The sequence below is a fragment of the Lampris incognitus genome, chromosome 1, assembly GCF_029633865.1.
Source record: "Lampris incognitus isolate fLamInc1 chromosome 1, fLamInc1.hap2, whole genome shotgun sequence".
Classification (NCBI taxonomy): Eukaryota; Metazoa; Chordata; class Actinopteri; order Lampriformes; family Lampridae; genus Lampris; species Lampris incognitus.
Window position 1 is genome coordinate 120,409,369 of NC_079211.1, and position 71,448 is coordinate 120,480,816.

Consider the following 71,448-nt stretch of genomic DNA (forward strand, 5'->3'; position numbering starts at 1 on the left):
TGTACGGTGCTCAATCGAAATGAAATGTGTAGCTACAGTAAAATGACAGTCACTTTGGCAGAATCTGTAGCTCTAGAACGTGAGACCATACAACAGGACACAAGTAACATTTGGCATTTTGAAAGGTCTCCCCGACTCACATCAAGCTCCTTTCATAGAATATGCATAAGGAGAGCCAACCATGATATCCTTGCCGGTAGTATCAAAACCAAGGCCCCAAGACAGACCAAGGCAATGAAAAGAGGGGTAGATCTAGAACCTATAGCTGCAATGCAGTACTCTGAGGTCACAGGCAATCTAGTGTTCCCATGTGGCTTTGTGGTTAATCCTCATGCTCTACACCTTGGCACTTCACCAGACAGGAAGGTGATAGAGAGGGGGGATAGTACAAGCTATGGACGTTTGGAGATCAAGTGCCCATCAAAAGACAGTTTCAAAGACTGTACCTATCTCGTGAGGCAGGCAGATGGTAGCTACAAGCTAAAGGAGAGCCACTCCTATCACTACCAAATAACGGGGCAGCTGGGACTTACGGGCATGCCATGGTGGGACTTCTTTGTAATGTGCACTGAAGATTATCACCTACAGCATATATATTTTGATGCAGTAAAGTGGGGTAACATGAAAAAAAATTAGATTTGTTTTTCTTGGACTACTTTCTCAGCAGATTCCATCAGTAGAACAGAAATAAATAAACACATAACTACATAGATGCCCTTGAACACTTACCTGTATCACTGTCACAGGCTTGAGAAGCAGTGTCTTCGGCAGGGTTTGGAGAAGCAGTGTCCTCAGTAGGGTTTGAGCTGCAGGCTTGTGGAGCATCCTGTTCCTCACTTCTGGTTCTGTAAAAAAGTTCAGTTTGACAATCATTTAGTTAGAAACAAAAACACAAATTAATTAATAAATGCTGTATTTATCATTTTAAACAGACAGAAAGCGGGAATCCTGGGGTGGGTTTTGATACAAAATTAAATGCAGTTATTCAGTGTAGCCTAGCAATCCAAACGCATTCGTGTACATATTCCTTGATCGATCAATGAAATTAAAAGTTGTGTGTAAACTGCGTGGTAGAAAGAAATGTCATGTCCTTTCAAACTCAATAAAATTGTTAATGTTACTTTGATTGCTCGTCACCTTTTTGTTGGAGGCTTTCGGCAACCTCTATAATGTTCCTTCCTTTGGACAGTTGCAGGGATAGCAGCTATGGGATTCAGATATTCAGGTGTAGGCTGTCCATTCACAAAATGCTAAAAGATAACAGTTGATAGTTAAGAGCATGCATACCTTCGCAACCAACGTTACCAGCTAGTTTCTTTTATGAGCTAAATTTGCTATTGTAGAGCCGAAGTAACGGAGAAGACCGTAGGTTCACACTTTAGCCGTGTAGGCAACTTTCTTTAATCCACGGTAAATCAGCGAGACAAACAAAACCCACAGCTCGACTGAGCGGAGGTGGCAAGAATAACCAGAAAACTGGCTGGACAACCATAACTTAACCCTGCGTTAACCTGCCAGGGCAACCATGACTTAACCCTTAGTTCCTGGGTTGAATTCTGTCCCCAATACGTGTCCACCACATGAGCCCCCCCAGAATTCGCCCTAGTTATCGAAGTCAGGCAGGCGCGGGTGGACGACAGGCCCTCCGCGGCGGCTCCGGATAACAGGGGCCGGAGTGTCTGTGGGAGGCATTGACGCGGGCCTGTGGAGGTCGGCCTGAGGAGCAGAAGAGGCAGCTCGGGCCTCCACGGGGGGAGGAGGCGGAGCCGGGGGACGACCGCGACGAGGAGGTTGGGCTAACTCCAACGGCTGCGTCAAGTCCAGGTGTGCGGGTTTAACTCGGTCCACTGAAACATGCTCGGCCGTGCCCCCAAAATCCACCACCAGGTGCTTAGTTCCCCGTTCCAGGACGCGGAAGGGGCCGTCATAAGGGGGTTGCAGAGGGGGGCGGTGTGCGTCGTGACGGATGAACACGTAGTCCGCTGACTGCAGACCTGGGGGCACCTGGGACACCGGAGCGCCGTGTTGGGCGGTAGGGACGGGTGTGAAAGCTCTTACCCCGTCCAGCAAGGAGGCTCGTTGGTCCACAGCTGACCAGGGACGCGTTGCATTGGGCATGAAATCGCCTGGGACTCGCAGCGGCGTGCCGTACACCAGCTCCGCAGAGGAGGCTTGTAGGTCTTCCTTCGGGGCGGTCCGCAGGCCCAGCATGACCCATGGGAGCTTGTCAACCCAGTTGCAGTCCTTGAGAGTAGCCCGAAGCGCAGCCTTCATGGACCGGTGGAAGCGCTCACATAGGCCGTTCGCCTGAGGGTGGTAGGCGGTAGTGCGATGAAGCTTGACGCCCAGAGCCTCACCCACAGCATTCCATAGCTCTGAGGTAAACTGTGGCCCACGGTCAGATGAAAGGTCGGAAGGCGTACCGAAACGTGAGACCCACGACCCAATAAAAGCCCGGGCCACATCAGCAGACGTCGTGGATGCCAGGGGAACAGCTTCAGGCCAGCGCGTAGTCCTGTCCACCACAGTGAAGAGGTAGGTGAACCCATGGGAGGGGGGTAGGGGACCAACCAGGTCGACGTGGACATGGTCAAATCGTCTCTCCGGCACTGCGAAGCGTTCCAGGGGCGCCTTAATGTGGCAGTGTATCTTAGCCCGCTGACAGGCAACACACGAGTCGGCCCACGCTTTCACGTCTCTCTTAAGTCCCTCCCACACAAACTTAGCAGAGGTCAGGCGCACGGATGGCTTACCGCCTGGATGAGAGAGGCCGTGTACAGCTTCAAATACGGGGCGTCTCCAGCTGTGCGGGACGATGGGCCTGGGCTGTCCTGTGGAGACGTCACACAGGAGGGTGACACCTGTGTCGCTGAAAGGAACGTCCTGCAGGCGGAGCCCCGTGTCGGAGGCCCGGAGACGGAGGATGCTCGGGTCCGTGGCCTGGTCAGCAGCCATCTGTGCATAGTCAAGGCCTAGGTGGACCGCTCCAATCACTGCCCTAGACAGGCAGTCAGCTACCTGGTTAGACTTACCAGCGACGTGCTGGATGTCGGTAGTGAATTCCGAAATGTAGGAGAGTTGTCGCTGCTGGCGAGCGGACCATGGCTCGGCCGTCTTGGACATGGCAAACGTGAGGGGCTTGTGGTCCACGTACGCAGTAAACTCGCGGCCCTCTAGCAGGAAACGGAAATGCCGGACGGCGAGCCAGAGACCGAGGAGTTCCCTGTCAAAAGTACTATACTTGCGCTCTCGGGGTGTAAGCTGGCGACTGAAAAAGGCCAAAGGCTGCCAAGCCCCCCCCCACCCACTGTTCGTGAACCGCACCAACAGCATAGTCCGATGCATCCGTGGTTATGGAAATAGGCGCTGTAGGTGAAGGATGCGCTAGCAGGGTAGCCTGGGAGAGCGCAGCTTTAGTCTCGGTGAACGCACGGTCCCGCTCTGCTGTCCAGTCGACCGCCTGGTTGGGGGACATGCCTTTCAGCGCCTCGTACAGTGGCCGGATGATAAAGGCGGCTCGAGGAATGAAGCGGTGGTAGAATGTCACCATCCCGATGAACTCCCTGAGCGCACGAGCTGTTTGGGGGCGCGGAAAGGCCGCCACCGCTTCCACCTTTGAGGGCAGGGGGACTGCCCCGTCCCCAGTGATGCGGTGCCCGAGGAAATCAATGGCTGTCAGCCCGAACCGGCACTTCGCCGGGTTGACGATCAGCCCATGCTGGCTGAGGCGTGTGAAGAGGGCATGAAGATGGGACAGGTGTTCTTCCTCGGAGGCGCTGGCAATGAGTATGTCGTCCAAATAGACGAAGATGAAAGGAAGGCCACGGAGCACTGAATCCATCAGCCGCTGAAAGGACTGGGCCGCGTTTTTGAGTCCAAATGGCATTCGTAGGAATTCAAATAGGCCGAATGGGGTTGTCACCGCTGTCTTGGGGATGTCTGAGGGGTGCACGGGAACTTGATGATAACCACAGACCAGGTCGACTTTTGAGAAGACGCATTTGCCAGACAGGTTTGCAGAAAAGTCCTGGATATGCGGGACAGGATAGCGGTCAGGCGTGGTGGCGTCATTTAGTCGGCGGTAGTCCCCGCATGGGCGCCAACCTCCATCAGGCTTAGCGACGATGTGGAGTGGGGACGCCCACGGGCTGTCAGAGCGGCGGATGATCCCCATGCGTTCCAGGTGCTCGAACTCAGACTTGGCAATGGCGAGTTTGGCGGGGTCGAGACGCCTGGCTCTGGCGTAGACCGGGGGCCCCTTCGTAGCAATGTGATGCTCCACCCCATGCTTAGCGGTGGGTGCAGAGAAGGTAGGCTGGGTGAGGTCAGGGAACTCAGCGAGGAGGCGGGTGAACTTGTCTGCCTCTGAGAGAGAGTTGGCTAGACCTGCATAGGCCGCTTCCCTCCGCGTACATGCGAAGGAGGAGAAGGTTAAGGCATCGACCAGACGGCTGTTCTGAATGTCCACTAGCAAACCGTAAGCGCACAAAAAATCAGCTCCGAGGAGGGGAAGCGTTACATTGGCCATGACGAACTCCCACGTGAAACGTTGTCCACCAAAACACTGTTCTACAGACCGCACGCCGTAGGTGTGGATAGGGCTGCCGTCAGCCGTCGCCAACTGGGGGCCCCGCTCCCCGCCCATGATGTCGACGTCAGTAGCAGGGAGCACGCTTCTCTGTGCGCCCGTGTCACAAAGAAATCGCCGACCGGAGATGGTGTCGAGGATGAAGAGTAGCCTGCTCGTATCGCCAACACTCATGGCCACTACTGAGTGTTGGCCCTCTAGTTTCCCGTCGGCCTGTAGTTGCAGGGGGAACGGCACCGTTTAGCTTTCGCACCAAATCGAGCGTGGTACATACAGAGTCCAGAGGGCTTGTAGCGGTCTGATGCTGTGGCGCCACCGTCGGGCCACGCCCGCGATGTCGGCGGGGGGCCAGTGAAGGTAGGAGCCAGCATCCCGGCATGGGAGGACCGTTGTGTAGCGACGAAGAATCGGTCAGCCTCCTTTGCCAGCTCACGGGGATCAGTGATGGTGGAGTTAGCGAGCGCAGTCTGGACGTGGGGCGGCATGTTGCGCAGAAACAGCTCCATAAACAGGAAACATGGCTTTTCTTGACCCAGTAGGTTTAACATCCTGCTCATTAGCTCCGATGGTTTGCCATCTCCCAAGCCCTGAATTGCGAAGAGGCGACGTGCTCTCTCCGTTGCTGACAGTTCAAAAGTTTCAAGGAGGAGATGTTTAAGTGCGGCGTATTTACCATCGGCCGGTGGGTTGGTTATGAAACCGCTTATCCTGGAAGCCGTAGCGCACCCCAGCGCTGCCACTACGTAGTAGTACCTGGTCTCGTCTGCTGTTATGTCTCTGAGCGCGAACTGTGCCTCAGCCTGCGCGAACCATGTAGCCGCGGAAGACTCCCAAAACTCCGGCAGTTTAATTGCAACGGCGTTCGTAGCCATAATGTGTGTGGTTTCAGAAAACTTATCCGAAAACCGACGTCGGGGTCACCAGTGTAGAGCCGAAGTAACGGAGAAGACCGTAGGTTCACACTTTAGCCGTGTAGGCAACTTTCTTTAATCCACGGTAAATCAGCGAGACAAACAAAACCCACAGCTCGACTGAGCGGAGGTGGCAAGAATAACCAGAAAACTGGCTGGACAACCATAACTTAACCCTGCGTTAACCTGCCAGGGCAACCATGACTTAACCCTTAGTTCCTGGGTTGAATTCTGTCCCCAATACGTGTCCACCACACTATGATACTTCCCCTTTCTCTGAACTAGCTAGCTAGCAGCACTATCGGCGTCTGTATAAGAGACTAGGGTTGTCAGATGTAACGTTAGCTAGCAACTTCTCTACATTCGAAAATATCTTGCTGATTGAGATGATGGAAGAGTTTGGGGCACTGAGATGATAACATAACTCATAACATACAAAGTTAGGTATAAGGTTTGGTGGAACCGGACTAAAATGTAACGAGCATTGTTAGTGTAAACTACTAATAAGACACGTTAGTCCCTAGCTAACGGGTCTGACCCTTTAGCCGAGCGGTTAGTGATGTCGCCTTGTGGTGCAGTACACCCCGTATCGAATCCCGCACCGGGCAAGAAAATAACCGGTTACATTAGTACTAGATAGCTAACCTGGCCAGCTAGGCTAGCTAACGTTAGCAAGCTTACCTTGGAGCAAACAAATGTGTTCTTGTTTATCCTCGATGGATTCAGCTGTGAGTGAGGTCTTTCACACTGTTAGATCCACATTCGACATTTTTCCTCTTGTGTTTTAGGCTTAGGAAAAGCCCAAAATACGACCCCACCCTCCAAACTTTTAGGATATCTGCTGTCTGATTTGCAGGTACCGTAAGCGCACCGCTTCAGCATATCCTCGATAGCTTGCCAGGCCTCCCCTGCTTAGTAACGGTTACTAACGTAGGATTGGACAGTGGCTGTTCTAGGGCGGGGCTTAGCGAAGGGTCAATTGATTCAAGCTTGCACTGCTATGTATTAAAGTTTTTTTCCTTACAGCTATCTTTATATATAGATATTTCTCTTTTATTCCCACTGAAGGCTTTTACTCCCCCTGATCTTGGTAGTAGTTGAAGAGGAAGCCAAATAATCAAACGTATGCACAAGCAGACAGCATCTCATTACTATTTGAGGGAAAACCTGCATATAAGCCCAATTACATCTATATTACATAGGATAATGGGGTCACAAGACACTGCTACATCTACATCTCGCCATTCTCCCCTATGTTACCACTCCTCTCTTCCCCGCTCCTCCCCTTCACACCACTGTAGCCAACCTCATTAGCATATATAACGGGCTAACGACATGCATAGCAGGGTACTAATTTAGCTGTTCAACCTGATTAAGCTTTAATGAACTGAGACCCGCCAACTGAATGGATATGCACACTGGCATAGCAATGAGACACATGCATGTGCCATCCAGCTCATGCACTGAGATCGACAAGCATCCAAGCAAACATGAACACATATGTATATGTGTATGCATATACATGCATACATAAAAATATGCTCATTACAGTGCCTTTACTAGGGCATACACTGCTTATTATCACACAAAACAAGACTTCTTCCCAATACTAAGGTGCTACCAAACATTGATAGGTGTGTAACATACTCTTAAAAAGATGTCGCTTAATGTGATGGCAGATGATGGCAGAGAAAATTAATACGGCCCCATTTATCCAAATAACATATTTATTTTTGTCATGCATATCGGTCAAACATCCCAATCCCTAATTAGTTTGGAGAGTTTTTTCAAAAGCTTGATATACATGTTTCATGACTTGAACAAGTGGAAAGTGAACCCAATGAAGTGAAGTGGCCCAGGGATTGAGGACCCGTTTAAAGAAGTGAAACAGAAAAGTGAGACATTAGAAGCAAAGGCTTGAGTAGTAAAAGCTGCTAAAAGCAGTATTCAAGAACTTACAAAACATCCACAACAGCTTTATTTCAGCATATAAACAAGCACAGAATAAAATTGATGTTACTCTGTCTTTGCAGTTTCTTCAAAATAAACTCATCATGGATAAAACATGGACGAGCTCTGTAATGAATGGAAATAATCAAACCACATGGCCTCTCCTTTCTCTTCCTTTCCTCTCATTCTCTTCAGGGTGAGTTTAATAAAGGTTCACACTGCCCTTGGACATTCAATCATTTTTCAAATCAAAAGCAATGGATGCATTGAATGAATGCAAAGGCCAGCAATTCATTACAACAATCAGAAGTTGAATTCTTTTTCATTTTCCACCCTTTCTATTCACCCTCATCCTCACCCTTCTCTCATCTAAAACCCCTTGAACTTCTTCTTCTCTATAATCTTCTAAGTAAAGTTCAAAATTTTCTTTTTTTTTTTAATGAATAATGTCTTCTGGTACTAATCCAAAAAAAGTAAACAACAACACAAACAGTGATCCAAAACTGATTTCTATTGATATGGCATGCACTTTTTTAGTTTGTTTAATTAACATGAACAAGTTGTAGAGTGCAGTTCAAACAGAAAAATAAGTTTTGTGAAAAAAGGAATGACATCTTTTACTGAGCAATGGCACAATGTCACATTTTTCATGTGTAACAGATGGAATACAAGGCAAAACCCAGCTGATGATCACCAAGAATGCCACCCTTCTGTATCACATAATGAGCAGCAGAATAGGCTGATGACCGATAAACAGATCACCAATCTTATATTTACAGTCACTTTGTACTGATGGGGATCACTGGTCTATCAACAGGAACATCTAAGTGTTAAGTCTTTTTAAAGCACTGAAGGTAGGCAGTTTTAAGTTTGCCTCAAGTGTGCCCATTTGCCATTTTTTGACTCCCATCCCCCAAGCATCAAGAATTTCCCATGTATCATTGTGGCTACAATGACCCCTCTTCCCCTCCACCTTTCATACTCTCCTGTCTCTGATCCTCTGCTCTAGCGCATGGAAGTCATTCTCAGTGACTGGGTTTGCTCTGGTCACCACAGCTTTTCTACCCTCTGCTTCAACTGCGATGGTCATCACGCAGCACATGTCCACAAGCTCCTCTTGACACCTCTTCATTCCGGCATCTACCTCCCCTCTCCGAGTTGGGTCACGCTTTAGAGCCCCCTTTTCTACCACGGAGAAGCCTAACAGGCCCGTCAACATCTCATCTGACAGCTCTACCTCCAAGTATCCTGTGCCATCCGATATAGTGGCCCAAACACGCCAAACACCGCTGTTGCTGGTCAGTTTTCCTAAGAGAGTCACAATGAAGGCTTTGACACGGATCTCACTTCCATGAGGGTGCGGCTGGGAGGAGGTTAAGTTTTGTAGGAGGCACAGGTAGGTGAACGGCGGAGAGGTCAGGCTGGTTGTTAGAGAGGTTACATTACATCGTGGGTTTTTTTTATCAGGCATTCTACCAGATCCCACAACTCCCGAGGTGTTACTTGGCCCCTGAGGTGTGTTTTGTGGGCTCTCAAATGGAGCTTCTGTTTTAATGCAAAACTTATCTTCTACTCCGCTTGATGCCTGGCTGGTAAGACCATAACTGTAGTGTGATGGTTCTGTACTAGTAGCAGCTGTATTTGTCCAAACCCTTGTCTGAAGGGACCCTTCTGGTCTCTGATGCACATGTCCACCAAGGGATCCACTAACATGTCCACCAAGGGGTCCATCCCTTGAGGCTTCTTCTGTCTGCGCAGTTATACTGTGTGTGTGGTCAAACTTAGCTTGCAAACTGCAACTTTCTATTTTATCAGGAAAGCAGGAATCCATGTCTACATCTATTAAATCCCTGTCACGGTAAGCTAGAAAATTTTGACTGTCATGTGATCGAGGCTGAGGTGAGGAGAAGTAGGACTTGGAGGTCATTGTCTTCAGCTGCCCTGTGGCCTGCCTAGAGAGGCTTTGACTATTGTCTGGCCTGATAAATCTGGATTTGTCAGCGCTGATACATGATCGGGAACCTGTCAGAGTCTCCTGTTGTTGTAAACTGTCAAGCTGATCAGTCTGTGGTGTCACTGCTTCGTCAAAACTGTTGAGTTTTGCTGTGAGTCTGTTATGTTTGTTAGCATGTGGTGTACTTGTGTGAGTGCTGTCAGACTGTGGAGTGACAGTTGAACTTTCCTGAAAGATAACACTATCCAACTCATCCAGGGGCAGGTCATCAAAGTCATCAGGGAGATCTTCTTCTGCCACGTTATAATCGATGACCTCTTGGTTAGTCGAGTGGGTAGAGGAGAAGGGCGCAACAATGGCAGAATCCTGTAGCTCCTTCCTCCTGTGATGACCTTGGACTAAACCACTTCTGTTGTTTTGGTTTGCGCTACCACTGTAAGAGGGTGTGGAGACTCCAATTCTGAAAGACACAAATAATTAATGTTAGTTTGAATTAACATAGTTTTAAACCTGCTGATGTTCTATACACTATATAGCCCCTCTATCCTGGTAGATATACTAAACTAACTGGTTAGATCTTCAAGTTTTATTGATTGGAACTAACATTGATTTTAAGAATTCACAAGTGGTTTTTGTTAAACTGCTGAGGCAAGTATCTAGAACAAAACAAGAAACCAAGATTATACTCACAACATATTACTTATATACTGGTGCTATCATTTCACCAATAGAAGCCTAGAGCTGCTTAATTGATAGTCAATAAGGGACTGACTGTGTTTTGAGTTTAAACCCGTCGCTATCATTGTGTGTGATTCCATTGTGTTTTAAGAAAACCACCGCTGTGCTTGTACCTAAGAAAACACCTGTCTCTTGCCTTAACGATTACTGACCTGTTGCCTTGACCTCTGTTATTACAAAGTGCCTGGAAAGATTGGTTATATCATATATAAAATGTAACATTCTTGTTAACCTTGACCGATTACAGTTTGCCTACTGTTCCAAAAGATCTATAGATGACACTTTCTCACTTGCTCTGCATACTGCTTTAGTACACCTTGAAAAGAAAAATACCTATGTCAGAATGTTGTTTAATGATTACAGTTCTGCTTTTAATTAGGGCTCTCGATCGATTAAAAAAATTAAATAATCACACAACTTCCTGTGATTAATCATGATTAATCGCTTTTTTCTTCTTAAGACTTAAGCTTGTAATAACAGATATTTAAATGTAAAATTGTGGCACTAATGTAGAATCAACACAAAGGAAGTATATTTAAATTCAAATACTATTGTTTGAGAGCATTTTTTAAATTTTAAACACAAATTCTCTCCTGTGAACTACAGATTTCCAATAAAACCACCAAGGCCATCAAAACTGACTGTCAGCTTGAAAGGTATAACAAAACCCAGGCCTATTACGTTAAAGGGCCAGTTGCATTTCAAAACCATCAAGGCTATCAGCTTAAAAGGAAATAATTTCTTGTACGCACTAATATAAATGATAATTAACAAACAAAAAAATGTGTTCCATATTCAAGTGCCAGTTGAATTTAAAATGACGTGAATTCACGACGTTCATCACATCCATTGGCACACCACAAAACCCCGCATGCACCCGAATGGCGCACATCATATTAGAATATCTAATATTCTCCATCAGGGGATCAGGGCTGGGAACAAATAAAGCATACTGCTGTGAGAAAGCAGAGACGTAGGTTGCACACTGAAAAGATGTTTTAACTAAACGCAGAACAAAATTTACAAGCGGTGCAAATGCATTAAAAGTCAATGGTAGGAGGAGAATGAGGGGAGTTAACAGCGGCGAAACTGCAGGCGTTGCGAAAGTGGCGAAATAAGCGTTGGTGCAAATGCATGAAAAGTCAATGGTAGGAGGAGAATGAGGGGAGTTAACAGCAGTGAAACCGCAGGCGTTGCGAAAGTGGCGAAATAAACGTTCGCTTGAATTAAAAAAATGTTCAACTCAAGCGTCCTTGTGTGCACTTAGCATCCCTCACTGAAAGTAATATATGCCACTGGCTGCAAATGAATGTTTTTTTTAAACCCCCCCCCCCTTTCACCCCAATTGTATCCGGCCAATTACCCCACTCTTCTGAGTGGTCCCGGTCACTGCTCCACCCCCTCTGCCGAGCCGGGGAGGGCTGCAGACTACCACATGCCTCCTCCGATACATGTGGAGTCGCCAGCCATTTCTTTTCACCTGACAGTGAGGCGTTTCGCCAGGGGGACGTAGCGCCCCTTCCCCCCTGAACAGGTGCCCCGACTGACCAGAGGAGGCGCTAGTGCAGTGACCACGACACATACCCACATCTGGCTTCCCACCCGCAGACACGGCCAATTGTGTCTGTAGGGATGCCCGACCAAGCCGGAGGTAACACGGGGATTCGAACCAGCGATCCCCGTGTTGAAAGGCAATGGAATAGACTGCTACGCTACCCAGACGCCAGCTGCAAATGAATGCTGTGAGGCAAGGAACAACTGTTTGCTTGATTTCTAGAGGCAGCCCTTTAAATGTTTGTCAGGGGAGTTCAGGAATCAGAATGTCAAGGTAACATCAAATTTACAAACTACCCACCCAAATGAGGCAGTAGAGGAATTACTCCTGATTGAAGAGCTCTGATAAGATTGAGAGGGGACCACACTGAGTGTCCCATAACCGCTCTCCAAGCTAGACTCTTCCTGAGCCCTTTCCACCAGCTCCTGGGCCTCCAGACTGGCCAAAAGTTCTTGGTCATCTAACTCAAAGTCATCCATTTCCTGGTTTCCTGAGCAAAAAACAAAAAACAAACACAAATAGATTTAAGGATCAGTTATAGGAAAGGGTAGTTTCAGCCACACAATGTGATTAATAGGCATGATAATCAGAGTGTAAGAAGCAGTGAAAGAAAAAACTGCACCTAATAATAAAAAGTGGTAATCCAATAAAATGTGGTAATTCAGAATTTAAATGCCCAAGGAGTAAAACACCTTTCTTGCAATAAAAAAAAAATGTTTCACTAGTTTGACTTAAAATCCAATTGGTAATGCTTCAGACTGACGATGCTTGCTTTGGTAAAGCCTGCAATCCTTAGTTGGGGTACACATATCAGTCAACTTATCAATATTGGCCAATAATTGCTTACAAATGTTATTTGTGTCTGGACAGATGCCAAATTGATGCCCAATATGTTACATCTATGTGATGATGCATTAACTATGTGTCAACGGCAACAACTGGTGTTGATGCACAGAAAGTTCATACCATAGCCTACAAAGAAATGCAAGCCATTTTTGATATTTATAAAAAATTGTTATCACTTGAGGCAAAGTGTGATAGTCAGTATTTTATAGGGAAGCTTCCAAGGATCAACCTGTTGTTGAAAAAAATAAGAGAACAATGATGCTTGAAAATATTATCCATCCATCCATCCATCCATTATCCAAAGCACTTACCCTGCTCAGGGTCGCGGGGATGCTGGAGCCTATCCCAGCAGTCATTGGGCGCCACGGGGATGCCAAAATAAATGTTTCATGTTTTTTTTTTTCATTTAAATTTAAATAATTTGTGCTCTTCTCCATCAGTTAATGCAGACGCTTGAAAAAACTGTCAAAGGAAGTTGAATCAGTTCATCTGGATACAATGTTTATTGACAGATATTTCATCACTCATCTAAGTGACATCTTCAGTCTAAACTGACTGCAGGTATCCCCACCCCTTATCAACAATACAGTAGCATAACAACCGAAACCAGCAATCAGTTTCATATGCAAATAGGCATGACCATTAACTAGAGTTTCAATGGCCATGTGTACTATTTACAGAGGATTTGGGAATGTTTGCAGTCACAGCATTGTAAGATGGCAAAAGATGTACTCTTAGCCCCGCACCCGGTTCTGGGATGGTGATTTTCTCTTAACATAGATGGCCTCTGACTCCCCATTCGAACCAGTGTTCCTCCCTTTCAAGGATGTGCACATCCTCATCCTCATCCAGGCCAGTGGCCACTCTTTCAAGGATGTGCACATCCTCATCCTTGAAAGAGTGGCCACTGGCCTATAGATGGGTGTAGGCTGTGGATTCCTGGCCTGACATGTTAGCTCTCCTATGTTGTGCCATCCTCTTGGCCAGCGTTTATTTAGTTTCCCCAATGTATAAGTCATAGCAATCCTCCCGGCACTTAACAGCATACACTATATTGCTCTGTTTGTGCCAGGGGACAAGATTCTTGTGGTGGACCAACTTCTGGTGCAGCGTTTTTTGGGGTTTGAAAGCAAATGAGACGTGGTGTTTGGAAAAATACGCGTCTCAACTTTTCCGACACTCCCGCCACATACAGAATCCCCACTGGTTTACGCTTAAGCAGCTGTTGTCCTTCTCCTCTCTTAAATTGGCTGGTACACTGTTTGGGCATCTTTCTGGCTTCGACAAACTCCCAGTTAGGATAACAACACTTAACCAGGGCCTGTTTAATGTGGGATTTCTCCCCTTCCCCGGCCGATGTGTCGGTGGGGATGTTGTCAGCTCGGTGGTACAGCATCCTGATGACTCCTAGTTTGTGCTCCTGGGGATGATGAGAGTCAAACCTTGAGTACTGATCAGTATGTGTTGGTTTACAGTAAACATCAACAATCAAATTTCCCCAATCACCAATTGCAATTTCACAGTCTAAGAAGGCTAACCTGACTGGCATCACCCTTCGACTGTTAAGGTCTGCAGATGGAGCCCTGCTAGTTATTCCCAGGTCTAGGTTTGTTACAAAGGGTGACCTGGCTTTTGCTGTTAGAGCCCCCACACTATGGAACTCTCCTCCTGTTGAGCTAAGACAAAACAAGTCTCTAGCTTCTTTTAAATCTCGTTTTAAAACTATTCTTTTTATGAAATCTTTTACAAATGATTGATATTTGTTTTTATTTATACTGTTATTTTTACTCTTACTTGATCTTACTCTTATTTTTGCCTTGTCTGGTTTTATCTTTTTTTTGTGTGAAGCACTTTGTAACATTGTTTTAGAAAAGTGATATATAAATAAAATAAAATCTCATCTCATCTCATCTCATCATCAGCCGCTTCTCCGGGGTCGGGTCGCGGTGGCAGCAAGCTAAGTAGGGCACTCCAGACGTCCCTCTCCCCAGCAATGCCCTCCAGCTCTTCCTGGGGGATCCCAAGGTGTTCCCAGGCCAGATTGGACATGTAGTCCCTCCAGCGAATTCTGCGTCTACCCCGGGGTCTCCTCCAAGTTGGACGTGCCCGGAAAACCTCCAAAGGAAGGCGCCCAGGAGACATCTTAATCAGATGCCCAATTATTATTATTATTATTTTTCACATTCTCCCTGGTGAACTTGATGTGGTTGTCCACAGAGTTAATGTGGTCGGTGAAATGTGGTACGTCCTGAGATTTAATTTTAACCCAGGTGTCATCCACAGATCTGAACCAATGGCTAGGTGGTGTCCCTGGATAAGACCGGAGAGTCCTCTTTTCCACTTCCTCCATTTAAAAGTTGGCCACTAAAGGTGAGACTGGGGAACCCATAGCACACCCATGCTATACCATGCCATGCCTATAGTACTGCCCCCTGCATGTGAAGTACGTGGACTGAAGACACAGCTTCAGGAGCAGACACATCTGGTCAGTGTTAAGGGTAGTCCTATTGCTAAGGGTGGGGTCGTTTTGTAATTTCATAATTAATTTAATAATGCAATTTTCTCCACTGCTTCATCAACAAGAATGCATGTGAAGAGAAACTTAACATCATAAGAGACCATTGTTTATTCCTCCTCCATAATGATGCCACTCACCTTATCCACAAAATCCAGTGTTCCGAATGTGATGTTCATTTTACTGCCTACCAACGGGTTAAGACCAGATGCCAAAAACTTAGAGATGTTTTAGGTCACTGAGTTAATCGTACAAACAATAGGCCGTAATGCCACATCATCTGTCGCTATCGTATAATGCTGTGACTGTAAACATTCCCAAATCCTTTGTGAATAGTACACATGGCCATTGAAACTCTAGTTAATGGTCACGCCTATTTGCATAGGAAACCAATCGTTGGTTTCGGTTGTTATACAACTGTATTGTTTATAAGGGTGGGGATACAAGCAGTTCGTTTAGACTGAAGATGTCACTTTGAAGAGTGATGAAACTTTTCTGTCAATAAACGTTGTACCTAGATGAACTGATTCAACTTTATTTTATCTTACCTGGATTACTGAGCAAGCATAAAAACACTTGAAAACAGTGGTTTTTATTGAAAAATCCAAGCAGGTATTAATAAAGCAATGTTTTTTTAGATGCCTGCATTTGCACCAAAAATCACACAGTATGATAATATTTAAACTCCAATGGTGGAAACGAAGACACGTAGTGTCTTTATACATGCTCAATAATCCAGGTAAGGAAATCACAGAAAGTTGAATCAGTTCATCTGGACACAACATTTATTGACAGAAGCATTTCATCACTCATCTAAGTGGTCTCCTCAGTTTCAACTGACTGCAGGTATCCCCACCCTTATAAACCATACAGTGACATAACGACCGAAAGCAATGATCGGTTTCACATGCACTTTGCTATGACCATTAACTAGAGTTACAATGACCATGTGTACTATTCACAGAGGATTGGGGAATAGTTGCAATCACAGTATTGATGTACTCTTAGCCCTCCCCCTTGTTCAGGGATGGTCGTTGTTTTCAATCGTTATGCCACTGTATTGTTTATAAGGATGGAGATACCTACAGTCAGTTGAAACTGAAGAGGCCACTTAGATGAGTGATGAAACGCTTCTGTCAATAAATGTTGTGCCCAGATGAACGGATTCAACTTTCTTTGATTTCCTTACCTGGATTATTAAACATGCATAAAGACATGGGTAGAGCGTCCAGGTAGCATAACGGTCTATTCTGTTGCCTACCAACACGGGGATCATTGGTTCGTGTTACCTCCGGCTTGGTTGGGCGTCCCTGCAGACACAATTGGCCATGTCTGCGGGTGGGGAGCCAGATGTGGGTATGTGTCCTGGTCGCTGCACTAGCGCGTCCTCTGGTTGGCCGGAGGGAAGAGGAACTGGGGGGAATAGCATGATCCTCCCACACGCTACGTCCCCCTAGCAAAACTCCTCACTGTCAGGTGAAAAGAAACGGCTGGTGACTCCATATGTATCGAAGGAGGCATGTGGTAGTCTGCAGCCCTCTCCCGGATCAGCACAGTGGGTGGGGCAGCGACCGGGACTGCTTGGAAAATAGGGTAATTGGCCAAGTACAATTGGGGAGAAAAAAAAAGTGGGGGGGGATCCAAAAAAAAGGGGGGGTAGAGGTATAGTCTTAAATGCACTACTTTTCAGGACACGCATTTCATGTTTGAAGAAGGGGGTTGCAATGGTTTGCTTTAACTCCCTTTAAACTGCTCCCTTTGTGCAGTACATGTTTTATATCACCAATGATTATTAGAGCATGACATAGAAACAAAGCTACACAAGCCTACTCACGCTTACCCTGATTTGATGGTAGCACTTCCCCCATCTCCTGCTGTTCCTCTGCCTCGATCTGTTGCTCCTCTTCAGGAAGCCCAAGGGCCCTACATAGCACCCTGCCCTGGATATGATAGAACAGAAATCATACTTTTATATAACCTATTGTGTAATATAAACAAGTACATAAAAGGAATGGGAAGAATGGGAAAAGGTCTTTTTCCCATCTCAGGTTGGCTACAAACATGTAGTTTATATACAAATTAAAACAACATCTGATTTAAATGACTAATGTAATGAGATTCCTCCATGCACAGTTGTATTTACCAAAAGACTGGAATCATGAAGTAAATACATGTAGAAACACACTTATTGCATCATTTTCCTAGCTAGACCAGAATATACAGTTAATGCTTCTGCATCCCCAAATGAAATAACCTCTACTCCCCATGAGATGCAGAATGGTCACATAATGACTACAGAGGAGAACTTTAACGTTAAAGAAAACTTAATAACAGTTTACCTGGGAATTCCTATGCACCATGTCCTCAACCTCACCCCCCAAGACCGTGACGTTGGCTGGCCCCAGCAGTAGCACACCCAGTCTGCACACCATCGGCCCCTGCAACTTCAGTTTCACTCCCGGCCTGGGATTAGTTGGATATATATATATATATATATATATATATATATATATAGTATATATATATATAGTATATATATAACTATTTAGACTGTCCACTGAGATCTGTTTAAAAATTAATAGCAGTGAGCTTTTGGGGGTTTTTTTTACCCTGTGTTGACATGGATGTTTTTTTTTATTTCTTTTTTGACCCCCCCCCCCTTTTCTCCCCAATTGTACTTGGCCAATTACCCTATTTTCCGAGCCATCCTGGTCGCTGCTCCACCCCCTCTGCCGATCTGGGGAGGGCTGCAGGCTACCACATGCCTCCTCTGATACATGTGGAGTTGCCAGCCACTTCTTTTCACCTGACAGTGACGGGTTTCGCCAGGCGGACGTAGCACGTGGAAGGCTCACGCTATTCCCCCCAGTTCCCCCTCCCCCCCGGACAGGCGCCCCAACCGACCAGAGGAGGCGCTAGTGCAGCAACCAGGACACATACCCACATCCAGCTTTCCACCCGCAGACACGGCCAATTGTGTCTGTAGGGACGCCTGACCAAGTCGAAGGCAACACAGGGATTCAAAATGGGAGCCCTGTGTTGGTAGGCAACAGAATAGAACACCATGCTACCTGGACACCGCTACATCTGTGTTTTTTAACATTTATTTTATTTCAGTAGGGATGATTACTCTTACATGACCCCTTAGAATAAATGAAACAGAATATTTATGGAAGTAAAATAATTGAGAATCTGTGAAATTTAAAGACATGCTTTTACAGTCATTCGCCAGATATGCAAGTGGAGAAAAGTGTCTACCTTTGCCACTGTTTACCCAGAAAATAACTTGGCAGCAAAATCAACAAGATTCATAGCTAACTGCAAGCTAAATAAGTAACTGCAACATAAAAAGGTATCCCTTAAACTTTTGCATCTAGAAGATGTTACAAACCAATCCTTAACCTGAGAGAAGTGTTAAGTGCAGGAATGGGCTGGTACTCCATGGCCTCCAAGCTCTGAACGCCATCTGTCACCTACACAACACACAGACAGACTTTATTTGACCTGTGTAAATGCAACTGAACACATTTAAACTCTTGAATAGTAATGCATTTCCATATTTCCTGTCAGTGATTACAGAGTAAAATGTCAAAATATTTGAAAATGAATACTTCAGGAATACATAAAAACTGATAAAGTTTTATTATATTTGTTCTTGGTTCTATTAATGTTGATGCCGTTTTTGAAAACCATAACATTTCTTTGCTTTGAACTATGGACCCCATTGAAAGAGATTCAAACTTTTGACCCAAGAACCAAAAATTAAGGCAAAAAGAAATGGATCTTCAAGTTATTGAAGGGCTGTTCTTGTGTAAGCAAGTCGGGCAGTGAATAAGTGTATTACTTAAGTACAGAATTATAGTCTAGTCTGACTCTGTGCCTTGTAATCCTTCTAGTTGCTCTCACTTACATGCCCTAATTCTTTCCATTTGACAGCTCTAATTCAGTGAGACAGCGCTTCTTGTCATTTTTGCACACACACTCACACACACACACACACACACACATTACATACGACATATATATATATATATATATATATATATATATATATATATATATATATATATATATATATATATATATATATAAATTAAGCTTGGTCCTAGACTAGAATTGCACAATCTATTGTGATTTGCACAATTAATAATCATGGCATGTTTCAATTATAGCAATACAAAAACATTCAATTCAGAAAGTCTGGCGTCATGAAAATAGTCGAGATATTGACTGATAGACAGACTGCCGGAATACCATCAAGTGCAACATTCAACATTACTGTTTAAGACATAATGCTAATACTCAACCAGGAAAATGTTCCCAATGGATCTCTGTCAAATTGGTCTCCCCTAAAACAGTAAATTCAATAGTGTAAAATTAAAAAATGTTCTTGCTGTGTCATAACTGTTATGTGAGAATGAATGAGAAGGAACATCTCTTGGAAGCATTGTAAGGAGCATCACAGAAAACAGCAGGGACCACACGCTGTCCAGTTAGGGTCCTCATCTAGGGGTATGGAATAGGACATCTCTGAATAATTCCACTTGTCACCAGGGCAGACAATGATCATGGATTAATATTCATTTTGATTAGAACATGGTAATGAATCTTTACCCTTTCCTTTATGAGAACTCTTTAGGGTTGTTGCGTTTTGTCTTGGTGCTTTTCTCCCATAGTGTACCAATTGCAGGGGGGTTTGTTTTTACCCTTCCAGTAAGAAATAGTCACGATGACAGCATTACTGACAACATTCTTTTCATTACTCAATTTAGTGTTTCATGGGTATATTTAAGTCCCTTGAGTTTTTTTTGGAAACAACAAGAATATCAACAGGAATTTTACCACTCTGCTCTGCTTATTCTCTGACCTGCAGCAGTAGCATGCGTGTTGGCTTGGCCTCCCAGGGTTTCTGGGTGGTCTGTGTGATAGCAGACACCTCATCGTTGGTACAGTATGTGCTGTGGAATTTCTGCAACTGCCCATATGCTGGCTGGCTGATGTCCAGTAATGAATCAACCTATGATAGAGTAAGTAAAACCTTTGGTTAAACAGTGGGCCCTCTGGATATTATGTTCGTACATGACACCACATGCTAAGGCTACCTGATTATGGCCAAAATGATAATCCCTGTTACTTTGTTAAACACTGTGATCATGATTAAGAGACAAAATTACTTGCACATTTGCATCTTACACTATTGGGCCTATCCATTCTTTTCTTTTCTTTTTAACTTTAAATGTTATCACCTTTTTCCAAAAATGTGCTATACTGGGCTTCTCTCTTTCTTTCCCATTTGTTAGTGCCAGCCACTTATGTTCACATGCACACTCAAAGGTTGTGATTAGTTGGTTGATTTAACACAGTGGCTTTCAGATACATCAAAAATATAATTCAAATGCTGAATTGTAAAATAACTTATTGAGATAACATAAAATCTCAATATCTGATCATTTACAATTAATTGTGCAGCCCTACCATGCATATGTTCCTTTCTTAAGGCGGCTGCTACCTTACTTATTAAAGACTTATTACAGCATGATTACAGAGTAACATGGATTCCTACATACGGCCATTTATCACTATCAAAGTAGTTTGTTCTCAGTATTAGTTGGACTCATTATTAGCCATCACTATCTAAAGGGAAAATTCAACCCCAGCTTTGGCATGACTCATGACTGTATTCCAGCCATGACTTTTTCATGCATTTTATTTGGCGCAGTCATCAAAGGCATCAGGCCTGCACAAAACCCACCCCAATTGCCACTTTGCCACCTACACCTCTCCAAAGGCCAGAGAGAATCCTACTGGATCCTTAATTTTCTCTGTCCATTATCTTTTCATGTAGCTATATTTCAGAAATGGAATGGGATGCTCCATGCTGCATTATGGTTAGGGTTACAGAACAGACAGCCTTCCTATGTAGCTGTCATGTTCCTACCTTATTACAAACATAAATTATTACATATATGTAAAAAAAATAAGATTAACGTGCCATTAACTGAATTCTATGACATTCTAATACAAGTTTCAAGAGGGCTGTATGAACCAATGTCATTATGGTGGAATTCAATTCCAATTAAAATATTTATTATCAAAATACTAGTGCCTTCTCAAATGATGAAGATAGCTGAGTCTGAGGACATATAGACCTACACAGACAATCAATTATAGGTTGACAGAGAACATTTACTCTAAGAGAGAAGTCTATAAAAAATGCAGCACTTTTATTTTCACCTGAACACAGAAGGTACCACTAAGCTCAGTCTTCTGGGCCTGAGAGAGACCATCAGGGAGGACAGGGTGACCCAGGTCCCTCAGGTCTGCCAACAGCCACTGGTCCAACACCTAAGAGGACAAGAGGTTGGATTCAAATTTCTTAAATACAGGAAGTCAGGATAGCATTTTGAGCTGTACTGTACTTCTGAGTGAGGATTCACAGCTGAATGCTAAATTTCAGATCAGCGAGGATGAAACTCTAATAATGATCCCGAGACCATCCTGGTTGGTCTTGTGAAGTTACATGGCATGCTATATAAACTGGCTATTCAAACCATGATTGATTTCTTTTCATGCAACTGTGAAATAAAATGTTTTTTCATATTGCACAAACAAATTAAGGCTCACAAAATAGATTTTTAATGTTAAAAATGTTGCGGGAGAAAATGAAATTATGGTAAGTTGTTGCTTAGACAAATCAATTAAACCTGAGCTACAGTTATTAGCACTAAATGCCACTCAAAGTTAATTCTCCTTTCAAATTAAAACCAGGGATTGAAAAAAATACATGTGGGTGTCCACTGGGTAGCTAGCTTCACAAATTTGGTTGCGCAAGTGCATTTTGTGGTTGTCCTGGTTTTTTATTATGCTCTTACAATGGGGTTACCAGTATAAAGAAAATAAAACTCAGCCATTAAACAATTATTTGTAAAGAATGCATCTGTTTCTAAAAGGTTGTGTTTATCATAGTACTTAACAGAATTAAGGTGCTCAGTGTGTTTCACTGAATATTATCTACTGTTATGCAGCCATTACTTTTTAAATTCATAAGGCAGTAGTGTATTCATCTTGACCTGCCATCTTGAAAGAGTAACACCCCCCTGCCACAGTATTGGCTGTACTCTGCTTCTTTCCTATTTTTACAAAATGCTCAGATATAGGACACGGGGTGCCCTGTGCTACTACAAAAAATAACAAGGAAAGGAAAGGGTTGGTTGGGATTAGTCTGTCTCTCTAATCAGTGGGGACAGTAACATTCATTCTTTTTTTCATGTGTGACGTGCCTGTGGACAAAAGCGTTTGGACGCATAAGCACTTGGGATTCAGCCTATAGCTGAATTCAACTAGCAGGGGTGCCGAAAAATGTATTACAGGAAATACGACTATTACTGTACATTTGCAGAATCGCTGAAATTTCATCCAGGACTGATGTCATTCATTGAAATGAAGCCATGCTGTATATTTCAGTTTTTTTAATAATAATAATCATAATAAAAAAAGACTTAAAGCATGCAGTTACTATCATTGCATTTGGTGTTGCATGTGCCTAACTTCATTGACACTTAATTGCTCCCCTTTCACTTCAGTTTAAAATTCAGTTCTGGAATTTTTTTTGCACTCTGACACTACCACAGGAGGTTGAGCTAACCGAGAGAAAATTTGCTATTCAGAGAAAACTCTGGGTAGTGCATTTATTAACTACAAATGCCAATCCTTACACAGATATAATATTGTCCACTCATTTATTTTAACATGCAACAACAGCAATGAAATGTCTGTAATTTGAAAAAAAGGAGATTACAGTTGAGATCCTGGATTAGGTTTGTTCAGTCTTCAATTTCTTATCTTTATTCAAGTGTATTTGCATTTAATGCAATAATTGGTTTGCATCACACATTTGCCATCTTAACATGAGAGGGAACATGCCATATGTACCGTGTGTGTCAAATAGAAAGAAATGGAGATGAGTAAGGCCAAATAGCCCCCATCTAATGAAGGAAGAGCCAATTAAGAGCTAATTTACAATAAATGGTATATCAGTTAGTGATCATCATTCTTTTTCAACCAGCTGAGCACAATACTAGAAAAGAATCACAACAAAAAATTAGGTCTGGTTGCCCAAGGCTGAAAATTGATAATCTCAGATGCCAAAATTTAAGAAAATGCCAAAGTCCAACCATCCACATGAAACTGAAGAGATAAATAAAACCAGACTTCCCAACTTAATGATTTAGATGTGCTGCTGTATCTAGGAAGCTAATGAATTTAACAAGGGTTACGTGTTCAGCCTTTGAGTATTGATTGTTTGATTGATTGATTGTTTTTGGGTTTGCATGAAGTATGCACGAAGAGTGGAAAAAACAAGACTTTCTTATTACTTGTTGGTTGATGTGCTGCTGTGACAGACGGCCTTCTCTCCCTCCCTCTATCCGTAACCATTCCACACAAGCGTTCAGCCAGTCAAAGGGCACCTGGACATGCTGAGAAGACTGGAGCCAGGCCTGGATGGCACCCACCACTCCATTGGTCTCTAGAGCCATCCTCATCGACTGTCTGTACCCACTTCAGATAGTTTCTCCGATTTGTTTTCCTCCACTGCGATCTTCTTCTACTACAAGGCAAGGCAAGGCAAATTTATTTGTCTTTATGCATGCTCAATAATCCAGCTAAGAAAATCAAAGAAAGTTGAATCAGTTCATCTAGATACGTTTATTGACAGATATGTTTCATCCCTCATCTAAGGGACCTCTTCAGTCTAAACTGACTGCAGGTATCCCCACCCTAATAAACAATATAGTAGCATAACGACTGAAACCAACGATCAGTTTCATATGCAAATATGGGCGTGACCAGAGTTACAATGGTCATGTGTAATATTCACAGAGGATTTGAGAATGTTTGCAATCACTATCTTACAATGCTATGCTAAAACCAGCCACCGAGGGTGCACAAGCCAGTGCATTCTTAGTGCCATTCCCAAGCCTGGATAAATGGGGAGGGTTGCATCAGGAAGGACATCCGGCATAAAATCTTTGCCAAATCATATATGCAGATAATGAATTAGATTTCTATACCAGATTGGTTGAGGCCCGGGTTACCAACAACCGCTGCCGGTACTGTTGGCCAGCAGGGTACCAGTGGAAGCTATGCTACTGTTGGGCGAAGGAGAAGGAGAGGGGGAAGGCATGTGTAGAGGCAGTGGGAAAGGAGGAAGGGTAAGAGTGTGGAGATGAGAGTCAGAACTTGGAATGTTGGCACTATGACTGGTAAAGGGAGCGAGCTGGCTGAAATAATGGAGAGAAGGAAGGTAGGTACACTGTGTGCAAGAGACCAGGTGAAAGGGCCGTAAGGCCAGGAACATCGGAGGAGGGTTCAAACTCTTCTACCATGGTGTGAATGGGAGGAGAAATGGGATAGGGGTAATTCTGAAAGAAGAGTATGTCAAAAGTGTGCTAGAGGTGAAGAGAGTGTCAGACAGAGTGATGAGTATGAAGCTGGAAATCAAAAGTGTGTTGATGAACATTATCAGCACATATGTCCCCTAAGTTGGGTGTGAGAGGGAAGTGAAAGAAGAATTATTGAGTGAGTTGGATGAAGTGGTGGAGAGTGTCCCAAGGAAGAGAGAGTGGTGACTGGAGCGGACTTCAATGGGCATGTTGGTGAAGGAAACAGAGGTGATGGGTAGGTATGGTGTCAAGGATAGGAATGTGGGAGGACAGACGGTAGTGGATTTTGCAAAAAGGATGGAAATGGCTGTGGTGAATACACATTTCAAGAAGAGGGAGGTGCACAGGATGACATACAAGAGTGGAGGAAAGTACACACAAGTGGACTATATTGTATGTAGAAGGTGCAATCTGAAAGGGATTGGAGACTGCAAGGCGGTGACAGGGGAGAACGTAGCTAGGCAGCCATGGATGGTGGTCTGTAGGATGACTTTGGAGACCAAGAAGAGGAAGCGAGTGAAGGCAAACCCAAGGATCAAATGGTGGAAGTTGAAGAACGAAGACTTGTGTGGCGTTCAGGGAGGAGTTAAGAGAGCCACTGGGTGGTAGTGAAAAGTTGCCGGATGGCTGGGCAAGCACTGCAGAAATAGTGAGGGAGACAGCTAGGAATTTACTTGGTGTATCATCTGGACAGAGGAAGGAAGACAAGGAGACTTGGTGGTGGAATAAGGAAGTACAGCAAAGTATACAGAGGAAGAGGTTGGCAACGAAGAAGTGGGATAGTTAGAGAAATGAAGAAAGTAGACCGGAATACAAGGACATGCAACGTAAATCGAAGAGAGGTGGTAAAGGCAAAAGAAAAGGCGTATGGTGAGTTCTATGAGAGGTCAGACACTAAGGAAGGAGAAAAGGGCTTGTATTGATTGGCTAGAGAGAGGGACTGAGCTGGGAAGGACGTGCAGCAGGTTAGGGTGATCAAGGATAGCGATGGAAATGTGCTGACAAGTGAGGAGAGTGTGTTGAGAAGGTGGAAGGAGTACTTTGTGGGGCTAATGAATGAAGAAAATGAGAGAGAGACAAGGTTGGATGATGTGGGGATCGTGAATCAGGAAATAAGGGGGATTAGCAAGGAGGAAGTGAGGGCAGTGATGAAGAGGATGAAGAGTAGAAAGGTGGTTGGTCCAGATGATGTACATTTGGAGGCGTGGAGTTGTTTAGGAGAGATGGCAGTGGCGTTGTTAACTAGATTGTTTAACACAATCTTGGAAAGTGAGAGCATGCCTGAGGAGTGGAGAAGTGTAGTGGTACCGATTTTCAAGAATAAGGGTGATGTACTGAGCTGTAGCAACTACAGAGGTATAAAGTTGATCAGCCACAGCATGAAGATATGGGAAAGAGTAGTGGAAGCTAGGTTAACAGGACAGGTGACGATTAGCAAGCAGCAGTATGGTTTCATGCCATGAAAGAGCACTACAGATGTGATATTTGCTTTGAGAGTGTTGATGGAGAAGTATAGAGAAGGTCAGAAAGAGTTGCACTGCGTTTTTGTGGATTCAGAAAAAGCATATGACAGGGTGCCGAGAGAGGAGGTGTGGTATTGTATGAGGAAGTCAGGAGTGGCACAGAAGTATGTAGGAGTGGTGCAGAATATGTATGAGGGAAGCGAGGTGAGTGGTGAGGTGTGCAGTTGGAATGACAGATGGGTTCAAGGTGGAGGTGGGATTACATCAAGCATCAGCTCTGAGCCCTTTGTTATTTGCAATGGTGATGGACAGGTTGACGGACGAGATCAGCCAGGAGTTTCTGTGGGCTATGATGTTCATGGATGACATTGTGATCTGTAACAAGAGTAGGGTTAAGGCTGAGAAGAGCCTGGAAAAGTGGAGGTATGCACTGGAGAGAAGAGGAATTAAAGTCAGTAGGAGCAAGATGGAATACATATGCGTGAACAAGATGGAGGATAGTAAAATGGTGAGGATGCAAGTAGTAAAGTTTAAATCCTTCGGGCCTACTATTCAAAGTAATGGGAAGTGGGTAAGAGAGGTGAAGAAGAGAGTGTAGGCAGGGTGGAGTGGGCGGAGAAGAGTGTCAGGAGTGATCTGCGACAGAAGGGTACCAGCAAGAGTTAAAAGGAAGGTTTACAAGGTGGTAGTGAGACCAGCTATGTTACATGGTTTGGAGAAAATGGCACTGATGAAAAGACAGGAGGTGGAGCTGGAGGTGGCAGAGTTGAAGATGCTAAGATCTTCATTGGGAATGACAAAGAAGGACAGGATTAGGAACAAGTATATTAGAGGGACAGCTCAGGTTGGATGGTTTACAGACAAAGCAAGAGGCAAGATTGAGATGGTTTGGACATGTGCAGAGCAGAGATGCTGCGTATATTGGGAGAAGGATGCTGAATATGGAGCTGCCAAGGAGGAGGAAAGCCAAAGAGGAGGTTTATCGATGTAGTGAGAGAGGACATGCAGGTGGCTGGCGTGACAGAGGAAGATGCAGAGGAAAGGAAGAGATGGAAACGGATGATCCGCTTTGGCGACCCCTAACGGGAGCAGCCGGAAGTGCAATTACAATGCTACAATTTAATTTAGCAGACACTTTTATCCAAAGCGACGTACATCTCAGAGTTAATACAACACAACCAAGGACCTAGTTAGGAGACAACAATGCAAGTAAGTGAAAAAAAAACCCAAAACCTAGGTTCAAGTCGATAGGACATAGGTGTCAACAGGCAGAGCACAAAAGCAATGTATAGGGTGTATAGAAGCACACAATAAAGTAAAAGCTGATACCTGATGAAAAACCATTTGAGAATCTTATTTTCTAATGAAGCGTAATCTGTATTTTTCATTGCACCTCGTGATGGGAGACATCTAGACACAATGCCAATCAATATAAAAGAGTGAGCCAAGAATATCTGCATAGGCTCACTATGCAGTAGTGAGTAGTAGTAGTAGTAGTAGTAGTAGTAGTAGTTTAGATTGAAGAGGTCACTTAGATGAGTGATGAAACGTATCTGTTAATAAACGTTGCGTCCAGATGAACTGATTCAACTTTCTTTGACCAACTTAATATGGTTGAATCTCATGTAGCTGCTGCTCCCTAATGGTTACTCACTGGCGTTTATCAACGCCCATTAGTTTCTAACAGGTTGTCTTTATACATGCTCAGTAATCCAGTTAAGGAACTGATTGAACTTGCGGTGATCTCTTACGCAGTGGCAGTTTTAGTACCATTGCATAGATGAGTTATGAACACTTTCATTTATTTATAGAATAATCAATTTCCATTTAAAAGTGTGAAAAGTAAAGTTTTTTTCTCTTAAAAGAATTTTGAGAACTTTGAAAAGACAAGCAACTATCAAACTTTAAGCTCTTATAAAAAAAAACGTCTACGGACAAATCAACTTTATCTAATGACAGCATAACTTTTACGTGGTTAAATACTACGCTACTTTCAATTCGTGTCCTGGCACCCAGCATTTTGTGGGCTTGGACATGATCATACAAAGACCAGAGGAACAGTTAACCAATATGTCTGAGCAGCCGGTGACATCTAAGAACTTTACAGAGGAAAGAGAAGGCTAACGAGAGCTAGCGGCGCTGACAAGTCAAAGGCTTTACCTGGTCATATCTAGCTTTACAAATATGTTATTACAAAAATAGAGTTTCAATGAACTCATTCTCTCTGTCATATTGCATCCTCGGTGTAAGCTGTCTACAGTGGATGTATAAACAGTGCAAAGGGAACCAACCAGCGCGCCAAAGTCGAGGAGGTGCGATAACCCACTAATGCTAACTTAGTAGTGTTATTGTTCATTCAGAATTTGTCTCTGCAGATTATTTGACAACCTTATACAACACTTCATAAACATGCCATGTTCCTTTACAAGCTATCAAAGTGATACTGATAAATATTACCTTCGATGATTTTGACTGAAACTGCGTTCACCTACAGATAAAAAAGGAGGCTGGCCAGCACCATTGACACAGTTCAACCTAACTAGTAGAAGGCGGGATCTTGAACCGCCTTTTGCGATTGATTGATTTATATTCTACCCAATAGCCAGCTCGGTTGTTTGACAATTCTCTCTTCCACCAGTCAAAGCGCCCTTGTCTCGTGAACGTTTTCTGCTTTGGGCAGTGAAGGAAGCGGAGCAGGCGAAGCTTTGCGTGATCGCAGGTTTGGGCTTTTAACGTGATATTTGCTTCACCTATAAACGTACTTGCGTTGTTCAGTTGACTTTGCAAGGGTAATGAAAGTGCACACATTTGCCAAGACATTTTTCAGTTTCCGAAGGTTAACTTATTAGCTTACTTGATTATAGTAGCTCTATCGTTTCCTTGTCGTTGGGATTGCAATATGGCGAAATTAGCTAGCGTTAGCGCCTAAGTTAGCTTGAACGCTAAGGGCCCTGTCTTTGTGGTAAAAATTGGACGCTTATTCTATTTGGATATTGAGCTCAGCTTGATTGAAAATAACACCATTTAGCACTTGTGTCTTTGAAAAGTCCACGTGTGAGACCAACTGCTATAATCAAGCGGTAAACTATAAACTACTCGACGAACCTTACACACTGCCTCATCCTAGCTAACAAATTAGGGTGGTCAGGTTAGCGTTTCCAATCCGCTACCCAGGCTTTGTGGGGGTGTAGATAGCACTGTTAACGTTATATAAACGACTACAAAAATTGATCCACCTATCATGTCCTAGCCGAATGAACAGAAGTGATTTTAATCTCCCCGATCACGCATAAGCAAGTATCGGGTGAGACTTGGGCCTCTGCCAGTCTGTCTCGATGGGATAATGTCCCACTGTCTCTTGGAACCGCACGTTATGCGAGTGTGTCCTTTTACATTTTATTTCCCCACCCTCCTCTGTTGGTGAATTTTCTTTGTGTGTTAAAATACTCGGAGAAATTGTTAGAAATTCGAATGTCACGAGTTTCAGGTCAGACCCGAGAACCATTTCATTTTCCCTCTGATGCAAGTGGAGCCATGAGGGGAGGGAAAAAACGACCTTTGTCGTTTTCCCCGTCAATTTCCTAGTGTACACTAACATTACAACTGCTGTTCCCGCGACAGGTTGCAGCCTCTGTTTGGTCCTTGCGTTTTTAGTTCCGCCCATCATCACACCCTTGTGCTTACAATAAATATCGGTGAGTTTCAGCTCTCTCATCAGTCTAGTCTTCTCTCTCTGTCCTCTCCGCTGTTCACTTAATTCCATTCTCTTTGCTCTATACTCCTCCCCCCTCATGTTTTTGGCAATGCTGACCATCTACTACTGCTTATTGGACCCAGTTTCTTGCTCCACTCTCCCTGCTGCTGCTTGTTCCTTGGACCAAGGTGCCCGCCCTACCCTGCCCGCTGTCAGCCGACGATGGAGACAGAAATTGAACAACAAGAAGAGACCTCGTTCAGTAACACAGAGACAAACGGTATGCCATGAGTATATTTTATGATACCATTTAAAAGATTCCCAACCCTGTATGCTATCCTGTTTATTAAAATGCATTATCTAACGCAAATCAGAGAGCTAGTATGTTAGAAATTGATCAATCAATAAAAAATCTTTTGTGTTAACATCAATAAAAGGACAGCAGTAGCGGGTTTTTATTCACAGCCTCACTATTAAATTCACAGTTCTGCGTGAAGACCTTGGCACTTTGCATTCCTGTCAGGTGGAGATGTTGATACCACTGCAACAGTTACAGGCTGCTTGTTTGTGCTCAACGCTTGGAGTTGTGGCTGTATAATCCGCGTAAAATTGGTCCTCTCTATTAATTTACGCATGCCATGTAAAATTAACTAATTGAGTGATAGCAATATTTGAAAAATATTGCTTTTATAGCGAGTTATACTGTTAAAACGAACTTATTTTATCTTCAGCCATATTTCTTTAGTTCTAGCAGTTCATCTGTTTCTTTTTAAGGGTTTGTACAAATCTCTTGGAAGGGTGTGTTTTCGGAGGTTTTGTGTGTTAATTATGTGTATCTATTTATACCAGGTAAGCGCCCTGCTGAGGACACAGACGAGCAGAAATCATTCAAGCGCTCCAGGAACTCCGACGAGATGGTGGAGCTTCGAATTCTCTTGCAGAGCAAAGTAAATCAGGATTCCTTTCATCCAGTATATTTTTTTACTCCTGTCATTCATTCAAATTCAGGTGTCATTTTTATAAATCTATTTATATTCTGATTTCCCTTTTCTTGGCTCATTACATCCTCCTCCCAATGACACCTGCCAATTTAAAATCTTCAGTCGCCCCATACTGTTAGGCTATTTGTATCCTTTTATCCTGTGTTGTAGTTTTGTCAGATTTAATTATCTATTCAATCTTCAAAAAGCATTACTTGCATCTTGAAGTTGAATTAGTCATGCCTGCTTTATTTGTCTGATCTGTGATGTAAATTTTCATAGACTGTGTTCACTTCCTCTTCCCTTATTTGCCTTCAGAATGCGGGAGCTGTGATTGGGAAGGGTGGCAAAAACATCAAAGCCCTCCGAACAGATGTGAGTACATCTATTCTTTCCATTTGTTTTGTTGGTTTTTTTTTTGTTTGTTTTTTTTTCCACCTCCTCCATCCAGCTGGTGTTCAGCCAGCCATCATCTACCAGCAAATCCCATATGACCGTTATCTTGTGTAGTACATTGATACTGGCTAACTGTAAAATTAGTACATTTCTTGAGTCTCTTGAACTGTGTAAACAGAAGGTCTTTTGGCTTGCTGATAGTGTTGATATTAGTTTAGTGCTCATGAGAACGCCTGATGAACCATCTGGGCTTGTTCTTTCTTTTCCGTCTCACATGAACATCTGATTGTTTCAGGTAGACTGGCACTAGGCACAGATGTCCATTTCCCTTTGAGTAATGATAATTATTTCATATCACGATTTGGTTTATGCCATACTAATGCCCCTGTTAATTCAAGAATGGGCATGTTGCACTATAGATGAGGTCACTTTTTGGGCCAAATGCCATTTGTTGTTCTTTTAGAAATGTTTGAGCAACCTGGCCAATTCTCAAGTCACTCAATGTCATAACCTCTCTCTCTTTCTACCCCGCCGCACATTTTTTTCTCTTTTCCCTCTCTTACCTCAACTATCACACTTTCATTGTCCCTCTTTCCCTACCCCCAACATTTTTACATCTAAATCACAATTTGCCATCACCAATTTTTCTAATCTCACCCTCTACTCTTCTCTCTTTGACAAACCAACCTCTGAGAGAAAACACATGAAGTCACATTTGACCAGTGTAGAGCCTGTATATTAAAAATGTATTCCTCTTCCCCTCCCTCCCTCTTCCCTCTCCCTTGTTTATTATTTTACTGTTGACTTTTTTGCCCACTTCCTCCTCTGTTGCCCATGTTCTGGATGGCCCCTCCTGCGCCCGCCCACCTGACACCCCGGTTGGCCCCGCCCATAATCGTGCCCTGTCCCTAAACGGGCGCCTTACTTGATTGACATCTGTGTGCTCGAATGGCCCTGGCCCCTGCCCATGCCACGCCCAGTACAATGCCAGTGTGTCAGTCCCAGACAGCAGTGGGCCTGAGCGGTATGTCCCTAAGCTCCTCCCTCTCACTGCCTGACAACAGGACAAACAAGCAAAGATAAATAATAGTCATCCTGCCTCTGTCAAGTCACTGTATTTTAATCTACCTGTACTCAGTATTTTATTCTAAAGCAAAATGCCTTCTTCATTGTCCAAATCTGCCTCTTGATCCTGTAAAAGCCATGTCATCATCCTTTTAATGCCTCAATTTTTAAGTCACATCAGCATTGAGCCATATGCAAGTGTTGTTGGGGTTTCCTGAATATTTCAGTCTGTATAAATCTACTCAATAATCTGTTACTGTGCCAGCGTTTCAATGTCTGTTTTATCTTATTTTCAATGATTATCTGTTCTTCTGCGTCCCTCACCTCCCTCCCCCTCTTAGAATGGATATGCTGGTGTTTTTTTATTTTTGTTGTGGTTTGAATGACTTGTTTTGTCAGTCCCCTCATGTGCTTATTACCCCATTTCACTCTTTAACTTGTGATGCCATCATCATTTTGCCAGACAAAAACTACCCATATACTCTGGTTGCGAGAAAAAAAGCTAAGATTTAAGTGTGTGTGTGTGTGTGTGTGTTTGTGTTATTCCTCTCCTGTATTCTGCATCATCTGAGCTTGGTCATTGACTGTTGGAGCTATTTCAAGTATAAGATCTCTCTCACCACCTCATTGTCTTGTGTTGGTACCCTCTCGTTTTCCCTTGTAAACCATTGAGTTCAGTGGTGGAACACTTGGTTTTCCATGGCATACCCTGCTTTGTTAATCTCACTCAGCTGTCTACCATTCCTCTCCCATCTATAAACTGTTTTGTAGTTCTCTTAATTAGGGTGTTCATCAGGTTTATTTTTTTCTGATTCTCGGTTGTTACAATACCCATCTTCTTTGTTTTGCCCATTTGTTACTATGTACATTGAAGTGGATGCAAACAACAAGATTGAAAATATTAACTAGGCCATATTAAGTACCAGTAATGCTGTCCCAGTCAAATATTTAAGGGAATGGTGCTTTGAGAAGGCCTCTAGTGAAGAAACCAGATCTAAACCAGGAATTCATACCGTGGTCTTGAGTTGGGTAGCCTGGTTACAGTGAAATCTGGCCAAAATCATTGTAGTGTGCATCCACCCCTGTTTGACTATAGCGTTTTTAAAACTCTTTGGCCCCTGCCAGGGTATTCCCCAAATCTTTTTGAAAGTCCTCCCTTCTCCCTGCCTTGCCCTCCAATGGTCACCAAAAAAATCATTTTTCCTTTGGGTTCCCTTGATTCGTTTTTTTTTCTTTTGCCTTTCTCCTACAACTGACCTTTTTCTTTTTTTCTTTCCCCGTTTTATGAGTAGTCACCTGTAAGTGTAAGTGTGGGATTACCATTGCCCCCAAGACTTTCATGATAGGTTCATAAATTTGACTTCACTTGCTCATAGCCTGGTTAGTCTCAGCAGTGAATGGAGAAAAAGGGGTTCGGTTCCTCCTCTATTAATAACACTCTACTCTTTTGGGTAAGTGCTGAATTCCTTGATCTGAAATATTTTATCCTCCTCTCTTGGGATGGAACCACCTGATTGGTTTCCTTGCTGTTGCTCTGCTGGCTCCTTGTGGCTCTACTCTGCCTTGTGATTGGTGCCTGTGATGTGAAGCATCCTGAGCATTAGTGCCGACATCGAAACAGTCGGAGAGATCCTGCTGAAGATTATCCCAACCTTGGAGGAGGTGAGAATTTTAGCTCACTTTGTGCGCAATTTCTGAGCAATATGTTTCAGTCTAAAAACATTTTGTGATGGTCTTTGGACACATTTGTTCACAAGTCCTTTATACTGTGATAATAATACATTGACACTGCAGTACCAACAGTATAATGGGATGGACTTTGACTGTGAGCTGCGTCTACTGATACACCAAAGCCTGGCTGGCTCTATCATTGGGGTGAAGGGAGCAAAGATCAAGGAGCTTCGAGAGGTATGTTAAGATACCCTAGATGGGGTCAGGACACTTGCAAATTAAATCAGTTGTCAATGTCACCAACTATGACAAATTCATGCTAATTTAGATGATATTGCCTGTTATCTCTTGCTTCAGCCATCTTTTTTTTAATTATTATTCATTGCCTTCTTTATCTGTGCATTTTGACCTAATATAAAGCATGTTTCATTGCATTTTACAAAGAACAAAATATGCAATTTAATTTTAAAATAACAATATAATAAAAATGAAAGTTTGATTTCACACTGAATATTTTCAGTTGATAAATGTAGACTTGCTGGATTGAACCCACTGAGAGATTTTCCTCATCTTCCATTTCATATTTTTTTGTTTTATTTTATTTATTTATTTTGGTCATTGGTTTTGAAATTCCTTTTACTCAGATGTTTGTGTCTTGTAATTCTCTACACTAAAATGTGGAATGTCATTCCCATCAAATATCTCATTGTGTCAATGTAATGATCCCCTGCCTGTGTTCCTCTGTTTCCAGAATACTCAGACCAGCATCAAGCTGTTCCAGGAGTGCTGTCCTCAGTCAACAGACCGGGTGGTGCTTGTGGGGGGGAAATCTGAGAGGGTAGTTGAGTGCATCAAGACAATGCTAGAACTAATTTCTGAGGTAAATCATGTTTTCTGTCAGTTTTGACTTGGATGTTGATTGGGGGGTTAAAGGTTCTAATAATTCTTCATGAACCTGTAAAAGTATATGTAAGTATTATTGATGAATTTCATTTCAATGTCTAAACTATGAAATTGTTTTGAGTCTCAGTGTGTCACAATGTCCTCCATCAGGCACCCATTAAGGGCCGTGCCCAACCTTACGACCCTAACTTCTATGATGAAACCTATGACTACGGTGGTTTTACCATGATGTTCGAGGAGAGAGGGGGCAGCCGCAGGCCTATGGGAGGGTTCCCTATGCGTGGGGGTAGAGTTGGAGGGGACCGTGGTTTTGACCGCATGCCCTCTGGTAGGGGGGGACGGGGCCCCATGCCCCCCTCCCGTCGGGACTACGATGAGATGAGTCCCCGCAGGGGACCTCCTCCATCCCACCCTGGGAGGGGAGGCAGGGCTGGTGGCCGTGGACGCAACATGCCTCTGGGACCTCCACATAGAGGAGGGTAAGAGAGACATGCATACATGTAGTCTTCAATCTATTGTTGTCGCTCCCCCTTAGCTTTTCCTCTGAAAGTGTCGTCGATTCCACTCACTGTTGCTCATTTGCATAGAGCCCTCCCCCTAAGCATTATCATGTATTGATAATTAAGTATTCATTTGGTGTTAATAGTTATGGAAGATTTCATTTGGTTGCATAATTTTGTTTTGGTTTTGTTTTTTCTCCTATCTTTACTTTTTTCTTTTTTCTTTCTTTTTTTAATGACGAGTGTACAACCAGATAATGTTACTCCTAACTCATCTCTAATGAAATTAATAGAGTAAGCATCGTTTTGTTTATTTTGGCTGTTTTGGTCCCAAATATCTATACGATCCCACTTACTGTGTAATAACTTTTAATTTCTAAGCATTTGAGACAAAACCGATTTCTTTTTATGGGCTTTGTGTTTCTAATACAACCCATTCTTATAAACTGTTCCAATCATGTCCCAAATGTATAGCCCCTGTTCCATCTGCTTAAAAGCATTGTAAACATGTTTGGATCTTTTGTTTTCCTTTTATTTGTATGAAGAATGGTGCCAATACTTTGCATGTAGTCCAATGTCATACTATGCGTGCTTGTGGAAAAATCATATTGATATTCCATGTATGGAGGAGGTAGTCATTTGTGATTCCATTCCATCAAGTGTTTTGTGCTCAAATGTGTGTGTGTGTGTGTGTGTGTGTGTGTGTGTGTGTGTGTGTGTGTGTGTGTGTGTGTGTGTGTGTGTGTCCCCATCTCCACCTTGCCCACAGAGATGACCGTTACTATGACTCGTACCGCGGCTCAGATGACAGGTCAAAGTAAGTTTCTGCCCCCAGTTTCCCCTGTTCCTTTAGTTGGATTTGTAGCTTAATGTACTTTCTTTCCTGGGATACCTGACATTTCCAAATTGATTCTATGGTAATTCATAGCTTCCTTGCGCCCCATAAACCATCGTGGTGGGGGTTCTTAATAATACTTCATTGAAAAGCTGCTCATTAGCATTGTTAACATTCCTTATTGAAACCAAAGGGTTATGCTACATTCAGCCTGACTTGTTAGCTCTTGGTCTCAATGAGAAATTTTAATAAGGCATTCAAAAATGCTGAATTTTTTTCCTATGCCTTACCAAGACAAATGAGAGAAATCATAATGGTGAGGTATCCCTTCAATCCCCACATTTCCCACCCCCATTCTGTCAACGATGCTGGTATGTATGCCTGTTACCACCACCTCTCACAGTTCATGGAAAATTATTCTGTTCTTTTTGTAAACCTGTCTCCTCCAGTGTATCCTGCGATTTAATTTTAATGCCTGCATTGCAAGCCTCCATTGCTCTCCCACATAAGTCTCTTGCCTGAGTTGCAAAGTCCCTTAGCCTAACCCCAACCACCTTTTATTTATCTGCTGTCCTTTCAAGGGACCTTGAGAAGAACAGTACGGCCCGTAGACCTGTGTAATCTATCCATTTTGTCAGTAATTTCCCCAAACCCTATTCAGGGGCTAGATGATTTTTTTTAAACATTTAAGAGAAATAATGCTGCAATGGCCTTGACATCAATTGTCCACTTCCATGTAGTTCCTCCAACTAATTTTCATTGCTCTGGAGTCAACTTGTTTAGTTTTATTTTCATTCTCTGGTCACTGGTCTTGACTTTATCACTGATGTAATGTTGTTTAATAGGACTCACTTCAGTGTGTAAATGGATATATATTAAGAGGGTAGCCATGTTTTTTTTCTCTTTGGGGAGAATCTGTAGAACTTTTTTCAACTTTCCATATAGGTAACGTCTAAAAAGTCTCTAGATACTGTAAGATTGTGACTCAAATGATTTAATTTGACTTTGAATCGTCGCCTTTATGAACTGGTACACGTGCCAGCTTGCCAGTGTTGCAAGTTAAACTGTTTGTCAGAACTTTCTGCTGCCAGGTGGTAGACATTGCTGGGAGTCTGAGAGCCAATTCTTTAGTATAGGCTCGGTAATCTGACATTTTTTGTGGCGGCTTCCAGAGAATTCCACAGCTTTGAAAAATAAGTAATGTACTTTCCGATGAAGCTGTAATTGTTTGCCTTGAAACTTACCCTTGTAACTTGTTAACACCAGTGTTTGTTTTACCAACTAATCCTCCTCCAGCAAGAGTTGTGGTGGAAAGGTAATGAAAACTGTTGTATAGTGAGATAGTTCTGTCAGCAGAGTCTTGTTTAGTTGACCAAGATGTTTTAAGTTAGTTTCTCTTTTGGAGACTTTTTTGCAGCCCATTCGTTAAAAAATTTAGTATTTTTCTGAGATTACACCAGTTTATATAAATATGAAAAGGTCTATAACACTGGATCTGAAAGGGTCATTTAACATGTATTCATAAAAGTCTTGCTTTATAAAATGTAGAAACGACAGACATTTCTCAAATACTGTATGTCCTATCAGTCATACTCATTGTGATCGTCGAGACATTTAACGCTAACCTCTTCTGATACTGCACCCTGTTCAACATGTGTGGAAATGCCTCTAACTAGGTGACTCTCATCTCCCTCTTGTTTATCAAATTCATTTCATTTTGATCTTTTTTTTTTCTTTTAGCTTCGTTGTGTGATATGCCTAACGTAAAAACAAAAACGATCAAAAATGTTTGTGCCCTCTTAATTCCCTTATTTTTTTTAAACAAAATAATCCTTGTTTTGATGTTAATATTAACTTTTTCATATATGGTGATTGAAAAGATAACTTGAAAATAGGCATTCTAACACTTCGTTAATTTAGTGGCAGTCATTTAATAAATCCCTCTATCCGACTCAATTATTCCAGAGTTGGACACATTGTACTCATTATTTGCTTTCAGTTGTGTTATGTTGAAGTCTCAATTTAATAAAAGCCAGTCAAATGGGATGCAAAATGGCTGCCATGAGGGAAATATACCAGTCAAAAGTGGTGAGGGAAAATGTCAAATTGTGTAATGGCTACAGTCAAACAGAAGCTCTATTGGAATTGCAGGGTTATCAAATAAGTTCACATATATTTCTCCTGCTAACACCTTTCATATGAGTTCAGGTTTGGTGGAAAAGCAACAGCCCTAGGCTCTCATCGCCACCACCTGTCACTCTTCTCAACATAACACTGTCAGAGCTGTTACTGTGTGGGTGGAAGGCTGAAAGGAAGTGTTTATACTGTAATAATGCTCAGTGTGTATGCAGTTTGACCCAGACTAAAAATTCTCTTTGGAATACTGTCAGGCATCTTATTCTAAGCACAATGTTTGATCCTTCTCCCTCCATCCCCCTCGCTGTTGTTCCCCTTTCTCTTCTCCCTTCTCCATCAGCAGTGACAGAAGAGGCAGACCGGATCGCTATGGTGATAACATGGTTAGTGACCCTTGGCTAAACGCATGCAGCTCAGGCTGTGGTATCTCATTGGTTAGGGGCATCCTCAGACTAGCATGCTGATTGGTCTTACTGCTGAACATGGTTTGTCCATTGTGGTTGAATGATGGAGTAGGGCAATATCACTTAAGCCGTCCACTCATGTCTACACAAATGGGATGCATACACCCAGGCCCTGGCTCTGTGCACAAGCTCATTCTAGCACAGAAAACCATCCCATCAAATGACCATAATCACCGCAGCCGGAGACACCTCATAATAATTGGGCATAATTACCCTCTACCGTGTAGTTTCATGGCCAGCCTGTTTTTTCCTCGCTAGGAGAGGATGTCGGGTGGGGGGGACAGACGGTGGAGGGTGGCCATGCCTGGTTGCTAGGCAATGATAAGTCTTTGTTGACAGACTGGAAGGTCTCTCGCTCTCTCTCTTGCTCTGTGGCTCTTGCTCACTCTCAAGCTCTCAGAGCTGGCAGGATACTGCCTGCCGTTGCTCAGCAACAGCTTTTTGAATTGCCTGTTGCCCTGGTGACAGAGCAGCAACTGAATAGCAGGTGAAAATGGGGGCTGATGGAGACGCAAGTAAAGTCAGGAAAGGGGGATGGAGGTAGGAGGAGTCTGGCTCATGGATGAAAACTGGGTGGCTTTCAGTTGGATTTACTCCATGGAACGTGTGCTGCATCATCCATATATTTATTCCTCCAATCATATATACATTTTTGCACAATTTGAGGAAGGATGAAGCAAAATATGTGTGCTGAGTATAATTCCATCTTTTTCTTTTGCTGTAGGGTGGAAGTGGATACGGTAAGTAATATGCTTTATATCTTGACATTAAAATGGGTTAGGAAGGATTAAATGGATTTCTATTAATGTAGGTGTTAGTCTCTGCATGCACATGCATTCATGAGTGATGGGGGTTTTTTTCCTCAAACTCAGTCACTGCACTTTGGTGTCCAGTGGCTAAAGGTTAATTTCACAGTATTGACACCACAGTCACAAAATGACAACCACCAAGCAAGGATTTTTATGTATGAAAATCTGGGAATACGACCTTGTGTAAACTAAGAATGTACATGTAGATTAGCAAGTGAACTTGGAATATAAATTGCAGGAAGCAGAAGTTCTTATGGTGTCTTCAATAGCAGTAATTGCCAATACTGTGCTCAAAATGAATGTTGGCACATTGACTAGTAACATTTCAAATATATTTAACATTACAATAGTAACTGCAGATGGTGTGGAATGTTCATTACCATTCTACAGTTCACTTTCAAAGGCCTATTGAACACAAGTGTAATGAATCATTTATTTGCAAGCTCAGTATTCTGCAAAATAGTCTAGCGACTTGTTGCTTTCAGATCTGTCTGAAATATGTCTTGTCTAAATGAGTCACTGCGCTCTTGCCCTCTCACTGTCTTTTGCCTCCTTTCTTTGTCAGATAATAGTTCCTCCTGGGATAACTACCCATCTGGTGAGTCTCTAGTGTATCTGTAATCAATCAGTGTGGCCAGCAGAGTTTGCTGAGACATGCTTGTCCTTTTCCCTGTTCTTCACGGCACTTTCTGTGTTTTGACAACGCTGATGGATTTTTATATATATATGTTAAATTTTTTGGCTCACTTCTCCCCTCTACTGCTCCCTTTCTCTCCCCCCCCCTGTTTCCACCCTCCCTTTTGTCATCAGGTGGACGTGGCTCCTATAATGACATGGGTGGCCCAATCATCACCACACAAGTGACCATCCCTAAAGATGTGAGTAGACAAACACGCCAAGGGATGACCAATCTGCCTGACTCTGCCCATTTAGGCAGTTTTAGCGAAAGCGTCATACAACCATGTGTGCATTCGTGTCAATTGCACCTTGCCAGCTGTTAATCATGATAACATATAGTCACATTTTAAAATGTTATGTTGGAAGTCATTATTTTTACATGCAATAACCCATCATCTAGATGACTAAATGCTGCGCAGTGCGTTTATGATGTGATTAATAAGTCAGTGTCCCCTTCACTTGGGCATCATGTCAATTAAACAGAAAAAAAGGGGAAGTACTTGTGCTAACTCTGCAAGTACTATTTCCACCCAAGAAGCCAATTAATTTTCTGATTTATAGTCTAAAGTAGCTCAAATATTTGTAATTGGCTTCAAGTGAGTTTCTATGCATCCGACATACCCACCCTACACTACATGGTTTTGGGCATCTTTTTGCATCCTTGTTGTTCAATCTTTGTGAAGCCAAAGCTACAGCCTTGACTCAAGATCCAAATGTATGCGTTAAGTGTTTCTCTCTACCCCAATCCCTTCTTTCTTCTGCCTGATAACCTGCCTATAGCTGGCTGGCTCTATCATTGGTAAAGGAGGACAGCGGATCAAGCAGATCCGCCATGAGTCAGGAGCATCCATTAAGATTGACGAGCCTCTGGAGGGTTCTGAGGACCGCATCATAACCATCAGCGGCACCCAAGACCAGATCCAGAATGCCCAGTTCCTTTTGCAGAACAGGCAAGTACTATAACCACTCAAATGGAGTGATTTGCACCACCTCTGCCTGGGTCTTTATCAAACTGAGAAATTCTTTCAAGTACTTGATTTGGAATTTGGATTGAATGATCTACCTTGCTTTGTTGCAGGTGAATTGTTTGTAATCCTTCATACATTGATTTTAGTGAGTGAACAAGCTTACCTTGGCAGAGTGGAACCTTTTTTTAAATTCTCTGAAATCATGGCAGTTTACTCTTTCTGAGCTTACACATGATTTGTTGGGCAAGCTTAATACTACGTTAAGTTGGTACTTGGTGCAGTGCTTAAGTGTTTTTTTTTATTTGAAGCAATCTGAAAGAACCATGACAGGTGGTTGAAAGGATTTGACCCGTTAATAGAATGCTCATGTCTTTACCACTTTACCTCTCATGTGATTGCACTAGTTCTGCATTTATTTATTTTTTTCTAATACTGGAAATGAATCTGTGTGGATATAGATCTATATACATTTATCAATATATATTTTTCATGATGTTTCATCTTGTTCTGAGTTAACCCACTCCTTGTTGGGCCATGCATTTATGTTTCCTGTTGTCTTCTCTATTCACTAACTCTCTTCCTTTCCTCCCATGCAACCTGTAACTAGTTCAAACCTTCTTCTTACATGAAATGGCTGTGAATGAATTGACAAACAAAATGATTATACATGGCTTTACATTTCTGGATTGATTGAGATAAATATCTATAAAGGGGTCAGTACATTGAAATATGTTTCTTTAAACTGTCATAATTGTACAAATAGATGATTGGTAGAAGGAAACAACCAGAATGTCCAATTCTTTAGCCATCCAAGCCGTTTCACTGTGAAGCAGGGAGTGGATTGATTCTTCCCTGGCTGCTGCTGTATGGAAGACTAGTGATTTTGTTGTTTTTAGTTAGATCAACCGACAACAAATCACAGTCTGCCAAATGGCACAGGCTCCTCCTCTTCTGTCTCCCTTGGCAACCAATAGACACGGATATTATACAGTACTTCCTCGTTGATGCTATCTCACTGAGCCCAGATACTAATATAGCTGTAAAACTGACGCTGCTGTCTCTTAAGTCGTGTAGTGTTACCATGGTAACTAACCCTGCCTTCCTCTTCCTTCCTCTCCTCCCCCCAGTGTGCTGCACCTGCTCGGACATCAGGACTAATCACACCCCTTCTCTCCTCCTCCTTCTCCTGTCCATTATGATACTCTCCCCTCTCTATTTTGCTGTTTCTGTCAACTTCCTTTCCCGTTTACTTGACTGTCCAGTTTTTACCAAAATGCAACCCCTCCAACTGCTTCAATATACTGTTTGTGTATTTCATAACCACTGATTGAATTCTAGTTTTGCATCTCCGAATTTATTTTCTTTCTTTTTTCACTCTATATTTCAGCGTGAAGCAGTACTCTGGTCAGTTCCTCTAAACCCAGAAGACTCAGATTGAAGCAGACTCAGATTGCCACCCCCTACCCCTCTCTCCCTCTCCAACACAGACCCCTCAGATTATTATCCTGGATTGTGGGTTTCTTTTTGAATTTTATTTTTGTATTTTTTAAATGAAATGAGGTCCAACATTCCTGTACGTAAAATAAATTGTAGATGTTCTGCATTTTTTTAAGAGTGTAGTCCACTACTTATCTCACACACTCTGAAATTGTATTGTTTTTTTTTTTTTTTCAACACTCATATTTCTCAAAATATTCACCGGTGTGGATCCTGGCAGACAAAAATAAACATGACCTTTATTTTTGGATGAGTTTGTTTTTTATGAAGTGCAAGTGTATGTTTGTCTGGAGTATATCTGTGCTGTTTGTATGCATGTGTGTAGGTAGAGTGCTTTTTCTTGTTCTCTGAATTGATGCCACACACATAGCTGTGCCCCATTACAACTCAGTGCAACGTGCAGAATGTAAGCTACTTTCTTTTTCTTTGTATGGAATATTGGGATGCTTTGATTTTTTTTTCTTTTTTGTTTTTGTTTTTTTAATGATGTAGGATATTGTCCTCCTTTTCAAGTGTTTTTGGGGTGTTGTTCGGGGCTCTTAATTTTGGAGTGAATGTCCTGATCATCACATTACTCAGTGAAGCACCTGTAAGGTACATGTCATTCTTGACTATAGTTGATGAGAGTAATCGGGATTTTTTTTTTTCAGTAGCGTTCTGAAAGGGATAAACGTGCTGAGCAATTTGATATTGTATGGTAGAATGAATATGGAAATGGTCCGCTTTGTCCCAGAAGTCTTGTGTGTTCACCTGTTTGCTCTCCGTGCTGTAGACTTCACACTGACAAACTGTAAAACGAATAAAGATGATACCGCTTTTTACCATATGGATTCGCTTTGTTTTGATTAGCATGAGGATTGAAAGTCTTGCTGACAGAAATGGCAACTGTAACAGTTTAAATGTGTGATCAATTGATCAGATTTTGTTTTCGAACAGCAGATTTTGTTCTCCCAAGTTTTATTTACAAAATTGATGGTTTATACAGAAACGACAATACAAAATGGGGGCACTGCATAATACACTCGTACAATTATACAAATGATATTTACAAAAAAATATGTAAACAATTAAACCAGAAAAAAGGGAGGGGCGGGGGTCAGGGGTTAGTGATGAATAAGACTGTCAGTGTTTCAGAAACTTTTTGTTTTGCTTTTCACCGGTCAAAGATTTAATGAAATGATCAAAAATGTGGCTGCCAGGATGAAGTTCAAATCAAGCATCTTTCATGTGTAAAATAACATTTTTTTATTGTGAACATGTGGGTGTCTTGGAAAATAGGAACAGAAATAATCATAAAGGCCATTACAAATATATATATATATATATATATATATATATATATATATATATATATATATATATATATATATATATATATATGAGAGGTATACTTCATTTTCACAGAAACATTTGTCTTCAATCCAGAAATTCACAGTATATATTTTGTGTTGCATTTTAAAGTGTATATCTTTTGTTTTATTGGGAAAAACGTGTATGAATGAATGAATGATGATTTATTTCGAACATGTAAATAAGCAGGATATAACAGATAAGCCATTGCCAATCTGAAGTGATCAACAAATCCACACATCAAACTCAGCGAACGAATCTCCGTATGCATCAGATTAAGTAGAAAGGAGTAGGAGGAAGTAGCTGTAGTAGCAGTCCTGTATGGCAATAGCCTGTTTTTACGCTCTATTTGGAATTCAATTCCAAATGAATTTACTTCTGAGTGATATTTTGAGTGCAATACATTACCAGTAAGTTTGTTGCAAAATCGCCTGTCAAACAAGGAACATCCTTTTGGTACTTTTGGGTTGTACGCTATTATTTCCAAAACGGGGCATTTCATGAGTTGTATAATTCGTTCTTAATTGCGATGTCTGTTGTTCCAAAAGAGGCTTTTGTATGTGTGTGTGGGGGGGGGGGATGTAACGTAACCTCCATATAGAGAGAACCACCGACAGACGACTAGGGAGCGAAATGTTTTACGTAATGTGGTGCGTTACTTCCGGGTTTAATTCAAAGTATGAGACAATTGGTTTGTCTACATGTGACGTCATTAAAATGAAAGCTCTGGTTGGTCTTTACTAGACGGGGCGTTTTACGGAGCAGTCCGTTCACGTTCTTCATTGCTTTCGCTAAGAAATGTAAGTTGACGAAATAGCGATATAAATCTTAGATTTAAGACTAGGAAATTTGTATTTATCCAACAAGACGTGTTGAACTGTGCCGCTTTATACACGCACAGTTGTAGCCTTCTGTTATCGGACTAAATAAAGTAGTAAAAGGACAAGTGTCTGCCTTCCTTCTCAGCTCTGAACTGGTCGTTGAAAAAGCCTAAACGTCATTTTTTTATATTTGTAATGGAAAGTGAATGTGATTCACACCACTGAAAGCACTCACTGGTAATAGTGAACGTTATTTTAGCCCAACAGGCCATTATGTTTTGTCAGTGTTTCAGCCTTTAGGTTGGTTGACATCGTCATTGTCCTGCAAGGCCCTGTGATTAGTTTGTCTCCACAAAACTTTTACATAAATCCTAAACTGGTAAATAACTGTAATGTAATGTAATAAGGACCTACTGGTACAAGTGGCTTACAAAGCCACCAAGCAGCTTATATTTAAACAGAATTCGAAATAACTGATCTACGTTTTGTAGATACAATTTTTCCAGCAAAATGCACAAAAGGGAGAAGCAGTTAACAGTGGAAATCTAATTTTGACTTATTGGCCTTAATGCTGCTTCTCAGATTAAAAAAAGATTTACCTGCTGACCCTTGCATGTCAGACGGTCTTGTGTCACGTGATGCGAGATGTGTGCTAAAAAAACAGAAATTATTAAAATATGTGATTTCAAATGGGGTTTTATAGGCTCTTTTTGATTCACACCTTTAAACATGTAATTGACATGTTGGAGCTATACTCAACCTTCCTCCGGTGTTTTCATAATTTGTGCATTTGTGTCTCATTTTCCAGTGTTTTAAACAGTCTTCGTCATGGAGCTGCTTCTCTCTCCTCGTCAGTCTGGCCAGTTTGTAGCAGAGCAGAGCAAGGATGTGTTTGTGAAGATGGAAGGAGTGCAAAGGGTAGCAGAGAAGCTCTACACCCTCCGCCATAGCGAGGAACTAACTGCTAGTGGTTGGAAGAATGCCAATCCATTGGCACCAGCACCAACCACTGACCAGGGGAGTATCTCAACAAGCAGGGCTACCCAGAGAGCAAAATCCCTTTCATGGCACACGGTGTGCATGAATAGTAAACTGCACTGTACTCCCTGAAGATACTAATGCTTCCCTGAAGTGTTAGTTTCTTTAGATATTGTTCTCTTTCCAGCTGTCAGTGAAAGGGATGATATGGTAGACAAAGACCAAGCTCTGTGGAACAGTTTTGCAAAACAGTTTAACCTGGATGCCTCGTATGTGCTACAAAATTCAAGCACAATGGTACAATTGTGAGGTTATAATGGCCTTTCTTTCACTCGGTCTCAATTGTGTCATCCTTTCTGCACTGCAGGCCCTGAACTGGGTGTTTGCAGTGGATACCATGAACTTCTCGTTTTGGCCTGAGAAAGAAGACCAGCAGTGTGAGGTGACATACAAAGGGACCAGATACAGAGGTTACATGACCTTGTGTGCTGCTATCACCAGGGCCATAGAGGAAGGTGAGAGGACAAAAGGGAGTGAAGCCCAGCTGTGACTGAATGGAGAACACATAAAGCTCAACAGGAGTTAATGTGTGTGCCCATCAGTGTGTCCCCCACTGAATTTTCTTGGTGGGTCGGAAGGTAGCACTACACTGCACAGCATACATATAGCCTTGTATTATGCTGACACAATAGGTACCATTGAACAAGGTTATTAACTTGACTGATGTAGTTCAGGTTACCAAACTACCAACCTATGTGACTATTGAATGTAAAAGGTAGTTTATTGCCCTGTGGATGAAATATAATTTGAGTGTCACAGTTTTAGATTTATTTGACTTGTTTGTGAGTTAAATCTCTTCAACAATTGGCACCTATACATATCTTTCACTTGATGGTTGAGTTCTTGATAGTTTTTCCTTGATGGCTGAGTTCTTCTTACCCGGCGAGTCCTCTCTCACATGCTCCCATTGCTCATTACTGTATACCTGCCCTTCACTTATTCCGCTGTGAAATTTCGTTTTGCTCTGCATGTGTCACCGTAGCCTTTGTAATTAGCATGAATGACTCTGGAAATGAATCAGTTATGACTAATATAGAAGAAGGTTCTCTATGGGTGTCTGCTGTAGCTTTTCAATTACAAGTTATTCTCTCAGAAAAGCACAGGTAGCTTGCTCCTGAGTGTGAATCTCAGGGTTTGAGTGTAAAAGATTTGAAACCAATTATGCCTTTGGTACTTCCCTGAGAGATTGTCTACTGTGGAGTTCATTTCCTGTCATTATATCCTAAGTATAACTTTACTGTTATTAGCCTTGAGAACTCACTTTCTTTCTGTTTTCTTGCACTCTTTCTGTTCCCTTGTCTTTTAACAACAGCCAATACTAACTCTCCCTTTTTCTCATTTGCTCTGTTGCCTTCCTTTGTCTCAGGTGTACCTATCACTGATCCCAAATACTTTTCTAAGATGAGTATTGAGGAGCTGGGACATGTCCTGCGGTCAGACAATGCCACACCCATGCCCATGCTCCAGGAGCGCCACCAGGTAATGACTATTAATATATTTTTTCAACGGTATTTTAGTGACCAGTGCTTAATTTGAAATTAATTTGGCTGTAATGCCAACATAATATGTGGACTGCATAGAGTCTGTCTTGCATTCTCCTTAACAGTGCTGTGTATTCTGTTAAAAACAATGTTGAACCCCTGATCACTGTTAAGATTATGGGTGTTTTATATTATGACATACATTTTCTCTTATTGTAGGTTGAGAATATTCATTGCTTTACATCCTCATTGATAAATCTGAGTGCATTACCTGCTGGATATATTTGATAAGGTGTTGAATGAAGGTGGCTGCGTTCTACTGGAACATGGAGGAAGCTTCCGCAGCTTTATAAGTCAAGCTGGGAATGATGCCCAGAAGATGGTTGAGCTCATTGTGGAAAAGCTGCCCTCCTACAGAGATGAAACAACATATGAGGTTTGAGTGATAGTAAAGACAGAAATAGAGAATTACATGAACACATGTGCACATAAACATTCTTATATTATAGTTGACTTAAAGTCATACCTCCATAAACTAACCTTAACACATAATCAATATTAAACTTGACTCTAATTGTAATTCCACTCCCTACTCCTAGGCCTATACATTTTCCAATTGACGTCTAAGAAACAAGTGGCCACTTTTCTAAATTTTATGCTTGCAGTGATAGATTTAATTTGCAAGGTGGTTAAAACATAGAACACAAACACGTGCACAGTATAAGCAGTACTTAGTAAAGCATACGTATATAAGTATATAATTGACTTACTGGAGAGCTTAGATTAAAGTGGTTTCAGTGCCATCTTCTGGTCAAAGATAAAATAGGAGGTGGTCTAATGAACTATAATTGGATTAAAGCTGCTAGGAATTTTTCACTGATTATTTATCAGTCGCAGTTTCATTGCAGTCCATAGGGTTAGTGGCTGTGTCAGGGAGGGCATCCGATGTAAAATTTTGCCAAATCAGTATGCGGATTGACAAAACTATACCGGATCGGTCAAGGCCCACATTAACAATGGTCAGCATTTGTGCTGTGCCCTCACAGGGTCCTGATGGAAACTGTAAAATACGCTTTGGTGAACCCTGAAAAACAGGGGCAAAAAAGCTGAAAGAAAAATAATTTATCAGTTGCACTTTCATTTTGATGCTTCTGCATGACATAATCAAATGAGGCCCTCAGTGAGAAGTTTAGCCATTGCTCCATATTAATTCTAAATGCTTGTCTCTGGGTTGGATTCCTCACCAAATCTGACAAAATGATTTATGCCATTTAGATGAGATAAATAGCCACAATTGGAGATACATTACCCCATTGTTGTGTATTCTGCAAATATCTGCTTTTCCAGAACACCACTACATCTCTACTCTCTTCAAAACACATGCATGCGCTACCAGAGGGTGAATGTAGAATTTCGTGACAAGAGGCAATGTTGAAATGAAGTCATTTTTTTCCGTGAAACACTATCACTTTTGGTGCGCACAAAGTCGATAAATCCAAATTTCTCGTTACAGTTTTAAGTAAAGTAAAAATTGCTTGGGGTAAGTTAAATATCTATTTTCTCTGTGTTCGTCAGCACACAGTACTTTACTGCAAGTGATGAATGAAAAGATGAATTTAATAAATGAATGTATGAGCAATTTAGTATAGATTATTTATTCTGTCATCTGTCTACCTGTTGTCTAAGGGTAAGAGAATCTCATTCTACAAGCGGGCCCAGATCCTGGTGGCAGATTTCTGGGGCATCATGGAGGCCAGGGGGGAGGGAGAGATCCCTAACCTGGACTGTCTTACCATGTTTGCTGACTATAGAGTCCCACAGGCCCTTGTATACCTCGGGGTGCTACAGTACTCTGCTGCACTGATGCAGGCACTGGAGAATGGTGAGATTTTAATGTTTGTATATGTGTTTGTCTATCTTTGGGTTGTTAACAAAAAGGGAAGGATATAAACCTTTGCTCTATTTAATGTTTCTGTATGTGTGTTTGTGTGTTTACTGCTGTGATCAGCCTGTTTCTGATAACGATAAGGGTGAAGATTGTGTGTGTGCGCACGTGTGTGTGTGTGTGTGTGTGTGTGTGTGTGTGTGTGTGTGTGTGTGTGAGAGAGAGAGAGAGAGAGAGAGAGAGAGTGCGAGAGAGAGAGAGAGAGAGAGAGAGAGAGAGAAAACTATCCCATATGTGTGTATGTATGATATAAAGAGCATTCTCCTCTCACTCTGTCACTTCTTCTGTTCATCTATTTATCTGTTCCTTTGCTAATTCTTCCCTGAATATCTTCCTTGAATCAAACTTTTAACTAAGAAATTAGCTAACTTTTAACTAACCTTTAAAAAGAATTCTTGTATATACCTTTCTCACTCCCATCACTCGCTATTTCTCTCCTAGGTGAGCTTCTGGAATCAGGGGACAAGAGGGAGGTGGAGATCCGTGGTTGCTCTATTTGGTCAGTGGAGCTGATCAAAGCCCACCTCTGCAAGCTTGTGCAGGAGAGAGATGGACAGACCTGCAACATCAACTCTGCAATCATTGACTTCTACCTATGGCCTTATGCCAAGCAGCATCACAAAGAGATGGCCCATATCCCTATACATCACACACGCTGTATTTACTACTGACAGGCTGACTAGAAGCATTGTAAGCAGTACCATACCTCTGTGTTCATCAATCTCAGGGCTGGGTATCACTCATTCCCAGAAATCATGTCAAGTGGTCTCTTTGCAAGTTGGCCGATGAAATGGCTTTGTTTCTAATTGTAATGGAAATTGATGTTAATTTGAATGTCTTTGGTTATTGATTTTTTTTAAGTGGGCCCTTGAAAATTGAAGTCATAGCTAGTGTTGAAGTTGAAAGCTTTTTAAGCAATTAGTGAGCACTCTTATGTGATTTACAATCACTGTCGATTGGAATTTGGTGTTTAACTCAAATACGCTGACATGTGGCTATTGATGGTCATATTCACAGTTGCAGGAATTTTAACCCATTACCTTTGGCATGAATACTGGCGTGACGTTGTGGATGCATGCTCGCCTGCGGTCAAAGGATGATGATGATGACCTTTGGCATTCTCTTTAACTATTAGACTCCCTTGAAAAGACAGAAAAAAATCTGTAGTGCTACATGCTATCATTCCAAATATTAGTTATCAGATTAAAAAATACCGATAATAAAATGTAAATAAAATGTTATTTTTAACAAAAGTTTCCATGTTTCCTCATAGTTCACCTGTGAATACTTTTATATGGGTCATGAGTGCTAGGCCTGTGCATGGTTTGGGTTACACTGTTAAAGGTATTTTTTTAGGGAGTTGTTTCTTATCCAGTGCGAGGTCTAAGGACAGGATGTTGTGTTGCTGTAAAGCCCCCTGAGGCAAATTTGTGATATTGGGCTATACAAATAAAATTGACTTGACTTCAGTGTATTCACAGCGGCCCTATCCAATCATAAGCTGGAGCAGAGAGAGTAAGCTTAAACTGAAAAATGAATCCGGATAAAAGTATACTTTGAAGTACTCTTAAAGCAATTCGATGCAAGGTATGGATTTGACAGAGATGTGAAATTGAAATGTGATGAATGACCACGATAGACGGCTCAAATTTGCATCGTTTTAAATTTCGGGAGTGGCACTAGGTGGCGCTGTTACGTACACGCCACAGATTTTGTTCTTCCTTAGCGTCTCTAAAATCCCGTGATAGGAAGGGTTACCCGGGCAACCGCGGAGTGACAACAAACGAGAACGAAAGAGTTTCACAACAAGCTCGACAACTGACGACTATGTCCCTCAAGTCAAATGTTCTTCTGGATCTACGAAGCATTGTTAAACGTCTGTTCAACTTGTATTCAAGTTGATATCACGACTCGGAACAACATTTTGACCACAAATGAGAAGTGTCCACTCCAGCGAAGCGGGAGATGCTTCTGTCACATTTGACCGGCGGACGTGGTAAAAACTCCACATAAGCGTGCGTTATCTACTACTGTAGTTAAAGAAAACGCAACTTTCGTCAGACACCAGTGCCACCGCCGTGTTCGGTCGTCATGACCGAGGTGTGTGTCCGGGTAGTGGCCCGAATACGTCCTTTGCTTCCCAGGGAAGTGCTCCGCAATCACCAGGTGTGTGTGCGAGTGGTGCCGGAAACCAGCCAAGTGATTCTGGGTACAGACCGAACCTTCTCCTTTGACTATGCTTTCGGGCCGGCGGCCGGCCAGGACGAGCTGTACCAACTCTGTGTCAAATCCTTGGTGGAGTCTCTTGTCGAGGGTCACAACGCCACCGTCTTCGCCTATGGACAAACTGGCTCGGGGAAGACGTACACACTCGGAGGAGGGCACGTCAGTAAGTTGTACTCTCGCTGGGGCGCGGGGGGGGGGGGCACGTTAACAGGCAAGAGCTGACCTAATGCCACTGCAACAAATCTGTTGCTAACCATCCAACCATCCTTCCATGATCCATCCATTATTTATACCCACGTAATCAATCCACTTCAGGGTCGCGGAGGCTGGATCCTATCCCACAATGCATTGAGTAGAAGACAGGGAGACACCATGAATCGAAAACGGAACTGCTTTCTTAAGCAGGTATAAATTAAAGCTATATGATTTCAAATTCCCCTCACAAGACTATGTTGCGTAATTTCCATGGATGTATACCTGAAAGATGCCCAGGAGAAACACACGTTTTTACTGTTGATACTTAGCAGCAGTTTAGGTGCAATTCCATATTCATTGGTAATGAGTGGTTGTAGGGGTACAATAGTTTTTTTTTAGTAGGCTGATTTATTTTATTTTATTTTTATAATGGGAACATCAACTGTGAAAACCTCGTCAAAGCTTGATTCTCTACTTGCTTAAATATTGGCGTGTCATTGTTTTACTTGACAGCTAAAATGTGGACAGCATTTTAGCCTGTGTGAGTGACATTTTTGCTTGGCTGGTCATCTCATCATTGCCCTAGACAGCCCCCCCCAACATACTTGCATTCACCAACCGACCCTGCGCCAACATTTAATTTTTAATTTTCTGTTTATGGCACTAGTCTTAATAACCATAAGTCTATCCCCTCAGCACCTCTCCTGGAGGAGGAGGAGGAGGGAATAATCAGCCGTGTGGCCCAGGATTTGTTCTTAAAGCTGGGGGAAAAGAGGCAGATGACTGGTGATGTAGCAGACACAGTGCGTATCTCATATATTGAGTTGTACAAGGAGGAGCTGCGAGACCTGCTGGAGCTCCATACCAATCAGAGAGAGCTACATATTAGAGATGACGACAGGGGAAACACAGGTAATAAGACCAGGCAGTGTTTTGATAAATTGCAGTCAGTGTTTATGTGTATTTCATAGGGGTGGGACGATACTGGATCGAATTCCGAATCGTTCGATATGGTCTTCACGGTTCGAGACGCTCCCCATTTCGCGAGATCGTGTGTTAGAACGACCGGGATTTCACTCCTACTATACATAAAACGACAATGGGCGGTCAAAATGACCGCCGGTTTTTAAAGATTTATAGTAAAGCAATTGTGTTACACAACAAGAAAAGATGGCAAAACATTTTGTTAGAACTTTTGCACATGCATTACGTTTGAATACGTGCCTTGATAATGCCAAAATGTTGGGCCTAATTCTTAAAATAAATGAAAAATAGAGAATTGCAATTGTGTTTTGTTTCTTGCTTACCAATGCATCCACTGTATCGTATTGAATCGAAATCGTGAGCCCTGAATCGTGAGACTTATCAAACTGAGAGATTTGTGAATCGTCCCACCCCTAGTTCATGTCATGTCAATTCAATTTTATTTGTATAGCCCATTATCACAAATTACAAATTTGCTACAGTGGGCTTTATAGAAATACGACATCCTGTCCTTAGATTTTGCATCAGATACCGAACAACTCCCTAAAAACAACACTAAAGGAGAAAAAAATAGGAAGAAACCTCAGGGAGAGCAACAGAAGAGAGATCTCTCTCCCAAGACGGACAGACAATGCAATGGATGCTGTGTATACACAATTTACAGAACAAAACATTGAAAGAGGATAACAAAATTATAATGGAATTATAAAATATGAATAATATGATTATGAGGTTGTCAAGCAGTGTCCAGATGCCACCGGAACAGCCCAGAACCTGAGCCACACGACCACCATCACCATGTAGACCTGACAGGACAGACTACACATGCGCACAAGAGAGACTCATCGGAGTCACGTCACGCGGTTTGCGAGAATGGCTGTGTGAGGAAGAGGTGTGTCCCGCCCTGCAAATAATTAGCTTTGAAAACTGACAAAGAGCCAAATTTTTCTGACTTATTGGGCAGAAGGTTGGGAGTATAGTGCAACGATGCCAAACATTACGAGAAATTCCGCGAATCCCTCAAGAACTGACCCCGGCGGAGTGAAGGCTAACGAAGCGGCTAACGCTACCCAAGCTAACCAGAGGGAATCACTGTTACTGGTGGTATTATATCACCACCCAGTGGATGTTAGCTGTAGTCAATGTTACGTAAGGCACGCAGTCTCCTGCGTGCGTCAGTTCATCTCTGTATTGTTGATACTTACAGTTCGACACTAAAGCCCCTTAACTATTAGCTTGGAGTATGCCTCGTTTTTACACACCACTAGCTCAAACATGGTGTCAGAAGTGGACCTTTGATACGGCGATTTGGTGGCTGAAGGGATATTGAGCTGTCAAGCGAGTTTTGCAAGTTTTTTGTTTTGCTAATGCTAGCTAGCCGTACCACAGTAAAAACGGTGAATAGCCATGGCCGCGACCATACCCCCGCCAGCTCCGATGAAGCTCAGTGGCAACCTGAGTGCGAATTGGGAAATTTTCCGAGCAGAATATGAAGATTGTGCTTTAGCCACAAGGCCGGTGGACAAGGACAAGAAGGTCCAGGCGGCGACTCTTGAGGAGTGTCATGGGAGATGAATGTCGACATGTCTACAAACACAACTTAAATCTGACCGACGCACAGCAAGAAGACGCGACCGTCATACTGGACTCATTGGAAAGGTATTTCAAACCTGCTAAAAATGTGATTTATGAGCGCTACGTTTTTGGCTGTTGTAAACAAGAGGAAGGTGAAACAGTAGACTGTTTTGTGACACGGCTCAGGGAGAAAGCTTCCACATGCGAATATGGAGCCCTAAGAGATTACTTAATCAGGGACAGAATAGTCATCGACATTGCTAAAGAGGACACACACAGACGGTTGTTACGGGAAAAGGAGTTGACTCTAGTCAGTGCTATTGAAGCATGCAGAGCAGCAGAACTGAGTGATTTGCAGTTGAGATCCATGGAGCAGGAGAGATCACTTGTGGACAATGTCAATGTTGTAGGGAAATAAATATTCAAAAGATCAGCCAGTACTACAGAGAAAATGAGTGGGAAGGGAACCCCAGATCACAAGGTGGGGGCCTCTCCGCATGCAAATACTTTTGCACAGCACATGAGTGGGGAAGAGAACACTGCCCAGCGTATGGCAAGACCTGCCATGCTTGTGGCACAGCCAATCACTTTGCGAGAGTTTAAAATAAAAATAAGAAAAAGGATGGTAAACTACGCAGTTGAGGGATTGAACATGGATAAAGACAACACAGTCATGGACACAAATAATGTGTATGCAACAGAAAGCATTGGTGCAGTGGGAACAAAAGGCAAGAAATGGTTTGTCAATCTCCACCTGAATGGCAAACTACAGAGATGCCAGCTTGACTCAGGGGCTATGTGCAATGTCATGAGTCTCAGGGACAAGAAGAGGCTAGCTCCCAGAGAGAAACTAAAGCATAGTAGCACCACACTGAAAATGTACTCAGACCAAGGTCTGCCATCATTCGGGGTCCTTACCACTGAGTGTGTTGTACAGGGCATCAAATATAAGCTGGGTTTTGAGGTTATAAATACACAACAGTTACCACTGCTGTCAGGGTCCCGTCAGAGGAGATGGGGCTCATACACTTTACCATCCCAAAGGAGCTCAGAGTAGAAGGGCTCAACTAGTCCATGGGCCAGACGATATTTCGGTACACTCAAGGTGGCAAAACTTACTTATAATTTTTGAAAGGATCCATTTCTGTAGATTATATTTTGGTATGATAACCATTCCTGAGTGGCAGCTGTATCACAGTTATCAGCTCATGAAGTTAACCACCCGCTAAACTAAATTGCATTTTAGACGCTGGTGCATATCCTGGTTTAGCCTCATGGTCAGGACATTTTTCAGTGTTCTATAATATTGTCTTTGGTATCATTTTAAAGGGGACCTTTTTAGCTTTCATTGAAGCCCTGTTGTGGATATTTCTCACAAATATAGAGGTCACTTGAGCTCTTCAACCCGTCAATAACACACATCTTTCTGCAATTTTCGCCTAAACTATATACTTTCTTTTAGCCCTGTGGCATCTAGGAATATCAGGGACACAAAACACAAAAAATGGAATACTCACAGAACTGTAAAGATTCAGAAAATGTATAATATACCCATACTATTTCATTGTGTGAGGTGATTGTGAGCCTTAAATGAGAACTAGACCAAAGCCAGTTAGGTCACAAACTGGTCTCTATACATTTGTTTAAATACACAATCAAAATACATGATAAAAAGGAATACCATAGTGAGGTAATGAACTATTTTAATATTTTAAACAACATTGACATTTACATATACTTAGTCAATGATACATGTAATCCCATATCATTAGTGGGTATATGTAATGGTAATGGGTATATGTGAATATGGTTACATTATTGTTATCAAGCTCTGGGTAACCAAGTCCAGAATCAACATCCTGTGCATCAATAGACTACTACCACAGTAATACCATCAGAATCATCACACTGTCATTCATCAAACTGCTCGTTTCTCTCATCATCTGACTCCCCAAGTTCAAAGTCCAGTTCTGGACCATCCTGCTGTTTTTGGTTACTGCAGGTCTGTAACCTGCACATGTAAGTCCATTTGACAGGCACATGCAGCTTGGCATTTTGCATGAATGCACACACTTGCATGCTAGCATTTCCAAGACCACATCTGGTGCAGGTGGGGAGCGCATCCAGTAAATGGCCAGCTTGCCTTCATCGTCTGTCCATCCATACTCAGTAGGGCTTGGCACCACAGGGTTAGCCTGCAGACAGCACTTCCATATTGCTGCCTGATAGTTGGCTTGTTGAACATGCATAAAGAGACAGTCTCTACATGGTGGCAGCTGGCTGGACTCAACCTCTCCCCTTTTGGTGCAGAAGAGCTGGTAAGGCAGTTTGTTCACCTCAGCAGTGCTGCTATTAGCAACATACATCCGACAGGTGAACTGCTCAATTTTCTGGAACAGCTCATCACTCACATTCCATGTCTGTCCCAGTTGACTAAAAGTCTCTTGGCAGGAAGTGTGCTTTCTCACTATCTTCAGGGCATTCAGCTTCCCTCGACCAGCGAATGCACTGACAGTGTCGCAGCCTGTGAAGGCATGTAAGCCAATTAGGCTGTCACAGATGCTGTCTCCAAGTGAACTTGCCAGCTTGGTGATGTCGACAAACCGTGTGCGGTTCTGAGTCCCACACTTCTGGTAGATGGGACAGGTGATGTCCTTCTGGAAGCCAAGACAAAGCACCATGACATCAGTGTCCTCAGCTGTGATGATAACTGACTTTGAGCCCGCATTTGCTGCATGCAATGCATGCAGGAGCAGACGGGTGTCAGCTTCTTCATGTGTGGAGTGCAGTTCTGCTGCTTCCTCACACCCATCTTCTGTCAACTTGTAGCAGGTTTCCTCACAGGTCATGTACAACACCTTGCCATGCAGCATAGCTCTGTATCGTGGGAGTTTCCACTCTTCCACCAGAAACTTGATGAGACTGGTCTTGTTGGAGGAACTGCACAGAAATTTTCTCCACTGCTGGACGTGGTGTCCCCCTGCAAGATTCTTGTACTGGAGAGTGATGTCTCCACCCCGGTTCAGTCGTTCAGCATCTTTGATCGAAGTCTGGTGATAGACATCAAAAACAACATCAATCCTCCCACTCTGTGCTCCGTCATGGAGGACCTGGGTCAAGGCTGACTCTGCCACCTGTGCAAAGGTTTTGTTGTTGCCATTCATTTTTTGGACCAGGCTCATCCCATCAATGATGGAAGTAGATGGGATTGGGATGTCTTCTGCAGGAGATACATTCTTTTCAAGCTCTCTGGCAAGTGCAGCCTTGTTTGTTTTTCGTAAGGACCCATCAGCATTTGCCAGTGCCCATGGTAGTGGGCCCAATGGGTAGGCAAGGACATCCTTCAGATTCACCTTCCTGCTTTCAGCCACCAGGATCATGTGACTGAAAAGGTTTCTATCTGCCTTCAGAACCACATCCTGTGCTTTCTTTCCATGAGCTTGTTTTGTGCTGACATTGGAGAATGTTTTCAGACTTTGCTTGGTCATCTTGTCGTGGAATTTCACAGGTGGTGGGTCTGCATCTAACCTTGTTTGCTGGAATGCTTGGTAGGCCTCTTCTCCTTTCTCAAGAGCTCTCAAGAGATCTATGGTCACATCAGGTGGAGTCATGTTGCCAGTGGAGAGGCTAACCAAATCAATCTCATCAGGGGACATAGGATTGAGCCAGTTATTCTCCATAAGGTCCATGAGAGACTGGACATCTGCTTCATCTCTCTTGATCCTTGGACTCTGTAGATCTGGATGAGACCATTTGCACCTGCCTTGACCTGTCAGGTCTCTCAGCTGTCTGAGGTACATGCTTCTATACTCAGCTGTGAGATAATATTTGGTCACAGCTCCTGGCTTCAAGCTGAATCCCTTTGTCCCTCCAGCTGTTTGGGTGTCTTTGTTCACCGTTTCTTCTATAGCTTGGTCAACAGGGATTCGGCCAAAGGGATTGGTGGAGCCCAGTTGGACTGAGAAGCCTCCTTCCATGAATTCTGTGTACACATCTGGGTGTGTGATGGGCAGCTCAGACATCTGGGCGTAGTAGTAGGGGAGGTAGCGTGCATAATTCATCCTGTCATAAGCAAAGCACCATGGGATCATTGCTCGAATGCTAGCCAAGTGTAGCATCCAGTCTCCCTCTCTGGATGCTCGGATGAGCCCCAACAAGATTTCAACCATGTCCAAATAGGACATCCAGAAGTTCGAGAGGCTGCCGTTTCCACCTCTAAGGAACTCACGGTAGACTTCAAATAGATCCATGATGCGTGTACAAGAGCTGTTCTCGAGGACCTCCTTCAAAGCATGTTGTGAGACTTCTTTCCCAAGGCTGTCAATGATCTTCAGTGTCTCATTCAGGTGAACCATGTCATTCCTGTGAGTTTCTTCCAACCAGGACAGGAAACCATTCAAGGTCAGTCGCATGAGAGCCTCATACAGGAGCTTGTGTAGTCGCACTGCCCTGTTGTACTTGCGGCCATCCATAACACCAGCAATTGAGCCTTCTGCAATCATGCCAGACTCAATGCAGAGGTCTTTGAGTCCAGCATCTTGGAAACGCTTTCCTATTATTGCCAGCAGTGTGCAGATGGTGTGGAATACCCCAAGCCTAACGATGATATCATGGAACTTGTCATGGTGTTTCCATGTGATCTCGACAGCCTTCGCATACAGGGCTTGGTCAAAGACACAGACAATCTTCCTCAGGCCTAAGCACTGCATGATGCTCAGTGACTGGTTAAGCACCTCGTTGACAGTAGACATTTGTGTCGCTGGAGCATTGATGGTAGGCAGATAGCCTATATTGTCGGGGATGACCGTAATCTCTCCTCGAGTCAGGATGTTGAAGCCTGTCCAGCTGCTGACTGACTGTTCTTCTTGTTGTGACATGCGTGCTAGGACCCAAAGAAGGTTTTTCTCTCTGGCAAGCTTAGTATTGGCTGCAGTATCGGCATCTGACTTTTTGCTTTGTGGTGGCCCTACCCGTTGTCCAGCATTGTAAGTTGGTAACATTGGTGGGGGTCCATCAATGCTTCTCTTCTTTGTTTTGGGAACAGTGGGCATGGGTTGGACAGGAAGTGGGTTGACTGGCTTTGCTTGCACAGCAATCCCATTGACTCTGTGAGATGTTCCCTCACCACTGACAGTTTCTTCAAGACGGTCGATATTGTCCCAGGCTAAAGTTGTGAATATGCCAGGATGGATGTTAGCTGGAAGGGCAATGCCACTCCCTGATGATGAGAGTTTCTGGAGACACAGGGCAGTGTTGATCTCTTCCATCTGTGAATAGGACACACTGTGACCAAGTCGGTTGAGGATGTTTATCAACTCTACATTTCCTGTCAACGATTTGACACTGAATGGCAGAACAATGTGCTTGGAAGGCTTGGTATTTCCACATGTCACTGCATATACTATGTCATGGCCAAATGACTGCGGAAGGCACTGCACTCTCTGGGATGCATGATCAGGATCATTTGAGCCTGTGAGTAGAGAGTACAGGAAGATAATGAGCGACTCTGGAATGGTAGGACATTCTGCTTCTGGTTTGACTTCAGGCGGCCAGGTTTGAGGAACATCTTGACTTTTAATGTCTGCTCTCAATTTGATGGCTGCTTTGGCTATAACATCTTGTGCACTGACACTTTTCAGGGTCTGCAGCTCCCTTTTGAGAGACTGATTTTCTTTGGCAAGTTCCCTCATGGACAAGTTATCGGGATAGAGGAGGAATTTTCCTTTCTCATCAGGGAATATCTGCAAGGCTGCAGCAAACTCACTCTCCAGGTTTCGCCTTATGTGCTTCTTGGTTGATTCCTTGACTTGGGCAATGCCTTGGGAGTTCATTGAAGCTACCAGTCTAGAAGAGAGATCAGTCATTGTCATCACTTGAGGATTGCCAAAAAGCTCCATCCTGATGAAGAGGAACAGCTCATTGTATGCCTTATTCACAGCAGCTTCATACTGGGCTGCAGCATCATCATCTTCATTGCTGGCAACCTCTCCTTTGGAAACCTCTTCTTTGGTGTAAAGTCTATAGCATGACCTATGGTAGTGCCCTTCAGCTGCTACAAGGTCTCTACTCACAATGGCAAGGATTCTGCTGTCCCTTTTCTTTGTGGCTGCACTCCTGATCTTTGCATCAGCTCGCAGTTCTCGACACTGCACCAGTACTTCTCTCGTATTCTGTCTCTTGGAATATTTGCTATTTTTCTGACAAAATATGCACTCTGCATCATAAGTCCTAGATGTACTTGGAGCATGTCGAGCTACTCTCTTAGATTGATTCTCTTCAGCAGAGACACAACTTTTCTTTTCTTTTGCAAGGAGGCCATCAAGAATTTGCTTCATAGTGAAGATACTGCGACACTTTCTGTGGTAGTAGATTGCTGGAATCTGTCCCTCAGGAATGTCTTTTGCCAGTTTCAAAACTGGTGCATGATTTCGTATCTGAGCTGCCCTGAGCAGAGTTCTCCGTGAGTCGACACTTTGTAGTGAAACCAGCTTATCTGTATCATCAGAACAGTGGATAATACACTCCACCCGTGGGCGCTTTGGTATTGGGTAAAAACTTGCTTGTTCACCAGTGGCCATATTCAGTCAGTTTTCGCCTGCCACATACAAACAGATACATGTAACTTAGGTGTATGAACACTACTAAAACAAAGTTTACTTTGCTTCACCAGCGTCATATTACCATTATTTATCTTACATAGCCACAAATAGATACATTACCTAGTTGCTATGCAACAGCTGTATTTTGTCCACATGAGGCCGCTAAAATCAACACAAGATGAAAGTTCCTCGTAGCCACTTTAACTAATCATATTAACATATACATTAAAAGAACATGCTAACATTATGGGAAATTAGCTTACAATCTTCTCCAGAGTGAGACAAGAAGATAGATACCAGTTTCCTCTATATGTGTTTAGTAAAAAGCTATCTGGCTGCACGTTAGCCTAGCTTAGCACAATGAATGGAAGTACACAGTACTGGTTATCCTTGGTTGTTGGCCAACTAAGAACTGTCCCAGAGTTTAAGCTAGGCTAATCAGTACCAGGGGTGTTAAAATGCTATATTTGTAAAAATCTGGGCAAATACACAATCGTGAGAGGCACAGAAACAGGTTTCCTGAAAGAAAAATGAAATAGCTGCTCATTTGGAAAGGTTATCATGTATTATTTTACTTCTGTTAGTGTACCAAATAAAATGGCACCAGTGAAGTTGTGTCACCTTGGGTGATATCGATATCTGGTCTGACCCATGGACTAACTGGCTTTGGTCTAGTTAGTTTCTTAGTAATAATGCCCTTCTAATTTAAGGTTCACAATCACCTCACACAATGAAATAGTATGGGTATATTATACATTTCCTGAATCTTTACAGTCCTGTGAGTATTCCAGTTTTTGTGTTTTGTGTCCCTGATATTCCTAGATGCCACAGGGCTAAAAGAAAGTATATAGTTTAGGCGAAAATTGCAGAAAGATGTGTGTTATTGACGGGTTGAAGAGCTCAAGTGACCTCTATATTTGTGAGAAATATCCACAACAGGGCTTGAATGAAAGCTAAGAAGGTCCCCTTTAAAATGATACCAAAGACAATATTATAGAACATTGAAAAATGTCCTGACCATGAGGCTAAACCAGGATATGCACCAGCGTCTAAAATGCAATTTACTTTAGGGGGTGGTTAACTTCATGAGCTGATAACTGTGATACAGCTGCCACTCAGGAATGGTTATCATACCAAAATGTCATCTACAGACATGGATCCTTTCAAAAATTATAAGTAAGTTTTGCCACCTTGAGTGTACCGAAATAGGAAATTTTGGGCTCTGGCCCATGGACTAAACGCAGTGGACGACAGCCTCACCATGCCTCTCACCAGAAGTACAGTCATCAGAGCATATCAGGATATCTTCACTGGTCCTGTGGAGGCACTCCCCGGAGAGGTTCACTTTGACTTGGATCCAGCGGTTAAGCCGGTGCAGAGTGCACCATGCAATGTTCCGGTGGCTATGAAGGAAGCTGTGAAGGCTCAGCTCGACCGATATGAAAGAGAGGGTCATATCATATCAGTCAGTGAGCCCACGGATTGGATCAGCAATATGGTCATAGTCAAAAGACCAGAAAAGCTGCTTATATGTCTACAGCCGCACCATCTCAACCAGGCACTCAGACGCTCGCATTACCTCATGCCCACACTGGAGGATGTGCCTTATAAGCTGCCTAAAGCCAAGGTCCTCACACTGGTCGATGCAAGAGATGCTTTTCTTCAGTGTAAACTGGATGAGGCTAGCAGCCTCATGACCACCTTTTGGACCCCCTGGGGCTGGAAGAGATGGTTGAAACTTCCGTTTCGTGTGTCAGTAGCCCCAGAGGTCTACCAGAGGAAACAGCATGAGCTGTTGGAAGGGCTTGAGTGGAGCCTATAGCTGACGACATCCTCATCGTTGGTTGTAGTGACAGAGAGGAAGAGGCAAACAAGGACCATGATGACAAGCTGGTAGCCCTTCTTGACTGCTGTCGACAAGTGAAACTGTTGCTCAGTGTCAAGAAGCTTCAGTTTAGAGTGGCTGAGGTGTGGTTCCATGGCCACATCCTGTCGGCTGCAGGTCTAAAAGCTGACCCGGAGAAAGTCAGCGGTTTTGGACATGGCAGCCCCATCCGATGTCAAGAGGGTGCAGAGACTCATCGGATTCGTCACGTACTTGGCTAAGTTTCTCCCACAGCTGTCAGAAGTACGCGAGCCTTTGAGGAGACTCACAGACAAGGACATAGTCTGGCACTGGCTGCTGAAGCACGATGCAGCTCTCAGGGAGGTAGCTTGTGACACAGACGCCTGTGCTGCGATACTATGATGTGTCAAAACCCGTCACAGTACAGAGTGACTCCAGCCAGCATGCTTTCGCGTCAAGGGCACTCACGCCTACAGAGCAAAACTATGTGCAGATAGAGAAGGAATGCCTCAGCATAGTATTTGCCTGCCAGCGTTTCCATCATTATCTGTACGGTAGAGACAATATCACAGCAGAGACAGATCACAAGCCCCTCGTAGCAATCTTCAGCAAGCCTCTCCTCAATGCTCCCAAGAGCTTGCAGAGCATGCTACTGGCTCTTCAGAATTACAACCTGAGGGTGATCTACAAACCAGGACCGGACTTGCTTGTGGATGACACATTAAGCAGGGCTGTTACTTCCAAAACACACCCTGGCTCTATGCATGCAGGGCACACAGTCTGCAGTATGGTGGACGAGCAGCTGGCAATTGAGCACATAAATATGGCCGACTATCTGAATGTCACAGACAAAGGCTGCTACATATACAGCAACACACAGACAACGGCAGACAGCTGCAAGTTGTGAAGTCTACTATCCTGAAGGGCTGGCCCGCTGATAAGGATGAAATAGAGCAGGCAGTCAGAGAGTTCTGGCCTATCAAAGAGGAGCTAAGTGTCCAGAGCGGAGTCTTGTTTAGGGGGCAAAGAGTGGTGATCCCAAAATCATTGCGTCCTGAGATGCTTGCCAGAGTACATGGCAGTCACATCAGTGGTGAGGCCTGCTACAGACAAGCACGGGAGACCATATACTGGCCTGGAATGCAGAGCGAAATCAAGGATTATATCAATAAATGCTCTACATGCAATGAGTATGCGATTGAGCAGCAAAAGGAGACAATACTCAGCTATGAATTTCCCACACGCCCCTGGCAAATCATAAGTCTGGATCTTTTCCAACACAGTGGGAAAGACTTTCTGATGGTAGTTGATCACTACTCAGATTTCTGGGAGATTGATGTTCTGCCAGACCTTAGCGCGGAGACAACAATAAAACGATGCAAGGCTCAATTTTCTCATTATGGGCAACCTGACAGTGTAATTTCCGACAATGGGGCCCAGTTCACCTGTACTCAGTTCCGCCAATTCACTGTGGAGTGGGGGTTTGACCATATCACCTCCTCACCAAGGCATCCCAAGGCCAACGGGAAGGTGGAAGCAGCAGTTAAAATCGCAAAGAACCTTTGCAAGAAAGCACTACGGGATGGCGAGGATGCCTGGAAGGCAATCTTACAATGGAGAAACACCCCAACAAAGGGTATGGACAGCAGTCCTGCCCAACGACTGATGTCACGGCGTTTGAAGTCAGCTCTGTCAGTGGTTGATGCACTTCTTGAGCCACGCGTCGTTACGGATGTTGTAGATAAACTGCAGCACAGGAGACAAATCTCGAAACTCATCTACAACAGGACTGCTAAGGACTTACCTGAGCTCGCAGTGGGAGAAGCTGTTCGGATGAAGCCACTACCAGGGGACAGGACTGGCATCTGGCAATGGGGAGTGTGTCTGCAGAAAGTGGCCCCACGGTCATATCTGGTAGAGGTTGAGGGCTCCTTGTATCGTCACAATCGAGCCGAACTAAGTATGGCAGAGCCATGGCCATCACAAAACCCTAGGGCTGGTGCCGAGGGGCCTTCTTCTGAATGCAATGAGTCTCAGCCACAGAGTGAAATGATGGAGGGTGAGAGGGCATGCACGTTCTCTCCTCGACCCTCTCCCAGTAGGCTCTACAGCAGTCCATGGGCTCCAGGCCCACCGCAGACTTTGGACACCTCTGCTGTCCCATTGTCACCCCATTCCTCTGCTCTCTCTCGATATGGCCGTCAGATATGGCCTTCCAACAGACTGAACCTATAAGCTCATATGGACTGGTTCTAATGTTCAGTGTTTATACAGGCTGTTTAATTGTTTTTGAGATCTAGATATAACCATGTCTTGGGTGAAGTTCACAAGTTGGTATTTCAAGAAGTGTTTTGTTTACTTAAAGGAAAGGGAGATGTTACGGGTGGTATTATAGCACCACCAAGTGGATGTTAGCTGTAGTCAATGTTACGTAAGGCACGCAGTCTCCTGCGTGCGTCAGTTCATCTCTGTATTGTTGATACTTACAGTTCGACACTAAAGCCCCTTAACTGTTAACTTGGAGTATGCCTCGTTTTTACACACCACTAGCTCAAACAATCACTGCCTCACGACACACTGAACACCGATGCATCTGTTGCTAAACTCGCTGCATTAATCTGGGAAAAGTCTGAGGCCAATGACAAGAAGCTAGACGTTATATGGGTGACAAGTGCTACAGATAGCAAATTGGCTGAAATTACTAACCGCATTTCTCAAGTCGAGAGCCGACCATGCTTCCTGGAGGATACTAACGAAAGGCAACAGGCTAACCCCCTAACCACAGCCACAGAAGTGAAGGCCCTCCGACAAAAGCTGGACGACATTGAGAACCGGCAGGCAGGAGCGTTTCATCGGATTTCCAGATGGCAGTGAGGAAGGCGATGCCCAGTCATTCCTAGGCAAAATTTTGCCCTGAGATTTTGAGCATCGACTTCCCAAGGGGACTGAAAATTGACAGAGCACACAAGATTGGGGCATTATGCGAAAGCCCATTTCCTAATCAACCCTCGCCAGCGAGACCCATCATCGCCACGTTCCTGAGATTCCAGGGTCGGAACCGCATCGCAGAGGCTCCACGCAAGTTGGACAACGTTATCTGGAAGGAGTACCGCATCATGTTCTTCGCCGACTGAGTTGGTTAATGAGAAGCGCATAAAGTTCAACGAGTGCAAGAAGATGCTCCATGAAAAACACAAGAGATTTTCTCTTGACTATCCAGCAGTGCTTATCGTGAGATCAGCACAGGGTCCTCGCTGATTTGATGACCATAAAAAGGCCCTGGCCTACATTCGTTCCCTGGGATAACCTGGGGTTCCTTTGCTTTGGGTTAACGGCATTTTGCGCCTCACCGCTCCTGAATGATGAGGAGTTAACCCCCTTCTTCGAAATGATACTGTTGATTTACCACTCACCCCTGAATCCGCACACGTGTGGAGGTGCGCGCACACACACACACACACACACACACACACACACACACACACACACACACATGCACACACATGCACACACACATACACACACACACACACATGTCTGTGAATGTTCTCATTCATCCAGGTCATGGTTATCCAAAGGAGTTGAATCAAGTGCAACTGGACTTGGTATATACACACACACACACACACACTTTCCCTGTTTACGTGTGATGATTTTGCAGAGCCCTCATGTGGGCGTTTGAGAATAGCAAAGCTGGACGTGTATATATACGAGGGTTGGGTTGTCAGATTATTTGGCGGGGGACTTGGCTTATTTCTTATTTGACACTTTTTGTGAACACTTTAAATTACCTGGTTTTCATGGACGTTGATTTTGTTTTTTAGGACAGAGAAATCACGATGAGGTCAGTAATATCTTTATTGAGCGACGTAATAACACTACGGATTCCCATTATCTAATGTTAGATTTTGGAGGTGGAGCAGTAAGTTTTATCTAGCAAAGTCTGCCCATTATTTTGGTTCCTACTTTGGGCGTCTTGGGTTAACAGTTTATTTTATTTATTTATTATTTTTTTCATATAGACTACTAGTTCGGTCTAATGTGTAAATAATTGCCAAAGTCCAAAATGTCACGCTCTTTGTTACTAATGGTATGGTCACACTTGTGTCAGACAGAGAGGTGGATGTATTATCCGCGCTCCCAGATGTCGGACACGAGCGGGGTGGCTGGGTGGGCAGGGCACTGTTTATTGCGGCTTCAAGTTAGAGTCACGGACCAAATTGACTGTAGTTCAGGCGTCTGGCTTTGCAGATGCATTTTCATAGCTTTTATTATATATATGTTTAGGGTTTCTTGGTTATTTTTGGTGATGTCATGCATCAATAGGTCATTATGGAAGTTACAGCAAAACTTGTATAACACTCACTTTACATTATCTCACTCAGTAGGAAAAACGGTTTGAAGTTTATGAGCTGGAACGTCAGAGGCTTCCGTAACAGAATTAAGAAGAAAGTATTAACTTTCATTACATCCAAGAAATGTGACATAGTGTTTATGCAGGAGACCCATTTACTAGCACAAGAATCCCAGAAACTTTGTACTGACTGGGTGGGCTTTGTGGGGAGTGCTTGTGGCAGTAGCAAGAGCAGAGGAGTAGCAACATTAATTAATAAGCAAGTACAATTCAAATGCATAAGAAAGAGTGCAGATGAGATGCGGAGCATTCCGTTGATGCTTTGTGAGATCCAGGGTAATAGTATCATACTATCAAATGTGTACACTCCAAATATAGACGATCCTGTATTTTCTTTTGACTACTTGAGAAAAAAACTAAACGATATGGGAGACTATCCAATTATCATGGGTGGGGATTTTAATGATGTAATGGACCCAGTATTAGATCGTAGCTCTCCATCAGCCCGCACCTTCAGAGCGCATGCGGTGCTCAAAGATATGTCCAAGGCATCTGGTTTGATAGATATTTGGTGGCTACAAAACCCATCATCAAGGGATTATACATTCTTCTCTCCACCCCATAGCTCATTCACTAGGATAGATTTCTTTTTGGTATCTCAGTCGCTAATACCCATTATAGTATCAAGAGACATTGGTTATATAATTCTGTCAGACCATAGTCCATGTTCATGTACTGCCCTTTAATAGGCCAGTTAAATCAACTAGATGGAGATAAAACTCCAGCCTCTTATTAGGTGAGACCTTTAAGGAATCACTTAGATCACAAGTTAATCTTTACATAGAAACCAAGTTACCAACAGCTCCATCAGCAGGGGTAGCCTGGGAGGCTCTGAAAGCCTTTTTGAGAGGTCACATAATTCAACACTCTTCGTATAAGAAGAAGCAAAATTATGCAAAACTCCAGGAGCTTGGAAAATAGATCAGAATTGCAGAGTCAAACTTAAAAAAAAATGTCCCCTGAAAATCTTACCAGATTGACTAGACTGAAGTATGAGTTTAATTCAATTATGACTCAGAGGACAGAATTCTCTCTCTTTCGGGCCAGGCAGAAATATTTTGAGGAGAGTGATAAGGCTGGTAGACTACTCGCCAGATACATTAAACAAAAAGAAGCAATGAGCACTATTCCAACCATTAGGAGGCAAGATGGGCATCTTCTGTCTGATCCCAAGGAGATAAATGTGGCTTTTAGAGTGATTTATGTAAAACTTTACACCCCTGAGTCAAAGGTGGACAAAAATGACATTACTTCATTTCTGTCAACCCTCAGTCTTCCATTGTTGTCAGAGGATCAGCTTGAACATCTTGATTCAGCCATTACTACTGAGGAGATAACCGACATTATCAAGCACCTACCCTCAAGTAAAGTGCCAGATTTAGATGGCTACACGGCTGAGTTCTTCAAGGCTTACGCTGAGGAAGTAGCACCATTACTCCTAGATACCTATAATGAAGCTATAGAGAAGGGAAAACTTCCTCCCTCTCTATCAGAGGCCATTATTATCCTTATTCCGAAAGGAGGGAAGGACCCTTTAGATCATAAAAATTTCAGACCCATTAGTTTGACCTCCTGTGACAGTAAGCTATTATCTAAAAGTTTAGCTAATTGGCTGGACAGGGTTATAACCTATTTGATCCATCCTGACCAGGTTAGTTTCATTCGCTTCTGCTCCTCAGCAGACATTAGGAGATTTGTAGATGTTATGTGGGCTACTCAGGATAACACCTCTCCTATGGCTGCCATCTCACTGGATGCCAAAAAGGCATTCGACAGGTTGGAGTGGCAATATCTGCTCTCCACCCTGGTTTGTTTTGGTTTCAACAAGAAGTTCATACTACATTGGATTAGTCTCATATACACCCATCCCAAGGCATCTGTGCTCACCAACGGCATAATATCTCCCTCATTTGAACTCGGAAGAGGCATCAGGAAGGGGGACCCTCTCTCCCCTCTGCTCTTTGCCGTTGCACGAGAACCATTAGCAATGGCTATCTGTAGAGAACCTACATTTCCAGGCATTCAAATTCGTGACAAATGTCATAAACTGACGTGCACAGAGGACATTCTGTTGTTTATGTTCGATCCTGAACGCTCTCTTTCCTCCCTATTTAAAATGATTGAAAGTTCTCATCCATTTCAGGTTATAAAGTGAACTGGACAAAGTCTGAGGCACTCCCTCTTATGCCATATTGCCCCAAAAACCTCTTCCAATCAGGCACTTTTGCTTGACCTAAGAAAGGCATCAATTATCTTGGAATAACATTCCCTCCCCTACTGTCTGACTTGATTAAAATAAACTTTGACCCCCTATTGGACAAATTGCGGGCTGATATAGAGCATTGGTCTCCATTGCATCCCTCTGTGTAGGGCAAGGCAAACGTAATTAAAATGAATTGTGTTCTGAAATTCAACTACCTACTGCAGGCTCTCTCGATCTGAATTCCACTACACTACTTTAAACAATTTGATCAACTTTGTAATAAATTCTTATGGAACAATAAACACCCATGAATGAGCCTGCGAAAACTGCAGAGGCCAGTGGACAGAGGAAGCCTTGTGGTGCCCAACCTGTTATTTTACCATTACACTTTCACTCTCAGGCATATGGCACAGTGGTCCTTGCCCCTGGAGAGAGCTCCCCCGTGGTTCCGTCTTGAGAGCACCATTTTCACTCCTCTTAAGGCCATGAACTAAATCAGAGCCGAACTAGCCCCACGGTATCGGTCACATCCTATGTTGTGCCATATTCAGTGGGTTTGGAATAGAATAGCTCAGATCCTTAAATTTGACCCCTTCACAAGTCCACCGGGATCTGGCTAAATTTCAAGCTCTGTATAGATAAATCACCCTTCCTCTGGAAGTCCTGGTTTCAGAAAGGTATCACAGCCCTAGGGGAGCTGTATCAGGAAAAAACGTTAAAATCCTTAGAGGCATAGGCAGGAGGAATTCAACTTACCACACACTCAATTTTGGAAGTATTTGCAGTTAAGACATCTGCTGGTACAACTTTTCGGCTCCTCCACAATAGCCCCAGCTAGAGGTGACAGGCTTCTGTCTACTATTCTGTGATCCTTACAGCCCCAGATTCCAATATATTGACCCTTAAATTGATGTAGGAAACTGATTTAAAGGTTTAATTTTGAGAGGCACATTTTCGACTGAGTTATGAGAGACTGTATAATCCATAGGCTGCGGAACGCATTTCGAATGGGTAGGGCCAAGAATGACGTGAATTCCCCCCCCAAGCCACACTCGTAATGCATAACTTTATTTATTATTGCCGTTTTTATTTGTCCTGATTATAGCCTACACTTGAGTCACAATCAAATAGTATAATCAGTATGATTAGAAAGCATAAATCATTTGACACATGAAGTCCAGTTGCATAGGATTAAAAAATGTCAACGCTCACCACCCCGTCTTAAACGTTCCCAGAGAAGTTCCTCCATCTCTCGTTGTGCTGGATGAAGTCACTGGCAATGGCGAGACCATCCACATTGGCCAAAGCATCCCTGTGTGTGTGGCTGCACATCAAGTCATTGAGTCTCCTTTGAGTCATTGTTGACCTTAGATAAGTCTTCATACGACGAAGGGTTGAGAAAGACCTCTCGGCGCTGGCAGTTGACACGGGAATTGTATAAAACAATTTCAACAGCCTGTGTACATCTGGCAATAGGCTCATAACGTTGAGGGTAGCGGCGGCAGAGGGGCTAGTTGAAGCAGCGACAGTTAGACATTCTACTTCTGGTTCCTCAGAGGGCTCATTGTGGGCTAGAGTGACGGTGGTTGTCTCAGCTACCTTGGTTAACTTTGACCTGAAGAAATCAGTTATTTTTTGACGCTTCATCATTGATTTTAACGTTACTATTGCTTAAAGTTTAGCGAACACACTAGCAGTTAGTCTACTTACATAGAGCGCTGGTATTTTTTTTTTTAGTATTTACCGTTTAATATGGCACTCTTTTTTTTAAAGAACTTTATTAACAAAAGTGAACAAAAATAGTATACAACAATGTCAATCAACAAGTCATTATTAAATGTATACAACATTAACACATATATTATCATAAACATTAACATAAATACGCCAGGGGGATTGTATAAAGTAAAACAAATAAATTACATACTTAACTAAATATTTTGTAAATCATAAAGTGCTTATATGTTTTTACAGCTTTTTTATTTTCACTATCAGATATTGATGAAATATATTGTTTGATATACGCAGACAGCTCAGGAAAATTAGGTTTCTTGCTAGAGAATTTAGATCTGTGAATATAAAATTTTGCTAAGATAATTAGCAAATTGATTAAATAATACTCAGAATCGAGGTTCCTATCAAATTCAGTATATCCAAACAATACATTTTTCCAACTCAGGGTGAAATGAGGGTAAATATGATCAATAATCAA

General features: G+C 43.0%; 3 protein-coding genes across 4 annotated transcripts; 2 read left to right on the forward strand and 1 right to left on the reverse strand.

Annotated features, from left to right (window-relative positions):
• Positions 1-7,277: 7,277 nt before the first annotated feature.
• On the reverse strand, positions 7,278-23,594 carry rmi1 (RMI1, RecQ mediated genome instability 1, homolog (S. cerevisiae)). The gene is made up of 9 exons (XM_056279256.1): positions 23,433-23,594; positions 21,292-21,402; positions 19,925-20,074; positions 18,460-18,530; positions 17,397-17,520; positions 16,909-16,997; positions 13,289-13,302; positions 11,997-12,186; positions 7,278-9,863 (listed from the first exon to the last, which is right to left on the reverse strand). Exons 1-9 carry the CDS (start codon positions 23,592-23,594, stop codon positions 8,426-8,428), a joined length of 2,349 nt encoding a protein of 782 aa, XP_056135231.1. The 3' UTR covers positions 7,278-8,425.
• A 5,028-nt stretch (positions 23,595-28,622) lies between these two features.
• On the forward strand, positions 28,623-43,626 carry hnrnpk (heterogeneous nuclear ribonucleoprotein K). Of its 2 annotated transcripts, none has more exons than XM_056273981.1 (17): positions 28,623-28,682; positions 29,585-29,658; positions 29,801-29,937; positions 30,507-30,604; positions 30,956-31,012; positions 32,014-32,057; positions 33,688-33,760; positions 33,893-34,006; positions 34,521-34,649; positions 34,823-35,151; positions 35,942-35,989; positions 38,484-38,526; positions 39,332-39,347; positions 39,982-40,014; positions 40,227-40,294; positions 40,875-41,044; positions 42,450-43,626. In XM_056273981.1, the coding sequence occupies exons 3-17, from the start codon at positions 29,880-29,882 to the stop codon at positions 42,478-42,480; spliced, it is 1,311 nt and encodes a 436-aa protein (XP_056129956.1). In that variant the 5' UTR covers positions 28,623-28,682; positions 29,585-29,658; positions 29,801-29,879; the 3' UTR covers positions 42,481-43,626. The 2 variants fall into 2 exon arrangements, with proteins under 2 accessions (XP_056129956.1, XP_056129965.1); XM_056273990.1 differs by having other exon boundaries at positions 38,487-38,526.
• Positions 43,627-44,658: 1,032 nt separating this feature from the next.
• qng1 (Q-nucleotide N-glycosylase 1) lies at positions 44,659-50,653 on the forward strand. Its single transcript, XM_056291589.1, has 7 exons — positions 44,659-44,709; positions 45,539-45,744; positions 46,073-46,223; positions 47,135-47,247; positions 47,542-47,685; positions 48,936-49,131; positions 49,636-50,653. Exons 2-7 carry the CDS (start codon positions 45,559-45,561, stop codon positions 49,863-49,865), a joined length of 1,020 nt encoding a protein of 339 aa, XP_056147564.1. The 5' UTR covers positions 44,659-44,709; positions 45,539-45,558; the 3' UTR covers positions 49,866-50,653.
• The last annotated feature ends 20,795 nt before the right edge of the window (positions 50,654-71,448 follow it).

What these genes read in the sequence shown, in the direction of transcription:
- rmi1 (XM_056279256.1), bottom strand. Translation starts at nt 23,594, where the DNA reads ATGGCTCTAGAGACCAATGGAGTGGTGGGTGCCATCCAGGCCTGGCTC. An exon ending in AGCAGCACATCAACCAACAA is followed by an intron (nt 21,403 to 23,432) that starts GTAATAAGAAAG and finishes TTGTCCTCTTAG; the next exon opens with GTGTTGGACCAGTGGCTGTT. An exon ending in CACGCATGCTACTGCTGCAG is followed by an intron (nt 18,531 to 19,924) that starts GTCAGAGAATAA and finishes TGTGTTGTGTAG; the next exon opens with GTGACAGATGGCGTTCAGAG.
- qng1 (XM_056291589.1), top strand. Translation starts at nt 45,559, where the DNA reads ATGGAGCTGCTTCTCTCTCCTCGTCAGTCTGGCCAGTTTGTAGCAGAG. An exon ending in GAGATGAAACAACATATGAG is followed by an intron (nt 47,686 to 48,935) that starts GTTTGAGTGATA and finishes CTGTTGTCTAAG; the next exon opens with GGTAAGAGAATCTCATTCTA. An exon ending in GATGCAGGCACTGGAGAATG is followed by an intron (nt 49,132 to 49,635) that starts GTGAGATTTTAA and finishes TTTCTCTCCTAG; the next exon opens with GTGAGCTTCTGGAATCAGGG.
- hnrnpk (XM_056273981.1), top strand. Translation starts at nt 29,880, where the DNA reads ATGGAGACAGAAATTGAACAACAAGAAGAGACCTCGTTCAGTAACACA. An exon ending in AGATCAAGGAGCTTCGAGAG is followed by an intron (nt 34,007 to 34,520) that starts GTATGTTAAGAT and finishes CTCTGTTTCCAG; the next exon opens with AATACTCAGACCAGCATCAA. An exon ending in GGACCTCCACATAGAGGAGG is followed by an intron (nt 35,152 to 35,941) that starts GTAAGAGAGACA and finishes CCTTGCCCACAG; the next exon opens with AGATGACCGTTACTATGACT.